Genomic DNA, 68,930 nt, shown 5'->3' with positions numbered 1-68,930 from the left:
TACTGTTGGCTGAGTGGATGATCTGGTGGCAGAAGTAACATGGGTTGTGCCAGGAGCTGGAGAGACTCAAGAGGTGGCACGAGATGATTATGTGACAAGGGCTGCGTCCCACTGGTTCCTTCTGATGCAAAACCTGGCACTCCTGGGAAGGAAGATGATGTGAAGCTAAGTGCGTGGCAGTGCAAACAAACTCACTGATGGGGCTGAAAATGTACAACTCTCTGGCACAGGTCTGACTGAAAAGTGAGAGCAACAAGTATCTGCAGCTGGAAGCCGGTGTACACACCTGTTGCTCTCCTTTCTTCCTCCTGTACATGGGCTTGTTATCTCTTTCCCCCCTCAGATCATCCTGAAGTGAAATCCTTCTCTTCAGTACACCGAGGAACTCATGTCTGCCCATCTTCCAAGCCCCTGCTAGCCCTGCATCTGTCCCTGTGCCCCCTCCCACTGCCCATCGCCCACATCCTGAGCATGAAAGCCAGCCGGATTAATCTGGTACAGAGCACATTGTGTGTGAGTCATGACAGGCTCACTAAGGCGTGCAGTGCTGATAAAAGGCAGCTCTGATGGGCTCTGTCAGGGATCCTGGAGAAACAGCGTGGAAAAAATCTGTTAACCCACATCCCAGGCTGGCAGCCGGGGCCTGGAGACAGCCAGGCACCGACTGGAACACAGAGGAAGCCCCTGTGGTCCTGGTAGGTCCCACTCAGGGCTCAGCCTGCAGGGAAGACCCTGGTGTGGGGCATAAGATGGTGCTTCCCAGGGCGCCAGATTCAGCTGAGAGCTCGTGGGCCCAAATCAGGGCTTGCACAACTCCCCTGGGTCCCAAGGGTGGACCCGGGTATACCCCTCAACTCTCCCCAGACGAGCCAGGATGTTTCAGGTATTTGGAACTACAGAAAGGGAAGCCTGCCTGACTTTTCAGTGCATCCTTCTGCCTAAATTTTCCCTCTGGGTATTTGTTCACAGTTCAGTTCCTCACAGCTGTGGAGCACAAGGTAGCCTTTTTTTGCCAAACTTAGCACTTAGCAGTGCTGCTCCCAGAAGATCAGCAAGAGATACTACGGTCCAGCAATGCCCAGTGCCCTCCAGTTTGCTGGAAAACCACCTCATAAACGACTGGGAACTGATAGTGGGTGAAACCATCTTACAGGCAGGTGTGCAACTCAATGAAACACTGTCCCAAAAGGTTAGCCACCACATTTACTCCAAATAGAGTTCTGCCCAAGGCCCCCCACAGTTCAAGAGCTTGCTTGAACACAGGAGCTGAGATAACAGGGACCATAATATCAGAGATATTCCAGAGAAATCAGGGTAACATTCACGTGTTCCACTAAGCTGTGAGGAGTTGCAGCCATGGTGTGTGTGTGGAGGGATGCGTGTGGAGGGGAAGGCAGCAGCAGATTTCAAAACAATCTAGATGAATTGGAGGATTGGTCTCAAATCAGCAGGATGGAAACCACACAAGAGCTAGCGCAAAATACCACAGTGAGGTGTTGGAACTCAAATGCAAAATGAGAACTTAATTGGATAAAGAGCACCACTGCAAGAAAGGCTCCCGGGCTCGCAGACAAAAACTTAGTCAACACTGCCATGCTCTTTCAAAACAGGAATGTCTTTTGATGGGATCCATTAATGAGAGATTCATAGGCCAGGCATGGGAGAAAATGACTGTGCTGTAGTTGGCCCTGGGGACGCCTCAGCTGGGGACGCTGAGCCCAGCACTCTCCAAACTGAGTAAACAAGCTGGAGAGTGCTCCGAGGTGCAAGAGCAAGCATGATAAAAGCTTTAGAAAACATAATCTATGAGGGCAGATTGAAAGAATTGGTTTTGTTTAGTCTGGAGAATAGAAAACTAAGAGGGAACATAACAGCCTTTCAATACATAAGGGCTTATCCGAAAGACTACAGAGTCCAACGGAGGAACATGAAGAGATCCGGGGTTGGTTTGCAGCAAGTATTTAGGCTAACAGAGCAGTAAAAGGGAAGCTTTGGAGCTGATTAAGGATCCTTCAGACTCTCCTTCATAGGCAGAATTTAAATGGACGCCAGAGAAATGCCTGTCAGGGATGGCTCAGCTATAACAAATCTTGCTTCAGAAGATGAGGGCATCTCTAAGACTATAACCAAGCACCCAGTAGTACACTCCCTTCCTATCCTGCTCTCCAAATGAGTCTGGGGCTTTGCCTACAGCCCTTCTCTGACTCCCAGCAAGACAAGGGAATGGGCTTATCCCGAGGAGAAAGCTATCCATAAAGTGATCATCCATTGCCCCTGCCTCCCCACTCTAAGTCATCATCCCTCCAGGTCTCTCAGCACACCCCAAATTCTCAGTGGGTTTCCAAAGTTCGGTTGTGACCCATTATTTATTTATGTGCAGTTGACTTGTGAGACCCCAGCAGAGAGAGGTGGAGGTCTCAAATCGCCACCCTTGTACTAAATAAACAGTAAAATTTAGTACTGTCTAAATAGACAGTAAGAGGAAAAACTTCCCACTAAGAGATGTGAGGGCGACAGTGGACGTATCAGGAGAAGCTGAAAGAAAGGGATCTGTTTAGCTGGAGCCCTGCAAAGGTCCTGTCCCACTTGGGTTATTCTGTGCCTCTACCTGACAGTATACCACTGTGAATACCTCAGATGGCACCTATGGAACTGATCCCTGCCACCAAGGCTTCATCCAGTACCCTATCCACCACACTGGACTCTCTTCACGCAAGCATTTTGTCCCTTTTCCCCATGAGCCTTTCTTTGGTCCTTATGTTCTGCAAAGCTGGATCCCCACTGTTTGCATCAGGCCTTGACCCATTGTAGAGCACTATGTAATAACAACATTTCTTGATGGTGATTCACAGCAAAAGTTACCACCCAAGTTCTTGGCTCGCCGTGTAGTCCAATATCTAACGCCGTTCCATTCAACCCAATATCATCTGCATCCCCACCCCCTGTGACTCCAGCTTCAGAGCCTGGCCAGCTTTGAGCCCATGCTGTTCCTGTTCGTGTACCCTAAACACCCTGACTGCTGCTTGGAATGAAGAGGGGGTACTTGGAGATGAACTTTTAGCAGTGCAAGCTCTAGGGAAGTCTCAAGTCCTTGGTTGTCTGCCACTGATTTATTGATGCCTCTCTAATTGTGGAACTCCAGCCATACATGGAGATCTACAGAAAGAAAGGACTTGGCTTGGAGGAAAGAGAGGTCACGGCAGGCAAATCAGACACAGGCACCAATAAATGTTTTTGGTTTAGTTTGTTTTGTTTCCTTCTTTACTGCTGCACCAAATGCAATAAATGTGCATCTGCTGAGAAGTTTCTACTCATAGAGTTTTGCCTTGTTCCAGATTTGTCCTTAACTCTTCCTGCTAACCCTGATTAGCAGTGATCTGCCCACCAAAGGTATGTGCACTTATGTATGAGAGGGAAAGGCAGTGCTCATTTCTAAAGCAGTTTTTTTTGTCCATGCTCTGCCAGCCATTTTTTTTTGTATGGAGATATTTTTTTCCCTTCATTCTGTTGCATCATAATATAAGCATGAATTTGAAAATGATCTGTAAAAGTAAGATTTAATAAACTCACAGACATAATACTAATTAAGAAGAAAAAAACAGAGCAAAAATCATAAACCTTTTCTCAGGCCTTCTTTACAAAGGAGGGTACTTTTTAATTAAAAGTTGATCTACAGCAAACACTGGAAAACAAAATTTGTTCATCTTGGAGAGGGTAAGCTGCAATAGTTCCACATGTACCACTCTAATACACATCTTTTTGCCTTCTTCTTTACTTCCCTCTCTTGAGACGGAGCAGAGCTCTGCTTTAGAAGCCAGCATCTGTTGCCAATTTCGACAACTTAAGATTTTACATCTGAGGACCAGAGGGGGACCAGACTGGGGTCCTTGTATGTAGCTGCACACATCTCTTCTCTGACACTTCACACGCTATCACTCCTCTCTTCTAGATTTGTTCAACCAGACCCTTCTAAAATCAGCCCTTTCTCCCCTTATCTCTCCTCATACATCATGCCTGTGAGGTGGATCTTGTTGATTCATCCCAGCACCAGAGCTAAAGGTCATCGATTTGATAGCACATCAGAGAAAATTTGTAGTCTGCTTTATACTTTGGATTAACATCACTAATTAAGCATTTTTAATCTAGCTTGCTGTGGTGTGGCCAAATGCAGTGTCCAAATTAGGCTCTACAGCAGACAGGCTGTCATTAGATTGAGGTTTCGAGTCACGCTATTGAAGCGACACTCATGGTGAAGAATGTTATGAATAACTTTGGTTGCAGAACTTTATCCCAACAAACAGTCTAAAAATGGTACTACTCATAATTGCACTTACATCTTGAAGCGCAGGGTTATTTTGTCATTTATTTATGCCAAGCGGCTTTTTTTTTTCTATTTTAATCCTTCTTCAGTGTAACCTAAAGGCTTGGAGCTCCTGCCCTGCTTTGGTTGCTGGAATACAGCTCTGCTTATCGAAGCAGTTTTTTCCCTGTTGCACAGAAATGAGGGTTCAAGCCACGGTTCTAGTTCAGGTATAGGGCAGGTTGGCTGACAGAAGTCAGATAAGGCAGAGAGAGCAGGTCACAGACGTGGCTGAACAAAGCAGAGACTCTACACAACTTAAGACACACTGGTTTGAGTACAGCTAGTGTGGAGCAGGCACTAAGAAGCCTCTTGCAGCGCAGGAGCGAGGAGCAGCGGCAGCAAGCTGTGTGTGGCAAAGTCTTTGCAGCACCTTCCTGCACAAAATTTGGACCCAGCCTCTGGAAATCTCTTGCATTCTCCTGGCAATGGACTCACTTTCCAAAACAAAATGAACTAAAAAAGAATCATTTCCTATGAATGAAGCTGGGATGGAACATAAAACACAGGCGGGGAAATATATATATGTGACATACTTGAACCAGCAGAGAGAATGATTTCATCCAGCATCCAGCTGACTCGTAAAGAGAGTCAGCAGCCCCCAAGGAGAAAGCCATTAACACACAAACACGTTTTATGCTGGCCAAGGTGAGAAAGGAAGGGCTGTAGGTAGTGAAGTGACAGCTACTTTATGATCAAAGGAGAAGGCTGAGAGGAAACTATAAAACTAACTTCAGATCTGGATGTGGAGAGGAAAACTTAATTAAATGTGGCAAACAATGACTATTTTTTCTGGGTAAGGAGTAGCGATGATTTCACTTCCAAGATAGTACACCTGAGCAAACATTATCCAAAGATGGCTTGAATTAGGACTTCACTGCCAGTATGGTAATGCAGATCTAACCTTGACTTCAAAGGCTAATTAAAGTAATTGAGACAGAGGTGGGGGGGATGTGACAGGGATGGGGAGTGACCGGAGCTGGGATGGTGGGGAGAAAGGCTCTTGCTTGCCAGTGGTGCTTAGTATCTTTTCCCTCTCCTGTAGAGGAGACGGGATGGATAGTTGCTGAAGATGTGGCCATCTCATTCACACCAATCATTTCTGACAAGACAGAAAGGAAGAAAGAAAGGGAGAAAGAGAGAAAGAGAGAAAGAGAGAGAGAAAGGAAGGAAGAGAGAAAGGAAGGGAGGAAGGGAGAAAGGAAGGAACTAGCAGATTTCAACCACAGACCAGGCCTTGGTGGTAATGAGGAATTTTTTTGCGCCCAGTTATTTGCTTGGACAGGCAGGCAGCAGGACACAGTTTGCCCAAGCAAGCTCTATGCCACTGCAAAGAAATGAAGAAAAGAACAGCTTGACCAGACTGCTGCTGTTGATTGTGGCCCTAAAGAGATTATGTATGGAGAGTGAAATCTAGGCTGGACTACTAAGAATTAGTAAACAAGTATAGCAAAAGCAAGGACAGTAAAAATCAGAAAGTCTTTGAAAAAAAAAAAAAAAGCTGGGGAATTGCACACTAACAAATTTAATTTCAATCGCAGGAAAAGTTCTGGAATGAATAATGAAAAAAGCTATTTGTAAGGAACTGGAATGTAATGGGATGAGTAACAACCAATATAAGCTTCATAGTCCAGTCTTGACAAACGCATCTAATTTCCTTTTAAAACAAGGAGACAGTCCTCACAGGCCAGTAAGGAGAAGCAGATGTCAGTATCGTTACTTGAGTAAGTCCTTTGACACTGCCTCACATGAAATTCTCATAAACCAGCAAGGAATGTGTGGTCTGTCTACTGCAGAGCAGACGCAGCACTGGTACTCAGAAGGTCGTGAACAGGACGTCTCTGTCCACGTATAGGAACCTATTGAACAGAGATCTACAGGTTTCTTCCTGGCTCAGCCTCCAGTCTACTAGTGACTTGGACTGTGAACTGGGAGAAAGATTCTGTGAAAGACGATTAAATTTGCTGGATATCCAAAGCTAGAAGGACCTGGAAGGACGTCGACATCAGGATTAGAATTAAAAAAAAAAATAAAAAACCAAACACAAGAGCCTGACAAATTAAAGAAACAGTCAGGGGACAAAAAAAGAAAGGATACAGTAGGAATCTATGCAAGACTCCGCGCTGAGGAATAACTAACTGCACAAATATGGTTATGGAACTACTGGAGCTGAGGTTTAGCGCAGATTAAAAACTGAACTGTTAGTCATCAGTGCCATACTCTTGGAAAAGCCAAAAAAAGATGTAGGCTAATTAGACACAGTCCAGAAGAAAACAGGAAGAATAATCAGAGGTCTAGCAAACATGAACTGTGAGGAAAATCTGAAGCCTTAAGAAAAAAAGACCATGGATAAGCACAACAAGTATTAAAGTTCATAAAAGATTGCAGCAAGGGAAAAAAGGCACTGGTGAGTTTTATCTGCCCATAATGGAGAGATTAAGAAATAATATCAGGCTTAAACAGCATTGAGAAAGATTCAGACTTGATGTAACAAAAATGCTAGGGCAAATAGATGGAAGCAATGCATAAAGAGTGCAGGTGTAAAGCCACCATGAGTGGAGAGCTTCAAGAACACATTGGATAACTATTGCGAATGACAGAGGCATCCTGCCTCAGGGATCTGGAGGGGTAACATATTTGGGGCTTGTCAGCACCTCTTCCGGGGGAGGTTTATTGAGAAAAGGGCTGGGAAGAGACCATCATAAGTGGAGGACCTTGACAGGAACATTCACTGGGACAGGCAGGGAGTAGTCTTAGAGTGTTTCTCCTTTCCCCTTCCTCAGTTCTGCCCCTCCCAAAACTTCCTCATCACCACCTGGTGATGTTTCCACCTATTGCCTTGTAGTCCCTTATCTGCTGGAGGTGTCACTGATTTTTTTGCATGTCCCTGGCTACTGCTGCGTGCCTGAAGTGCAGGAGGGGCCAATTCAGACTGATCTTGTTCTAGGGAAGTGAAGGGTGCAGGGCCAGATGGGAGAGCACTGAAAATCCTGGAGATAGGGCTTGCTGCTCTTGGTGCCATAGGCAGGATGAGGTGAGGAAATGTCTATTGCTGCTGCAAAAAAACCAGCTCCCTGAAGGCTGCACTGCCAGTGGTGATGGGAACAGAGGGGTATACCTGCGGGAGGTGAGGAAACAGTGATTTGCTTTCATGCTTCCCCAGCATCATGCTTTCTGTTACTTGGGATGAGAATAAAATTGTTCCCCTTTGACATAATGGTATAGACTTGGCATTTCAGCTGTTAAGTGGGAACTGAATCACTTGGAACTGCATGTATTTGCTATGTACAAGGACCTACAGCACACTCTTAAAAGAAACCCAACTCCAACACTGAATGAAAAGCCAGCCCCTTAAATATTTAACGCTAATAATTACTCTGATGATCAAAAGAAAACTTGGGTTAAGATTTTCAGCTTGTGTAAATTGGGTGATACAGATTTCATTCAAAGTAACTGTGCCAGCACATCAACTAAGCAACCTGCACCTATGAGCCCACAGGTCCAATCTAAATTATTTACTTTCAAAGACAGGTTTGTTTCAAGGATCTTCCTGGCTTTTTAGGTGTTCAGAGATCATTTTCTCAATGGTAGTCTCACTTACACTGCTGATTATTACTACAAATAATTTTGCATTTCATTAGCAACTTAGCAGAAATGCATTTGCTGGTACATTGGCCTTCTCTTTCCATGTATTTTTTACTGGCCAAAACATCTCTGAGTATTTATTTTCATTCAGCTGAACATTGGTGATATAAACACGAGGACCAAGAGATGTCATGACACCCTATGAGCAGCAGATTGTATTTCTACAGGTCAAATTCTCTTCTAGTGGCAATCAACCAGCATTAAAAATCAATGGACATGCAATGATTTCACAGATGTAGGAGCCAGGTCAAGTAATCTTTGTACCATATTTCTGCTTATGGGCTATATTCAGAGCACATGGCATAGCGCTGCCCTTCCTGCTTTACCTTTCGCACCATGTACGCTTTGTTACCATGTGATTTGTTAGCCTTGACTCCTGTCAGGTCATGTCCTCTGCAAGGATGCTTTCCCTGCGTGCTGGGGTAAATACACGCACTCAGCCAAACCCCAGTGCAGCCAGGGAGAAGTGGCTCTTCTTGGTGCTTTCTTGGTGGCAGAAGTGGCCCCATTGATAGAAATCAGAAGAATAATTTCCTGGTTACAGTAGCCTTTAGATACATTGATCCAACTTTATCCCCCAAATAAAGACACTTGGAGTGATATATTGGCTCTTCTGTTTCAGTGACTGACCACTCGAGAGCAAGAATGCAGCTCCCAAAGGCATGACACAAGGCCTTGAAGAGATTGGCTGTATTTTCTTCCACTTAAACCTGGGAGAGGTGAATAGCTGGTGAAAGTGGAGAGGAGATTGATAGCTTTGGAAACTGCAAGGCCCTCTCCCTACGTAGGGCAGCTTGAGTACAGACAGTCAGCTTCAAGCCTGACCTTGCCCTCCTTGACCTGTCAGTAACCTCAGCCCTGACCTTGGAAGGCCCACTCTTCTCCTGGAGGAAACAGTTTAGGAAATAGGGGGAAAAACTAAGTGGTGATCAAATCAATATTATTTTCTTTTCCAGGAGAAGACAGACTGTGGGGCATGTAGAAGCCTGATGCCCTCATGCTTCAGTATTCATAGTGCAGCAAACACATGGTGCTTATACAGCATTAGCCCCAAACGTGGTCTGAGACTGACCACCTCATTAAAGTTCTGCATGGAGTGCTTTCTTGCCTTTTCTGCCAAGTCCGCATCTTCATTGCTCTTTTTATGCCATGACAGCAGTCAGACTGCATCCCTACTACATTTGTTGAGTCCTTCCTTCTTCAAAAGTCATCAAGATCCAAAACAGACTTTCCAGAGACAAATATTTCAGCAGCAGGAGCCCCAACCCCATTTTGTAGCTCTCTGCTTCCCCCTGCAAGGAAATCACCCTCTTCCCTAGGAGCTGCTCCCCCCCATCCCGGCTTTCCCTTTCTCATAACCAGCCATCCTTCACCACCCTGTTTCTGTAAAACACTCAGCACACGCAGCAGCTGAGGGGGAGGGACCGAGGGGCTGGTGGAAGCCACTCAGATTTCACATTTATTTAATAGCCGTGGCTGTGCTTGTTTGATTTATCTTCACACATACGTTTGACAGATATGGTCTCATAAAAACTCCACAGAGTAAAAACACCACAAAGGCCTGCAGCCATACTGTGTAAGCATGCAGTCTGGCTCCAGCTCCAGAGCTGAGCAGAGATCAAGCTCACTGCAGCTGGCAACACTACTCAGATGGGAAACTTTTGAGTCTGCAATGCCCAAAATGCAAGGGTCTCAAGTGTAGCTGGACCTGAGTTCCCCAGGTGATGGTGTCTAAGCAAAAAAATTAAAGAAAGGTCCCAAATTCCTCCTATCTTGAAATATCCTATTGCACTTTATAAAAATTGTTTTGTTCAAATAAACTTACACTTGGGGTGGCTAATCTCATCTTTTCCCCGATTCCTGTGGCATACAGCAGTGTCCAGAATATGTCAAGAAAGCTTATGATTTTTATAGCACTTCCAAAGAAACCAACCTCTCCCAAGTTGCAGCAATTAAAGAGTAAGTTTGTTTTACCCTTACCTTGCAAGGGCCTTATGAGCTTGCCATATTTGTATTATTCCTAACATTCCCTTAAAAAACTTGAGGTCTTATTTAATGTGTCATATTCATACTGTCATGGTTCTGATAAATACGTTTTCATTGGAGCGGAACTGTGCCTTTGTACAATTTGTGCACAAAGGGGCTACTATATAGTACAGGATATCAGCTCCACAAAAGCACAACCAACTTCAACACATACATATTTCACAGTGTTTTTTTCAAAGAGGAGCACACCTGAAACTCTCATTCCCTGCGTCAAGAGAGGGCAAGTGAAATAGCTGTAAATGAAGTCATAAGTGTGCTAATGTTGCTCAAAGGTAGGACTCCAGCTGCATTCAGGTGGTGTTTTATTAAGCATATAAATAACAACCCCCTCACGTCTCAGAGCTGGCAGCACGGTCTGGGAGAAGGAGCTCAGGGCTGAGAGTGAAAGCCCCTGTGTTCCAACCTGCTGCTGCAGCGGTTGCTTTTTTTTTTTCTCTGTATGTTAATCCCACATAGAAAATAACATTCTTAATGCTTACCCATCACACAGAGATAGGGTAGATCTTGCTCTGTTAATAAAAATCTTTTCTCTTTTAGGCAAGTAAATAAAGAGAATGCAATGGAGGCTCGGAAGTCTCAGGTTTGGATAACTTGCTTTTATTTATGGGTATCTCCTCTGTGATAGTGACTTAGGGTCAGTGATCCTCATGGTGCTACACCTATTCAGTCTTCATCACTGCACTGAGCAGCATCACCACAGTCACAGTCCATAGGTGCAGCACAGTGCCCGGCTGAGTCCAAAGGTGTGGACTTCCAGGCAGTGGTTCCATCTCTCATCAGGGACAATTTTTCCCAGCTATGGAAATGCCATCTTTTCTTTTTTTAAGCAAAAAACTAAGAAGTTTGCAGACACCACATCCTGCCTTCAGGACATACTCACCAGTTCTCCTGTTTTCCATGGATAGGAGACGAGGATTGCAGATACTGCTCATCATTGCCTGGCTTTTTCTCCCCCTCTTACTCTGTTGCAGGAAGATGTTAAAAATGTAATTCTCCTTCATTATTAGTTTCAAGGGGTGGAAGGACACAGTCCAAGACCGAGCGCCAACTTTACAGCACAGACTCTTTCCTTCTGGATTCTGTGCCATTTGAAGAGAGAGTAGTTGTGGACAATGTATTAATTACAACACCTGATGCTACACACATTGCTATGCACATGTGCTACACACACGGGGCCGCGTCTGGGCTTGGACACTCAAGCCTTGACCTGTGACAAACCAACAGTGAAGACCCATGGTCTGATATGACTCATTTCAGAAACAGGCCAGCCTTTGCTGGCTCCCTCAGAAAGCTGCAGGCAACATGGAAAGGCAGGACCCTGGAGCACAAGAAATGAAATAATCACATATGATGCTCACCTATCACAGGAAGAGGGACAATACCTCCGACATGTAAGTGCAGAAGAGGAGGCCACCCTCACAGTGGTGACATAGCCACTAATATGCAACATTTCTATCCTTTCTTCTTCCTTGTGGATAGCGATGGTGCTGCAGGCAAGGTACTGACAAGCAGTCAAGGAATTCAGTTGCTGGTTGGCTATGCAGGGCTGGGGAGCTGGAGGGTGAAAGTGAGGCATGGAAATTAACTTAATTTCAAACCGCAGGCAAGAGAAGAGACTTGCTAGCAGTTACTTAAGAGAAGCTGCTGACTGTTTAAATACCATTAAGAAGATTAATGTTAGTCCACAGAACCACTGAAAAATTAGGACTGAAAGCGACCTTGAAAGGTCAGACCAGTCCATCCCACTAACCCAAGGCAGGATCACCTAAACCTCGGACATCCCTGACAGATGTTGCTTAACTTGATCTTAAAGCTCTCCACTCCCCAGGCAGCCTATTCTTTATTATCCTTGTCATTAGAAAGTTTTTCCTAACATATAATTTGAGTCTTTCCTGCTGTGTTTTAAGCCTTCTTTCTTTTTTCCCCCCCTCTTCTCCATCTCAGACAAGGAGTAAAGATTTTGTCCTTTTATGTTCTTAAAGACTTCAGTTCTCTCCTCCTTTAGGTTAGAGAATTTCAGTCTTTCAGGCTGCCCCAGTAGGTAATGGTTTCTTGACTTCCGCTCCTTCTCCCTGCTCTCTCCTGGGCTGGATCCAATTACTCCACATCTCCCCTTAACTTATTTTCCATCACCTCAACAACATGACATAGCTGACTTGCATTCAGCTTTTGATCTTTTTTTTTTCTCTCCTGAAGATTTGCTATTTAACCCATCACACCCCCCTCTCTACTTGGGAAGTTCATACTGCTGCTCCAGTGTACGACCTTCCACTTATCCTTATTCAGCTGCCCCCTGTTTCTTCCAGACCATTTCCCCAATTTGCCCACATAGTTTTTAAATCCAATCCTGCCTTGCACCACATCTACTGCTTTATTTCATGCATAAAATATGACGTTCTTATGTTTATCCTTTATAACAAAAGAAAAAAAAAAAGCTGAACTGCATCGGATGTAGGATGAAGCTCCACTCAAAACCACCTTTCCTTCAAACAAAAAGTTGCTGGCAATGGCACACTGGGAGAGGTTATGTAAGTAGGTTTGTACCTACTTTCTGTGGGATTGTGTTTTCCCAGCTGGCTTCAAGCATCAAACACCAAACAACTTTGACAACCACTGCACTCGGGCCTTTCCTGCTTCTCCCTCTCCACCTAACACCTCCTTTTTGTTTTGTGGTGTCATCCCAGCTGCCTTTGGACCAAGCACCCTTGGTTCCCCCTCACCCCAGACACCCACTTGTCTCCCCAGCCTGCCAGTGGGAAATGCCCGCTGGAACCTTCATGGGACCAGGGCTCGGGAAATGTCTCCGGACATACAAACAAATGTGGAGGCTAAAACCATCTTTTATTTCCTAGAGGCGGTTAAGAAAGATGGTCAGAGGGCTGGAGCACCTCTGCTATGAGGACGGGCTGAGAGAGTTGGGGTTGTTCAGTCTGGAGAAGAGAAGGCTCCAAGGAGACCCTACAGCAACCTTCCAGTACCTGAAGGGGCTACGGGAAAAGCTGGGGAGGGGAAGCTGTCAGGAAGTGCAGAGACAGGATGAGGGGTAATGGTTTGAAGCTGAAAGGGGAAACTTAGATATTAGGAAAATTTTTTTTTCCTGTGAGGGTGGCAAGGCACTGGTTGCCTACAGAAGTTGCGGATGCTCCACACCTAGAGGCGTTCAAAGCCAGGATAGATGAGGGTTTGAACAACCTGATCCAGTGGGAGGTGTTGGAACTGGATGATCATTAATGTCCCTTGCATTCTCTGATCCTGTGACCGGGCAGCGACAAAGCCGGTACCCGGGCACGGTGACCTCGCACCTCCTCGGGCAGCGCAGCCCTTGGGCGCCCCCTGCCGGGGTGCGAGGCGAGGAGCGCCCGGGGCAGGGCGTGCTGGAGCTTTGTCTCCTCCACAGCCCGTAGCCGAGCTGGGAAGAGCCGACACACCTGGCAGGGCCACTCCTCGGAGCGTCCCGGGCTCAGTCCTGCCTGCCCCTCGCTGGCTCCGAAGCTCAGTAGACACAGAGCTGACCTGAGCAGGAAGGAAGGTGAAAGTAAGCTCGCCCAGACAGTCCTGCAGAAAGGGGTAGAATCATAGAATCGCTAGGTTGGAAGAGACATTTGAGATCATCAGCTCCAACTCTACCTGTCCACTACTAATTCACATCCCCAAGCACCTCATCTACCTGCCTTTTAAAGTCCTCCAGGGACGGAGACTCCACCACCTCCCTGGGCAGGCTGTGCCAGTGCCTGAGAAACCTTGCAGTGAAGAAATTTTTCCTAATATCTAGTCTGAACCTCTCCTAGTGCAGCTTGAGGCCATTCCCCCCGTCCTATCACCTTTCACCTGGGAGAAGAGACCAGCATCCACCTCTCTACAACTTCCTTCTAGGTAGCTGTAGAGAGTGATAAGGCCTTCCCCTCAGCCTCCTCTGCTCCAAGCTAAAACAATCCCAGTTCCCTCAGCCACTCCTTGTAAGACTTGTTCTCCAGCCCTTTTACCAGTTTCTGGGGTCCTGGCTGATGGCAAGTTGAACATGAGCCAACAGCGTGCTCTGGCAGCCAAGAGTGCCAACCGTGTCCTGGGGTGCATCAAGCATGGCATTGCCAGCTGGTTGAGGGAGGCGATTGTCCCTCTCTACTCTGCACTGGTAGAACCCCACCTCCAGTGCTGGGAGCAGTTTTGGGCGGCATGGTATAAAAAAAAAGATATGAAGCTACTGGAGAGAGTCCAGAGGAGGCCACAAGGTTGATGAAGAGTCTAGAGGGGAAGCCATAAGAGGAGCAGCTGAAGTAACTTGAAGTTCCTCCTCAGCCTGGAGGAAACTGAGGGGAAACTTCATCACAGTTCACTGCTTCCTCAGCAGGGGTGGAGGAAGAGCAAGTGCTAGTCTCTTCTCTCTAGTGACCAATGATAGGACCCAAGGGAATGGCAGGAAGATGTGCCAGAGTAGATTCAAGTTGGATATCAGGAAAAGGTTCTTCACTCAGAGGGTGGTGGAACACTGGAAGAGCTCCCCAGGGAAGTAGTCACAGCACCAAACCTAACAACATTCAAGAAGCATTTGGACACTGCCCTCAGGCACAGGGAAATGAGGGGACAGGGCTCTTTTGGCTGTATTTAAACAGATGTCCCCACAAGCTATCATGACTTGCCATGGTCAGGAGCAATGGTTGCATGCCACAGTTCAGGAAATTGCATGCCAGGAGGATTGGAGGTCACTCCTGCACAGGGTAACAGAAGTTTTAGTAGCCCACTCAGGAGCTGACACAACCAGTATAGTGGAGAGGAGTTGGTGGGAACATGGGTCTGACAGCTCACTAGGATCAGGGACAGGCAGGGAAGGTCAGGCAGTCCCTTACCATGCACCCACCTCCCCTGCCCTTTTGCCTGTTTGTTTTGCAGTGAGGGCATTTCCTCACCCAACTCATGGTCATAAAGTAGGAAAAGAGAAAACCAGTAAAAAGAGCCCCTGTGGCACCACAGTAGATGTGCAAGAGACAGAACCTAGAATCTCCTTTCCTTTCCAGGTAAATTGAGTTTTACCTCAGTGCAACACAGACACCTTCTCTCCATACCACTGCACCCGGGCTCTGAGAAGCATTTGGGGCTTGCACATTAATCAAAACAGGCTGATCTCAGCTCATTTCTTGCTTTATCTAAAGCTTCCTCATTCAGCAAGTATCCAAGAGCACTTCATGCCCTCGGCCCCACGCTGTGCCCATCTTGCCAGCAAGTGCAGCTGCAGCTTGGCTGCCATTCCCTGTAGCCTGCAAAGAGCCCACCTGCCTGATATGGATGTGCCTCCCAGCAGCACCAGAGATTAGCACATGCAGGAGAGGACCTGGGCAGGCAGTCTGCTCCCCTCCTAATTGACTAAAGGAAAAAGGAACACTTGAACTTGCTCCAAAAGGAGGCACAGGCTCCAGCTTCTCCACATTCATTTGCTTGCAGAGCTTGCCCAAACCTGCAAGTAGGTGTCAGCTTGCAGACAAGCAGTTTAGAGGAAGCAGAGTTAGGCCAGCATAAGTCAGCTGGAGGTATTGACCCTTCTGGCAGTTTGGATGCAGACTTCAGGCTCAGCTTAAACATGTCTTTCTTGCCTTCTCCACTATCTAGAAGAACTGGCCCTTCCCAGCCCATTATTTTCATCATCATGACTCATTCCAACTACAAGTCCATTGTATCTTCCAGCACTGTCTATGCAGGCCCTGCAAAACACACCAAGGAGAACTCCATCAGAGCACCTACACCCTTTGCATACAGGCAATTCCTGGGGAGAAACAGACACACTATCAAATATCCCATTTTGGGGGTGGGGTGGGGTAGTGGTGGTGATGTGTTTTAACCACACAAAGAATTTACCAAAACATTATTTTTTTCCAGAACGACACACAATGTAATAGTCCAGTAGCTTAGGGCAAAGCTTAGGCCAATACAAAGAGCAAGAATCTCTCCAGAACAACCATCTGCCCACTGAGGCAATGATGGCATTGAGACACACTAGGTACTTCACTAACAAGCACCAGAGCATTCTGGAGGCAAAGGCAAAGCACACACAAAAATGAAACTGAGCAGACGGTGCAGGCTGCCTGACAGCCGTCTCTACAGCATTACACGAATGACAGCAGCGAGTTTAAGTGCTTTTTAGTGAGTTCTCAGGAAGGAGCGTTTGCAGAATGCATGGTGATGCAATCACATAACTAAGAGCTCTACTTTCTAAGCCTCTCAGAAATAGATGTTTAGGTTAAAAGCTTCCCCGTACTTGTTACACAGGGCAAGGTCTGCTCAGCACTGAATGCAAATAGTACCATAGAACATGACAACTGCAGGTGCAAAGGAGGAAATGCTAGAGACGTAATAGTGCTTCAACATTTATTTCCCCCAAAGACACGTAAAAAAGAATTAAAACAGTTCTAAAAGCCACAATACTTTACAATACTTCACAGTACACAAATACTAACCAGCAGGGAGGACTTCCATTCAGGCCTTTATGTCAGTAGATACATAAAGCTGTTTCATTTACTTCAGGTACAGAACAAGTGACAGGAGAAATGTATGGCAGAGTCATTCCAGTTTGGTTCAAGGCCAGGAAATTCTCCTGAGACGGATGCTCTGCTGTTGACGGGAAGCCATGTTCAACAGATACTGTTCACATTGCATACAGATGTCTACAGTCAGCCAATGTCCCATGGTCCCTGCGTAATAGCACAGAGGCTGTGCTAGGCAACGAGGTTCCAAAATAACAGGTACGCTGGAGTGGGAGAGGGGGGAGAAAAAAAAAAGGGAGCACAGCTGACCCAGGTTTCTATTAGAGGGTAGACAGGTCTTCTACCTGTCCCTTATGCATGTTCCAACACTGCTAAGGGATTTAGCTAAACCCATGAGTTCAACAGAGCAGTCAGCTCCACTTACGAAAGCTACTAAGCACCAGAACAGCTTAATTTACAGACACCTTATTTCTATGGACAATGTCAGCCAAAGAGCTAAGGGGTATCTATGGATGATTCAAGGTTATAGCCACACCCTTATGCTGTGGGATTGGGGGGTGGCGGGGAGGGGTACTGTCCTGAAGTATGGCAGTAATGCTGTCAGCTCAGACATCTTCTGCAGCATGTGTGTTATAAGACAGACCAAACCACTGCTTGACACAGTTAAGTTCACTACTGAACGCCACCCCTGATTTTTGGCAACTGAAGTACAAGCCTTTGAACCAGAAACTGCTGTGACTTGTTTTTGGCTACATTAAAGAATAGTTTCAAAGAGGAAAAGGTACCTGTTGCCCCAGTGGAATATATAACTGATTTGGAAAGAAGAGAACAGATAACCTACGATTCCAGTCCTAGCTATTACATTTATACTCACAAGGTCTGTCTTTTCCACCCAGAACTCTTTTTGGAATAGTTCCCTTTCTAGGGACAAAAAGGAAAGGGCGTTTCTATGTGCGTGGAGGGACTAAGAAACCTACTCTTCAGTCAGTTACACTCGAGACCATTAGCATACAATACTTCTAAGTATAAAGGGGCTACTCCTGGGCTGTAGTGACAGACAGCTGTAGGGGATAGAATATAATGGAGTCTGGAAATTCTCATTCATAGGAAGCTGTTGCAAGAAACCGTTTATGTCTGGACAAATATGGACAGTTCTGAAACAGCATCAGTAGCTAAAAAGCAACATGGATTTCAGAGCACATACACATCCTCACTTTTGGTTATCTAAAATCCATAACATTCCCAAAGAACTGTAGACTAGTGAGACCAGTAGCTAAACCAGCCATTCGGCATAATCCATTCAGCTGACCAGCATAATACTATATACTGCATTGTCTACATGTCCGTAGACTTGCATATACAAGTAACTGATAACATTTTTCAAGGTGAAAACATCTCTGTCCCAGCTTACCCAAAATGCTCCCGGTGTTCTATTTCACGTAGCAGTTCCAAGATCTTCTGCTCTTGAATAGATGGGTCCTCCTCTCTGGAGAGTCTCAAAAGTTTTAAGAAGTGAAGTGGGAGATGTACACAAGTTCTGAAGGGCATAGACACCTAGAATCACAACACAAGTCACTTGAGTTCTCAGGAAAACACATCCTCCTCCTCCTTAGCAGGAAAATTTGTATGGCTGCAATTGATTTATTGGTGCACTTAGAAGATAGACCTTAATCCAGTGAACTTTCTGACCCTTACACAGAGTAATCCCAACCACTTTACACAGAATGAAACAAAGAGGATCCAGAGCTGTTTTAGCCAAGTACGACAAGACATGCCTGTGGCACCCTGGCTGCTTTTGCACCTCTGTTTTCTTAGTGAGAGGGTAGATTTGAAGAATCAGTGGGGTGAAGGAAAGCTTCCTATGACTAGGTAAGGTGCAGGGAAAATAGAAAATGTAAAAAACATATATGGTCTTATAAAGACTAGACTTGCCTTCATGCAGCAGTCACAGCAGACAATGCTAAGAAAACAAAAAGGTTCCCAGCATTATCATTTGAATAAAGCTCAGCAGATACCGATATTGCAACTAACAGTGATTTTCCCAAGAAGGTCTTCATTTATTATTGTGCCACAATCACTTAATGGCAAAGTGAGCAAGCTTAGAAATCCCCTGTTCAGTTTGCTAGCCTCCCTATGCTAGTTTAGATAATCTGAAGTGTGTCAGCCTCCGTAGCTTGAATGCTTTATCTGAAAATGGCCATTACTTTTCACCAAGCACTACCACCAGACAATCACTCAGTTCCAGTGGTTGTTTACTTGTTGCTTGTATTCAATTTAGTGCTTTACCAATGCTTCAAATAGATTTAAGTAGCCTGAAGTCCCTCTTTTCCTCTCCCATGAGCAGAAAACCTCTGACAAGTAAGTGCACACAAGTAGGTCCAACTCCTTTCCCAGACACAAGATCTGGAGTTCACCTTTCCAGTTATCATCAGAAGATTCTGGTGAAGAGCCTTCTCCTAGAATCTTCTCAAGCCCTTGGCTAAACTTAAATCTAACCTTCATAGCAAAACGCAGAGTGACCTCAGAGAAATTGAATCTAATACTTTCACAGTAAATTTGGTTAGTGCTAGCTTAATACTAAGAGTTAAAATTGAGATACCACTTCAGAGGCAAGTTTTTTCCCACATCCTCTGCAGCTGTAGACACTTCAGCCTGGCTTGCACAGAAAGGCAAAACTGAAGGGCTCAGCAACCTGTTCCTATCCAGTACTGCAAGTGTTTGAATACTATTGTCAGTACTATTCTTTTCCTCTTTCCTCCCTCCACATTCAGTCCTTTTGTACCAGCTCACCTGCTGCAGAGGTAACAGCTGTAAGGCCACTTAAGAAACATCTGCTTATGGCAGCTGAAACAGATCTGTGGAAAGGAAAGTTACTTGTGAATGCCAATGGGAAATATCTTTGTACCAACAGTATCCAGTGCCTGCCAAAAATCAAGCGCATAAACCAGCCTTCTAAAGGCTTTAGATCCACATACAATAACAGAGGTCTAATAAAGGACAGCAAAGACACAGGAAATAAAAGCTAAAAAGGCAAAAAGAAGTCCTACTTGCAGGCCAGTGTTTTTATGATGCAGAGGTTTGAGGCAGCTGCCAGACAACAGGAGTTTAAAAAAAGGCTCTTGAGCAAACAATAGCTATATTGTGCAAGAGTGTAACAGTAGCTAGTTAAGAGAGAGAGAGAAGAAGAGAGACATTCTTTGAGGTAGACTGCAGCAATCCCAAAGAGATTAAGTCAGGGCAAATTTGAATCCAATCCTGAAGCAAAAAGTGAGTCATAAGGAAGCTGATGAGTCACTTGAACTTTATAAAAAAGAACACATTCATACACAACTGGCAGTCAGAAGTGATATTATCTTGAGAACCAGAGCTTGTGAAAACTAAAAAAAACTTGAGTAGCAAGAACACAAAGGGGACAAGAATGCCATTTTGCAACAGGCAGAAAGCAGGCAAGTTAAAGCGTTAGTAAGTAAGGTGAGAAGAAAACAAGGAGTCAGTCTCAGGAGCATGCGTTAGTAAGTAAGGTGAGAAGAAAACAAGGGGTCAGTCTCAGGAGCATCAGAGAGATGCTCTGTCTGTACTGCTAAATAAGTGAGGGCAAGAACCTGACCCTTAAGCCAAGTAGGACAGACTTCCTCACATGTGTGTTGCAAAGGGCTTGTTCAGCTGTCATTTGCTTTAGATGGGCTGATTGCAAGAGTCCCTCTAAAGGAGGCTTGGTGAATAAGCTAGCAGTTGAGAAGAGCCAACAGTCCTGTGCTACAGGGCCCTGTCCCTCTCATCTCCCCAACCTTTGTGTCCACTCAGCAAGGTGATTTGAGTCAGCACAACTCAGATGCGGGAGCCTGAGTTAAGAACCTTTGCTTCACTGTTTAACAGCATCAAATCCCAATTACTTGTTTTGTGATTTCAGAGCTGGCCAACAGTCATGGCAGTCATAGAATCCTAGAATTATTAAGGTTGGAAGAGACCTCTAAGATCATCCAGTCCCCCAGCACCACCATGCCTATTAAACCATGCCCCAAAGTGCCACATCTACACTTTTTAACACCTCCAGGTATGGTGGCTCCACCATTTCCCTGGGCAGCCTGTTCCAATGCTTCATTACTCTTTCAGTAAAGAATTTTTTTCTTAATATCAATTCTAAACCTCCCCTGGCACTATTTGAGGCCATTTCCTCTCTTCTGTCACTTGGGTGAAGAGATCAACACCCACTTCACTGCAACCTCCTTTCAGATAGTTGTAGAGAGTGATAAGGTCTCCCCTCAGCCTCCTCTTCTTCAGACAAAAAGTCTCACCTCCCTCAGCTGCTCCTCACAAGACTTGTGCTCCAGCCCCTTCATCAGCTTCACTGCCTTCCTCTGGACACACTCCAGTACCCCAAGTGTCTTTCTTGTACCAAGAGGCCCAAACCAATACAGTATTCGAGGTACCAACACTGAATACAAGAGCACAAGCACTTCCATACTCCTGCTGGCCACATCATTTCTGATAAAAGCCCAGATACTGTTGGCCTTCTTGGCCACCTGGGCAGACTGCTGCCACATGTTTAGCCAGTTGTTGGCCAGCACCTCCAGGTCCTTTTCCATCAGGCAGTTTTCTAGTGTGGAAATAACAGACAAGAAGTATCAGTCAAAGGCTGGGTTATTTTCTAGGCAACTTACACAGCTTATGTTTGATAAGAAGCCTTCACTGCACAAGTATTAGAAGGTTTTTACAGCCTAGGGCCAAACTCAGGTCAGCTATATGAATAGGATAACATAAGGCAGAGAGCACCTCAGCAGCTCAGCACTGTGGGCCATGAAGCTAGTCAGCTGTTGAAAAGGCAAAGACAGCACAAAGAGGAGAGTAACCGTACCTTTGCTCTTGGGAAGACAATATCACTACTTCCATGGAAGAAGCCTTGCCCTTCCAGCACCACCATTGCATATCTGGTTCCAATCAGCTCAGCTATGGTTGGTGAAGGCCACTTGTTAGGAAAGGGACAGTCCTATCAAGACAGAGGTTAAGTGTCAAAGAAAGCTGAAGGAAGCAGATATTTGGGGAGTTCATCCTCACAACTAGGTCTCAAAAGTCTCAGGAGTACTTGTCCCCAAACCTTAGTTTTGCTGGTGATGACAAGTATCATTTGACTCTATCATACCAGCAGAGAAACTATTGCAAGGCTTTTAGTGATTGCTATAGTTTTCAAGCAGCTTCCTGACACCTTGTTAGGGAAACAGGGTCCTCGATCACCACAGTAGTTAATACCATCTCCAGAGCCAGTCTCTGGCGAAATCCACCCCCTGGTACAGACCCTAGCGCAGATGGAACACTGGCCCCTCCTAGGCACAGGATCCCCTTCCACAGGATGACACACTCTTGCTTTCTCTTTCCAAAGATGCACTGGCCCCATTCAAGTGCCAGCAACAGTCTGGTGGGTGACCAGGAGAGGCAACAGTGCTTTTATGCCAGGTGTGGAGCCTAACTCACCTGCATCCCCCAACTACAAGGCAGAACAAAGAGGTCGCAGTGTTCTAGTTAGTTTGGAGACATGGGTGGGGCAGAAAGGGGTGCAGAAGCAAAGGAAGCAAAGGCATAGCATACCTTGCCATGGCAGAACAGAGAGAGGCCAAGATTCAGAAGCTTGCACAGAAGGGCAGAAAACCCAGCACTGCTCCTACAACAGTCATTCAGAACCTGATGACTTCAGTATAGCATACATTTAAAAGACATTGATGCTGTGGTTATCTACATTTTGTCAATCACTTTTTCCCTTTACAGCAGCTTAAAGGATGTTTGTGAAAGTATCAGAATCTAGGAAGAATGAGGGGAGATGAAGAAAGGACAGTCCCACTGTCAGCTACAGTCTGCTTGAGAAAGCCTTAACTGATATTTTCAAGTAATGCAGTGGTATTTTTCTCCTCTTGTATGAGGAATAACTTTAATATTAAACTGAGAAGCCTCCACAAGGACACTACAGCATCCAGTCTTCTCTTAAACTGTCTCCAAAGAGACAGTTATATCCCAACATACTGTATATGGCCTAAGATAAAACCCACAGAACAGGCTTACTTCTTGCACAGGGATCAAGGTGCAAGCTCTGGTACAGATGTATCAAACCAGAGTTGCCAGCGGACATGCCAGACTTACAAGTTCCTTGCTTTGAAGGCCCGGCTCTAAAGACTTGGACCTTCCTCTGCATGGAGGCTGCTGCTGTTGGCCAGCATTCAGGAAACCATTAGGTTTAATGTCTTCTAGTGTGGGTGCGCTCATGGGAGGACACGTGCAATTTGAAGCAAGACCTGGATAGGAAAAGAGAGCTTTAGAGTGCAGAAAACCAGCTGGCAGCTTCTAAGTATTCACCCCAAAAGCTGCCTTCTGAAGGCAGCAAGGCTTACACCTCTCTCCCTCAGCCCTCATCAGCTTGGATCACAAAAAGCAGAGGTTACAGTAATTATGCTTGTCAGTAGGCAGTGATGAGGCTTCATTAGCACCATCTAATTTAATAAAAATTGAGTGGTGCACTTTCTACTTCAGCATTTAAAACATTTATTTAGCTTTTACTGTGAATTCCAGTTAGGCCTCTGGGGATGTGCTATCATTGTTTTGAAGCTGCAGGATCTATACAGGCTTCAGTAAACTGCTGAAGAATGGTTTTCCAAGGGCACCTCCCTGGACTCATTAGTGTTGCAGCTTCTCCTTCAGATGATCAGAGGCAAGGTGTACAGTGAGCCTAGTCTAAGTCTCTGGGAACCCAACAGCCCACTGATCGTACATTGTCACCTAGTTTAGACGTGCAGCTAGATATACACTGACCTGTGCCATTGCAGGATACTACTGATGGCCTGGCTGAAGCAAGCCGGGTGCTGGAAGGCAGCTTGAGAGTGGTTTCCTATAGAACATAGGACAAGGTGATCTTAAGTTGCATAAAAGGGACATCGGGTCCACTTCCTCAGAATTGCTGCTGCTAAACACGACACAGGATACCCAGACTGACCAGAAATATTCAAGGGTCAGCCAAACACGGAATGGAAAGAGAAATCAGTGCAACTTTATATTCCAAGAAGTAATGGCAAATTAATTCCCTCTGGAAGCTCCAGCCAAGCTAGTGAAATTTCAGATTCACCCGCTCTCTCTCACTGAAGTTCAGGGCTGATTAGTCACAAAGCACCATTTGTTCAGGAACCAACTTCACATAATCCTCCCTATACATTTTCCATTGTAACCATTTTCTTGGCTGCACCTCACATGTAGCAACTCTGGAGAACAGTTCAAGAGACTGTGCCCCGCTAACCCAACTCAAACCAGATGCTGTTATCTCATCAGCATTGTTTCTAGCTTCTCTAGAAGAACAGAAAACAAATTTGATTACAGTAGTCTCCATATGAAGGTCCTTCTAGTTTAGTAGTAAAACATCAACCACAGGGTTCCCAAACACTGGACATTCCTACAAGTAGCACAGGCTTGTGCAAATATAGCTAAGATTTTCTGCTTTTATTAATTCATATTCATTTTCCTCAGTTAAGCAACTGCATTTCAGACAGAACTGTTTACAGAAAACAGATTCCTGTACGTATGCCAGTGCATAGAGCTTCATTTCTGTTCCACAGTTTCTGAATATGCTCAAACTGAATCCCAGAACCAAGAAGACAACATTAACTCCTGGTTTGATCATGTAAAAGTACCCAAAAGACTATGGGTCCTACGTTTAGTGAAGACCCCATGTTTAGCGAAGAATGGTGCTCCCAAAATTGCTCAAGCAGAAGAGTGGGAATTCACCAGTGAATTTAATTTCTGAAAATAAATCACGAAGCTTTCCTTGCACAAGCTGGCATGCCACGTAAAATGCAAATACATCAATACATCTAGCATCAAATGTCTCACCGAGAGGTAAGAGTGGGAATCGTTCTGGTCCATATTGACTAAACTCCAATGTATATTAAAACTTCTGCAGGATCTAGTTTTAAAAGACCAGAACAGACCTCGATCCTATAGGCTGTGGTGATGGCAAAAAAGGAAACGTTGAAATAAGGTATGTAAAGTACTGAAGTGAACCTAATAGTACAACATTCATTCACTTTTCACAGACAAGATTGCCCATACTAGGATTTGAACCTGATGTTCCAGGCTATGTGTGTGTAGATCTAATGCCTAAAGTACTTGTGCTTCCCCAGAGTCCTTTCATTTAAAGCTTTACCTGGACTCCTTGTCCCAGCTGCTGTGTTGTAGTATTGATAAACTTGGTACTGGCATCTTGGAGAGCTGAGAAACTATCGCCTGGAGATTTCAAGGCAACACGTGTTCTCACAAGTGTTTCTGCAGGGGAGCGGGGCAAGAAGAAACCACACATACAGGCAAGATAAGATATTGTGCTGTGACAAGAAAATGATAAATGCCATACCCACACATCAGAATTTGATGTTTGGCTAGACTTTTTCCCAATAGTTACATAATTTTGTAGTTTCAGTTGATGATCAAAATCCTCTTCTCTCACTTAATGAATAAATTTAAACATCCCGAAAAAAAATGTAAGCTGAAATATCTTTTGAGTCTTAGTAAGCCAGAAACAGATTTTCTAGAAAGAACTATTCTTATGTCATACCACCTCTAGCAACACAAAATTTGCATTCCCACCTCCCTTGCATTATATATGCTATAGAAAAGATAAGGGGGTTTCATTTCAAAGGCCATCCATTATTTTGTATTTAATGCTGCCTTCACATGCGTGCTTGATAAGTCACTTCATAGCAGGTACCTTCGGGCCTGCTCCCATTTTCCCTTGCTGCTACTGACTGGAGCTTCTCTGGTTGTTTTATTTCTACCATGAGCTGTTCATCCCATGGTGCACACTCTTTCATCTTCCTCTCCAGCACCTGCAGGCAAAGCATGGCACCAGAAGGAGCCAGTAGATAGAGCAATGAGAGAACTGGTGACAGAACTACTTCAGCAATGGCAATGTTATACAAGCGTCTCTCACTCAAGAGGGCACTGGGCCTTGCACAAGAGAGCCGTTAGATAATGCAAGTAGAATACTTCAGCAACCCTCAAATTTGAAACAGAGAACTCCAGGAGTACTTTCAGGACCACAAAACATTCCAAATAGAAGAAGCATCAGCAGAAATGGGGACACAGATTGTCTTTATCCTCTGAAGATGCCACTGCTCTTTTTCCAAGCTCCATGTTTTGGTAGGAGAGTATGCCCAAAAGTTAAGTATGGTTAATATATCCACCTCCTAAATCCAAACCAGTAGCTAAGACTTTAGCTTTATATTCCTAGAAACTATCCTGTCAGCTCCAAAATCATCTTGTTTTGCCATCATTAGATGCAGCACTAGGTCACCTACAGGTTTTAGATGTTTGGGAGTAGTTACATCATTGCCTGGGTTCTTGTGATTTTGCTCGATGATCACCTGAAAAAGCAGAAATAATGCCTAAGAATAGTTATTTCTCTACTCCTGGCATACCCTCCCATTCAGTGGTACAGCAAATGACTGAAGTCAGGATTTGGGAATGGGCGAGGTGAGGAAGGCTCAACAAAACCACGCTGAGAAGTGTGGAATGATAAGGTTCAGTAATGTGGGGTTTTTAGTAGAGACAAATTTGTCAATGCTAAACTAGAGGCAATCTGAAGCACTGCACAGCCCTCCCAGGCTCACACAAGGAGCATAGAGCTTTCTAGTCCTAGCAGCTCGTAAACTGCTCTGAGGAGCCACTGGAAAACGTTGTGCTTAGATTTTCATGTCAGAAGTGATCCTAACAAGCACAGTAGTCACATCACATTTTTGTGAGTGAGAATTCTGCTCCAGGGAAGAGAGTAATTGAGCAGGTTAACAAGACTGCAACAGGAACTGTAGCAGCAGGCAGATGGGTGCCTAAGCTAGAGTCTCAGAGACTGGCTTACAACCCTACATAAACTAGGAACAACGGCAAGATAGAACTGCAGGGCAGGTATTCACCAAAGGCAGACTGTCTGCCTCATCAAGCCCTGTGCTTGCTGCATAGGGGAGAACTGACAAAAAAGCCAAGTTGCATACCCACGTCTTCAGTTGCCTTGTTCACTTTTTCCTACTTTGAGGCTACACCATTTACTTTCCCTGTGTGTACAACTCTAGAACACTTAAGAGTGCAGGTAGAGCAACATTATGGCTTCCCACACTAGCTGTGCTTTCATTCATTTGCAAATTAGACCATTGTTGGAAGGGAAGCTTCAAAATAGCTTTGCAGATGGGGAAATCCTCATTTAATGAGGAAATCTTCATTTAAGCATCTTCACAAAGGCCTGAGCAGTAGCAGTTTGTGCTTTCTTTTAGCATTTCGGACTACTGCTCTTCAAACACGTTTGTGTTTCTCATAGATCACAGAAACAATTTTTAAGACAAAAATAAAATCAAGACCCAGTTCATCCTGCCACCTTCAGTTACAGTTCTGTACTGCACAATGTATCAGTACACAGTACACTGCAAGGAACACAAGTGGTTATGACGTATTGTCTCCTTTCCACTTCTGTTCATTTATATATCAATCAAGATATCTCCAGAGAAATGTCATAGCCTTATCCGAAGGCTGGAGCCACAGCCAAGAAAAGCAAGAGCTGGGGTTTTAGAGGTGTGTGGTTTAGCCAAGGCTTTTAAAAAAAGCCCCTGTACTCTAGCAGCACCAAAAAGGAAAAAATAAGGCTAATGTCTAGTGAGGTATGTAAAGTTTTCACTTTTAAAAACATCCATCTCTATTACAAGTAGAGTTGTGTCTCATCTTTTGCCAAGACGTCTGTTTGTAAAGCACATCAATGCCACAAAGTCTCAATGTTTTAGATCTACTCATCATCCCCACCTCAAGCTGCAGCAAGCGAACAGCATCACAAGCCTTAAGAAGCATTCTAGATACTTTTGTGTCTGGTCATCTTCACCAACCATCCACGCTGTTGGAAGCCCCTACTACCTGAGTCAGCACAGCAGTTGCCTCAGAAGTGACTCAGTTTCTTTGACTAAATTCCTGCAAGTAGCTCATGTATGCTGCCTAGAGGCCTCTGCCTGAGGTTGAGCAAAGGGCTTACTCAAAAGTGCTTTTGCACTCGCACACATCCTACAACACCTGTTAAGGCAAGGAATCTAGTAATCTGTTGGAGGAGTGTGAGAGGACAAAAGTGCCCAAAGCTGAAAGCATAAGCAGGCAACGGTCTGTTTCATGAAACCTTTGTGTGCAAGGCAGTGTAATTGCTCTAAGAAAGGGAATAGATGACCCCTGGAGAGGGAAAAGTTTACCATCCGACTTCATGAAAATGTTGCTATCCCCAAGTCAAAATATTACTGGGAATGAAGCACTTGGGTGGACAAAGAGGGTGATGTAATGTTCAGCTGCAGCTGAGAGGGAGACCCAAACACCCCTGGACTTGGAAGCACCTTTGAGAAAGACAGGTTTTCAACAAATAGTGCTTAGAGATGAGGTAGAACAGGCTGTTTCAGAGTTGTACATTGACTCTAGTCACTCACCTTCCGAAGGGTGTACCTCTTGTGCTGAATATCATCCAAAAGTAACTCATAGGGAGAACGGATAACTTCTTTTGGAGGCACATGGCTGCGCAGTCGCTCAGTGGCCTTGCGCAGCCTGACACCGTTCTGCAGTTCCCGCATGAGGCTGGGCCACGGTGCTCCCTAGAAGAAACCAGTGAAAGCAAATCAACAGCTGGCTAGAATGCAGTATTCCCTCCTTCCATGGAATAGGGTACATTTAGCAACTGAAGTCATTCAGAAACACAGAAGTGAGTCTTTAACACCCACTTTAGCTCACTTGCAGATCAGAGCACAGTATGAGAACAAAGAACTGCTTTTCTTTACAGAAGTTAATTTACAATAAGGGATCTGGGAGATGGCTCACCAGGTTCATTCCCAAATTTTGTCATTAACTTTATGAATGTACTTCAAAACACACCTTCTGCTGCCAGGTAGCAAGCCCCATCTTCATGAATACTTGCTTCCTGCAAGCGCCAGAGTTGTTTCATAATATTGGACCCTAAGAACCACTGGCAGTTATGTCTCAAATCTTACCATTCAAATCCCCTGAACTTTCAGAAACCAAATACTGAAGGGCCCACAAACAAAAGAGGAATACAAGGGGGAAGAGATCTTATACTTTAAGATACTTCATAGCAGCGTACATTAGCAGTTTCAGCCTGGAGACACAAGCTGATAACTCAGAGCTGCTCATCCTGTTCTTGTATTAATAACCGAGGATGCTCAGGCATGCAGTATAGCCCAACAAAAGTTAAAGATAAGAAAAAAGACCAATTCTATAGCATGTTTAGACAACATTGTAATGGAAGTGCTAAGTCAACAGCTTATCTGGATCCCACAGGCAAACTGAGTAAGAACTCGCGATTGTATTGTAAACAGAGAAAGGGAAGCAAAACATTTCAGAAAACTGCCTCAGAACAAAGCTTCTGAATTAGATTCCTCTTCCGTTTCCACTTCCAGTATGAAGCATCTTCTCTCAATTTATCTCTTCAGATATCTTGATATAATATCAGAAGAGTCTCATGCAGGCTCTGACTGATGGCTGCCTTCAAGGAGGCAGAGGGGGTTTTTGTTAGAGTATGGCTTTAGTCTAGTCATCCCTCAACTCCAGAAAAGTAGAACTGTCAGAGTAACCATATACTAGCTGTAGCTCCTAGGCTATATTTATTGTGTAAGATAACACACACAAATCTCTGGCCTAACTGGTCAGCATTAGAGACCTTTGAAATACCTTATCCTTAGCCATCTGCACTTTCTAAAGTAGTATTTCACACCATGACAGAATTTCATTGAAAGATATGGCTTGAAGAGAGATTTCTGTACTATGATATTGCCACATTAGTTTCAAGATGGGAATTGCCTTCAGCTGGCCATTTCAGAGCCACTTGTACACTGAAACATTTTTCAGATGCAGGCGATATTCTCACTCATACTTTTCTTTCCCTATTGACTGGATCACTGCAATTACTCTCCTTGTGCCATCCCATGTATTGTCAAACTCCATATACATTTCCCACACCTGCACAATACAAAACAAGATGCTACAACACTCCAAACTCATTGCATTCAGTTCAATAGATGAGTGGTAAGACAGCTGTGCTCCTAAAAGGCCTCACTGCTCAGAGTTTAAGGAGAAAATTGTCTTGTGACTCATACAGATAAGCTCTGTTGAAACTTTACAACTCTGCACACCATCAGGTTGTGCTTTATGTTTCAGAAGGCCTGTTTCGTAGTGGTCAACATGTAAGCGCAGTCCATAGAAAGCAATGGCTGCTTGGCACCACTCAAGGCATCAGCTCTAATCTGTGGGATCCCAATGAAGCTGGCATCCCAGTTATTCTAAATTCAAGAGTCTGTCAGAGCAATGCAATCAACTGGTGCTTAGGGACTTGGAAACTAGAGGCAGAGAATTTGCAACAGTGATCCCGCTTTTGGAATTCATGTCTCCTGAAGGAGCAAAGGCCAAATGCACTGGCCTTCAGGCCACACTGCAAAGCCCATGTATTTATTCATGTATTCCCTGCAGAAAAGAGCTATAGCAGTTGATGAGTTTGTGGTTTGAGATAGCTTGCCAGTTTATTTTAATAGATGACAAAATTGAGAATATGCCCAAACACACATTTCACAAACATTTTCATACAAATAGTTTGAGCATGCTTCAAAGCAAGTGCTATTTAGACAAAGGGAGTGAGTCCACAAGTCTCTCGGGGCTTGCTGTTTGTCTCCACAGGCTCCAGACTACAGTGCATTTGTTTATGCTGGGCAGAGCTCCAGCCAGAAAAGCTATTTGTTTCTGATTGAGTCCTGACTGTGTAGGGCATTGAAAAGAACAGAAGAAGCTGCTTTTTCTGCCCCAAACACAAGGTCCAAGATCTATGGAAGGGCAGAATGGAAGGACAAGAAAGGCAGTGAGCAGAAGGTAGGAGCTACATCTCCATCCTCACACTTCTTCACTGGCCTTCAGTCCCCTCTAAGCCTGAACCAGCACATATCCACATAACAGTCAACTAGCCCACACCAGTACCACCACCTACAGAACAGATTTCTGGGAATTTTCAGTCCAGCTACAAGGAAGGAACAGATTGCTTTTGGCAGGTGTCAGTTCTTGCCAAGAGCTGGAGTCTGGGGCTAATTTGCAAGAAGAAATAATCTGAGTAACTACTTGTGGACACTTATTCCACAGACTGCCTCCAACTTATTTTTTAGAAGTGGTTTAAGTTGAACCACAAAGACACTCTTCGTGTAGAATAAATATCCACAAGGTTAACACATTAAATAGTTTAACTTCAAGCTTACCCTCCAACTTGTTTTACAGACAAGACTTTAACTACTTAAGCTCTTGAACAACCTAAAAAGTTTTGTTTGTGTTCAAGCCCTGCTTTTCATAGAAGAGTCAACAGAAACCTCAGAGAGGCAAGGTAAACAAAAACAACCAGCCTCCCATAATGAAGGAATTAAATTCCTTACCCAGTGTTTTTCCTTCTTCTGAAGAGGATTTTCCACCAAATCTTCCACATCCATTTTTCTCAGTCTCTGAGAAGCAAGCACACAAAGTCATTATCTTGCACTGTTCAGTGATTTACTATCTATCCAGTATAAATTATTAGCGTTAATCTGAAAAGCTTAGAAGCCCCAAACACTAAAAAGCTACAATAAATTACTGATCTGGTAGAGAGACAGTAGCCTTTCGCATTGTGAAAATATACCTTCAGCTAGGCTTTCCATTTCTAGTGCAATGGGAAGGTTACTTTAGAACTAGGTAAGTGTGTGAAGGTAGATGGAGCAGTAGCTAAGGGGTAATCCCAAATATACCTCTTTGGAGGTCTGGATGATGGTCACAATCTCCTGAAGCTCTATGTATTCAGTAAACAGGTTCCTACAGGTCATTTCATAATGGCTGGTAGCCTCAGAAGGCCTTGACGAGTGGTCCTCACAGGCCTGAAAGAAGTGCAGCTATTTAAGAGAGATCTTGAAATAAAAGAAATGGTAGCATGGAATAAAGCAAGATTCAGTTTTCTCAGTCCGTGTTTAAAAACTCTTCCTCAGAGCCCCTTCCTAACTTTTTTTTTGCTCTACTGCAGATGAAGAGGAACAAAGAAGCAAGATGTCTAATTTTATATGTACAATAATGCAAGTATCTATGTAGTTTATATATCTCATTCTCCATAAGGTGTACTTTGAAATAAGTACCCGAAAGAGGAAGCCTCCCACTCAGACAAAGCACAATCACTTATCCTGTTCTTTATCCCTCCCCTGATCCAACTGAGGAACGGGAAGTTTCTCATACTTTTAAATTATGGTTGAGAGTAAAGCATATTTGACTCAAGATATTCAAATCTCAGTTTCTGCAGAAACTGAATACTACAGACAAAGTGACTTTTTTCAATATCAACAGTCTTCTAGATATCCAGTTTGGAGACTATGTACAGAAGGACTTCACAGACACAGCTGTGTGAAAGCCATTCTCAGTCCTCCTTCTCCATTCTTTCCGACAGGCAGTTGCATGCATCTATGATGGTTTTAACTTCTCTCTATGACAGGAAAGCCACATGCTCCTCCTATGTCCTCCAACAAGCTACCCAGCTTTTTCCCAGAAGCTTTTCCCCTTGGTTAATAGCACTCTTCTACCAGTCCTCTAAAGCTGCTATATTTACTAAGTGGGAAGAATAAAACCTTGATAACATCCTGCAGGGTAACTGCTGGTTTCGTTGCCTCATCATCCAGTTTCAACATGAAGCACAGCAGTCTCTCCAAAGGATCACTCAGTTCTCTTTCCACTTGGCTGTTGATTCCCCAGTCCAGGGCTTCATAGATCACCACTCCCAAGTACTCCAGCAGCTGCAGACAGAGACCAAGTAAGCAGTGCAGCACAAAGCATTGTGGAGGACTTCACAGCTCTTGCTGCCCAGACATGCACTAACCCACCGCTGCCCCTCAGGGCTTAGCACATCTCTCAGGACAAGAAGGGCCCAAAAAGCAGTTAGATGCTCATCACATAGCCTGAGATACTCCCTAAACAAGGTGGTTCAAGGTTTTTAAATGGCTTTACCTAGCACATCTAAGTTACCTGTTCAGATAAAAGGATTGTGGGCTATTCCACCATAGCCAGCATCTTTACACGTTGTTTCCCAGTCTCATTGTCTTACTGGAGTTCAGTCCTAGCATTTTGTTTCATTTTCCAGATTGCAGGAGACAGAGTCACTCTCAGAGGGAAGAGCAAATTTAAGCATCCTGATAGTTTCCAAAGACACCTACATGTCCTGAGCTGGCCACCTACTACAGCTCCACTTCATATCTGCATATGAAGATGAAGGCATGCTTACCTTGTCCTCTGACTGCTGAATGTCACCAGCATCTGAAAGGGAAAATAGAGCGGATAGAGAGAAAAGTAACTGCACAGTCATTCATAAACAGCTCTTAGAATCCCTGTCACAACAGAGAAACAGGAAGAATCCTTGGTAATAAGGAAATAAACCCCTCCGATTAAGGTCAGTCCCAACAGGTGAAAGTAGGTCTGTATTTAGGGACAATAAAAGCAACACAGGATACTCTTCTTATTGCGAGCATTAGCCCCAAACTAACTGCTACTGGGTACTTTTTTTGTTTGCTAATAGGTGTCTAACCACAAGGAAGGCACTGGATCTTTTTCTTCATTTTTTACTACCCGCTCTTGTCCCTCAAGACTCAGCCTAGCACTGACCTCTGCAGCAGTGCAACTAAGTGGTGCACAAGACAAAGCTTGTTGCCACTTGCTGGCTACACATAGTGACAAAAAAAAGGAAACTGTCAATCCTAGATCTGTCGCAAGAGTTACTTTAACAAAGGAACCATACATTGGGAGACGAACAGAGCATGACATACAATAAAGCCTCAGACTACTTATTTCAAATATCATTAAGTGGTAACAAGCTTTCATCCCAGCTGTTCCCTAGAACCAAATGACTCACTAGAGCACCATTAGAAAAATTAGGTCAAACATCTTTATTACCACTCATCTACAGTCCTTTGAAATGAAATATAGGCAGCAGAATAGCTTCAAGACAACATACAGAGAGAGAGGAGAAAGCAAAGTCAGGGGGGAAAAAAATATTTCCCCACTTAGTCCCCACATTTCACCTTATTATAGGAACAGCCCTCAGCATCCACAGCTACCTATGATCTTACCAGACTTGTGGAACACCTTGAAGGAAATAGTTCCATCAGCATGAATAAAGACACTTCCAAGACCTTTTATAAAAACAGAATGGAGTTGTGGGCACAGCCCATGAGCCAGCTGCTCCATTTTACGGCAACACTGAAAGCAGATAGCCCAGGCTTGCTCCTCGCTTATAGGATGTTCAAAACACCTCAGAATCTCAGCTAGAGAAACCTTTGTGATCCTCTGCATACACTGTGGAGACTCCATTTCTTGACTTTTACCTCTCATCTCTACCCTCAGCCTAAAAAAATTAGCACCCTCTCTGCCCGAGCTAGGCAAGTGCTCATAGCAGCCTTTTATCAGTTCCACCTCCTGGTTTGCTTTCACGCCTCTCCTCCCTACAGGTGCAATCATTAATGCCAATTTTGATCATGTTAAAAGGGACACCATTTTAATCTGTATTTGTATGAGACTCCTTGAAAGAAAATGGAAAGTATACAATAAGAGAGCATCTAAAGAGATTATAGACTACAAAATTCACACTCAGTGTAACTCCATTTTTTCTAATAAATATACTAATGGAAATTAATTAATTAATGCAACACTACAGGCTTGGAGAAGAGCAGCTGGAAAGCTGCCTGGCAGAAAAGGTCCTGGGGTGATTGTCAATAGCTGGCTGAACATGAGCCAGCAGTGTGCCCAGGTGGCCAAGAAGGCAAACAGCATCGTGGTTTGTATCAGAAGTGGTGTGGCCAGCAGGAACAGGGAGGAGATTGTGCACTGGTACTCAGTATTGGTGAAGCTACACCTCAAATACTGTGTTCAGTTTTCTTTTTATAAGAAAGACATTGAGGAGCTGGAGCGTATCCAGAGGGAGGGCAACAAAGCTCGTGAAGGGGTTGGAGTACGAGTCTTATGAGGAGTGGCTGACAGAGCTGGGAGTGTTTAGTCTGGAGAAGAAGAGGCTGGGGGGAGACCTTATCACTCATTACAACTATCTGAAAGAAGGTTGTAGCAAGACAGGTGTTGGTCTCTTCTCACAAGTAGCCATCAATAGGACAAGAGGAAACGGACTGAAGTGGCACCAGGAGAGGTTCAGACCAAATATTAGGAAAAATTTCTTTACTTAAAGAGTGGTGAAGCTTTGGAACAGGCTGCCCAGGGAAATGGTGGAATCACCATATATGAAGGTGTTAAAATGTGTAGATGTGGCACTTTGGGACACGATTTAATAGGCATGGTGGCATTGGCCTGACAGTTCAACTCGATTATCGCTGAGGTCTTTCCAACTTAATGATTACATGAAATACCAATGTTGGCAAGTAAGAAAAGAATGCATTCAACTTCAGGCAGAGAGGGAAGGAAGCAGGAAATAATGTCTTCCATTCAGGAGAGAATTCATGGAAGGCTACAAAAATTCAATCAATTTGATGGCAAACTACTTTGGGAGCACTAATACATTACAGCAACCAATTCCAGAGGACACCTGCATCCACTATGAGCCCCACTCCTGCCTGGCCGTGACGCTTTGGTCCTGACAGAGCCAAACCCAACAACTGTGGCTGGGAGCAAACCAATGCAGGGACAAGGCAGGCCAGGAAGGCACGCAGGGCAAGTGCAGCACAGCCCTTCCTTCTTCAAAATGCTGATACTAATTCCTACCTGTGTGAAGTAAGCAACCCAGCTTTTTTTTCACTTTGGTCTCTGTGTGTGTGTGTGTGTGATGGGATGGGACAGTTGCATGGCTTGGAAAAGGGGTTGTTAATGTAAATTTTGGTCAAAATAAAACGCTCTAAGAGATTTTTTTGAGTTTTAGAAAGCAACCATTCTTTATTCAGAACTGGTTGTGCAAGAGATCAGCTCTGCCTAAGACACGTTCTTCAGATACTAGTACTAGAGCTTTTTATCTTCTCATTACATGTGTAAGTATCTTATGTCGTGGAAAGGCTTTACATATTTACACTATTTCTTGGAATTAAACATAATAATGGCATACTCATTACACTTGCATTCCTATTACTAGGGTCCCTCTGGTGGTGTTCAGGAATCACGGGATGAGGGACACAACAACTCTGTGCACTGCTGTGGGCTTGAGGAAGAGTGCCTGGAAAGCTGCCTGGAGAAGGACCTGGGGGTGTTGGTTGACAGCGGCTCAACATCAGCCAGCAGTGTGCCCAGGTGGCCAAGAAGGCCAATGGCATCCTGGCTTGTATCAGAAATGGTGTGGCCAATAGGTCCAGGGAAGTGGTTGAGCCCCTGGACTCAGGGGTGAGGTCACATATTGAAACCTGTGTTCATTTTTGGGTCCCTCACTACAAGAAGGACATCGAGGTTCTGGAGTGTGCCCAGAGAAGAGCAACGAAGCTGGTGAAGGGGCTGGAGAACAAGTCTTACAAAGAGCAGTTGAGGGAACTGGGGTTCTTTAGTCTGGAGAAAAGGAGGCTGAGGGGAGACCTTATCACTCTCTACAACTGACTGAAAGGAGGTTGTAGCAAGCTAGGTGTTGGTCTCTTCTCCCAAGTAATAAGTGATAGATGAGAGGGAATGGCCTCAAGTTCCACCACGGGAGGTTCAGATTGGACATTAGGAAAACTTTCTTCACTGCAAGGTTTCTCAGGCACTGGCACAGGCTGCCCGCGGAGGCGGTGGAGTCACCATCCCCGGAAGTGTTTAAAAGGCGCGTGGATGAAGTGGTTAGGAGTATGCTTTAGTAGTGGAAAGGCACGGTTGAACTCCGTGATCTCAAAGTGTCGTCTCAACCCATGGATTCTATGTCTCTGCAAGCAGCCCCACCCGCCGCTCCCCCGCCGTGATTTGGTCCGGCCCGCTCACCCCCTTCTCCCGGCGCAATGGTGTGGCCCGCGCGCCCCGCCCCGTCCCCGCACTAGGAAAGATGGCGGCGCCCGAGGCAGCGTGGAACAGGCTGGACGTGCCGTGGCCCGCGAGCAGTGCCACGGTGGCAGTGGCGAACACGCACCCTGCAGGTCGCCAGCGCGGGTGGCGGGCTGGGCTGAAGTGCGGGGTTGGGGAGGGGGTGGGGAAACGTATGTGAGTGTACGCTGCGAGGCGCTTTAAGCGTGGCGCGAGTCGGTACTGGCGGCTGCCGGGGCGGAGCCGCGGAGGAGTGAGGTCATTGGGGTGGAGCCATTGGGAGGGGCGGGGCCTTTGGGAGGGCGGGGACGCTGGGAGAGGTGGGGGGTGGGACGGGGACGTGGCTTCCGGGGAGGGCGGGGCCTTTGGGGCGGGGCCATCGGGTAGGGCAAGGCCGCCTGGGAGAGTGGGGGCTTTGGGAGGCGGGGCCTTTGGGGAAGGCAAGGCCGCCTGTGAGAGTGGGGGCTTTGGGGGAGGGGCCTTTGGGGAGGGCGGGGCTTTTGGTGGAGGGGCCGTTGGGGGCGGGGCGTCTGGGAGGGTGGGTTTTGGGGGCGGTATCATTGGAGAGGGCGGGGTCGCAGGAAAGGGCGGGGCCTTTGGGAACGGGGCGGGGCCTCGGGAGGACAGGGCCGTGTGGGGGCGGGGCTGTTGGAGGGCGGGACCTTTGCGGGCCAATGGGTATTGGGAACAGGGCCTTTCGGGAGGGCGGAGTATTCGTGGGGAAGCTGGGAGGGTGGGGGCATTGGGGCGTGGCCTCTGAGGAGAGCGTGGTCTTGGAGGCGGAGCCTTTGGGGAGGGTGTGTATTTGGGGCTGGGGCCTTTGGGGCGGGGCCGCAGAGGGCAGAGCCATAGAGGAGAGCAAGCGGCGTGGTCCATGGGGAGGGCGGGGCCTTTGGGGCGGGGCTGTGGGTAGGGTGGGAACGTTGGGGCGTGGCCTTAGGAGGGCGGGGGCTTTGTGGGCGTGGCCTTCAGGGCTGAGCACGTTTCCTTTCCCCACCACAGCACGCTGGGTGCTCAAGCTGCGGCGTCGCTGCAGTGTGGCCAGCAAGCGGCTGTCCGGCACCAGCCTGGCTGCCGAGGGACGCGTCCTGCGGGCTGTGCTCTACGTGTACCACAGCAGGCTGCTCCGGCACCGGCCCTACCTGGCCCTGCAGCAGGTGAGCGGCAGCGCTGGCCCCAGTTGCCAGTTCCCAAAAGGCTGTCGAGGTAGTGCTCGATGCCTGGAGCATCGCCTAAAAAGTATTTTGGGGCATGTGCATTTTGGTCATCTTTTGGCCTCCTCACAGTTTAGTTTGGTGGGATTCTTGGCTCTACAGCCAGTGCGATTTCCGCTTTCTAGTCCTGTGGAGCCAGTGCTTTTATACTCTTGATAACACCCAATGCAGGCACATCTACATACCTATAAATATCATAGAATTGTAGACTTGTTAAGGTTGGAAAAGAACGTGAAGATCATCCAGTCCAAATATCATCTCAATACCACCATGCCTGCTAAACCGTGTCCCAACGTGCCACATCTACACATTTTTTGAACACTTCCAGGTATGGTGACTCCACCACTTCCCTGGGCAGCCTGTTCCAATGTTTCAGCACGCTTTCAGTTAAGAATTTTTTTTTTCCAGTCTGAACCTTCCCTAGCACAACTTGACTCCATTTCCTCTCAGCCTATCACTTGTGAAAAGAGACCAACACCCACCTCACTGCAACCTCCTTCAGAGGGCAATAAGTACTCCCCTCAGCCTCCTCTTCTCCAGACTAAACAATCCCCAATATACAAGACATAGAGGGATTTGACTTTCAGTTAGTTGTTATAATGGGAGGGAGGAAGAGTAATCCTAGGCTACTCTATTGGGCACTTTCTGTTTTAAGATGAAAAGTGAACTCCTTACTGGTTTTCCAGTAAAGAGTTTATCAGTATCTTCAAATAACTCTTGAAATGGAATAGGAATCCTCCTTACCTTCTTGATTTGCTTATGCACATTCGTTCTTGAAAGCCAGTACCAAAAGCCATTGTATACTATAGGAGAAACCATGCAGCAACAATTAAGAATGGTCTATTCCAACCCTTCGCTTAATTCCATGTTCACCGTAATGTGATAAACGGATCTTTTTCATCATTGTGCAGAGCACACCATCATGCAAACCTGCAGTTTGTGCTATTAAACTGGAATTGGGAAGGTATCACTTAATATAGTGACAATTCTTAGAACTAAGGAACTCCCATCTCTCAAAATACATTTCAAAGGAGTTTTCTTTTTTCTAGGTAGAACAGTGCTTGAAGCGCCTATGGAAAATGAACTTGGTGGACTGCATTGAAACTTTGGTAGGACTGATTCCCAAGTAAGTGTCATGATCCCGTATGTTATGTGGATCATTAACTGATTAACTTTCATTAACTCTGCAGAACTAAAGGCAGGCAACACCTAGATCATAATGATCTCCTCACCCTTGTATCAACACAGGAAAAATACATCCCATGCAGAGTGCTTAGTTCCCAGCCAGCCTATGCTGGAAACAGTGGCTCTGAAGGTGTTGGGAGGTTGCAAGCTCATACTGCGTCTACTGGACTGCTGCTGTAAAGCTTTTCTGTATCCTTTTTTCCACAATGGAAACATTGCAGTTCACCAGCAGCACCTCATGAGACCAAAACCAGGTCTGCTGTAGGCCCTGTATTGCTGATGGACTCAACTGTGCAACTTGTATGGGCAACTTGAAGTTTCTTTGATAACTGAACATCCTATTTTTGAGTTATTATATAGGAACCTCAGGCTGTTGGCGGGCTGCTCTTCTGGCCTTGAGCAACCCAAAGTCTGGATACTCATCTCCTAAATTATCCAGGATATTGCCTTGTGAATTGCCTCTGGTTGGTGTGTTCAGCAGGTCTCATTACATGCCATTTATTTTTTATCCTTAACTGGTATGATCTTCAGCTTGTCTGTTAGACATCTCTGCTCAGAAGAGTTCATACTTATGAACACTGTGGCTTCAGGGTTGTTGAGCCGGCTATGGTTTGTATAGTCAAGTCTGTCTTGTTTGTTGTCTGTTTGACATGCCTGTCAGGGAGAAGGGCTTGGAATTAGGCCTTACTGCTGAATGTGCTTTCTTCAGTTGGGAGGAGGAGGAGGGAGGAGGGTATTTCCATCCTTTTGGACTTGATTCTAGCACCCGAGGAGTTCTCTAAATGGAAAGAGACTTCTAACATGCTGTTTTGGAAGGCTTTGTTCTTGGTTCATGGCAAACTTCATGTAGCACTAATAAAATCACAGTGTTAATGCCAGCCTGCCACAAACACTAACATCTGGTACCCTTTGCAGCAAGCAGTAAGTCCTGCCTCATGCTGGATAGAAAGGCTGAAGTAAAGTTGTTCTATAATACTGCTGAATTTTCCAGGGAAATGATGTCTTTGTACAAGAAAGTTACTGCTATCTGTAGCTGAAGGAGTAACAGCATTGTGTAGAACTCAAAAAAATATTCTTTGGCACAAGTAACCTGTCTCACCAGTAAATGGAGAGTAGGTGATTGTATGACATCAATGCACTGCACCATTGTCCTGAATTGGTACAAGTTGCTTTTAGGGGAAAACCTCATGTCAAATGATTTGGATGTGACCAGAGAATGTCATGAGTCCCAGCTGTTGCCCTCAGCAAAGCTTTAGGGAAGCAGAGAGGCTCCTGATCAGTTCCTTAAAGCTTAGATTAATATTAGAGTGTGGCGTGTAAAAAGATAATGTTGTATTGAAGGAGAACAGGGAAAGGGCATCTTAGGATGTCTTCCATCAGCTCCTTCACTTGAGCTGCAGGTAGTTGTTCAGTGAGCACAAGGTTTTGCTAGAGGAGACTCCATAACTTTCTCTTCTCTCTTCAGGATTCACTACAGATGTGTATTGCGGAGCCTCATGTCCTTGTATGATGTGTTGTCAACATCACTTCAGCTCGTATCTGAGACCCAACAGATGCCATATATCAAGGGGTTTACCTTCCCTTCTGATATCAGTAACTTCCTTGGAGTTAACATTTCTTCTGAGGTAAAGAAGCAAAAGGCTAGAATGCTTACAAAAAGAACCTCCACCAACTGGCTGAATAAGGTCTTCCCAACAATGCCAGAAGCAGCGTCAGATGTTGGGAAAAAGAGAAGTTCTGTGACGTACAGGAGTGCTGTGAAAAAACATAGCATCCCCTGCCCTGCGGACATCGGAGAGCCAGTCCTGATGACCGGAGCCAGCAGAGGTAAAGTCTTCTTGTGCCACAGTGCTACTGGTTTCTGACATCTCCGAGACTGAGAGCAGCTTCTGTCCAATGGAGCCAAGCACTTCTTCTACCCACAGAGTGTGGTTCCACTACAAACTCCCCTCTCCTGTCAATGGAAGGAGAGGAGAATGCTGTGTGTACCCTTACCTTTTACAAAGCTGTAGATAATGTCAGTGTTGTGAGGGGTTTCGTGGGTTTGTTTTTTTAAACATGATACAATGTGGAGAGAAGCAAGTAATGAGTGCAGTATACAGATCCTGTAAATAATTATTTGTATTTTCCTGCTTCTACATAGATAGATGTGACCCAAAGACAGTGAAGGCAGCTAAGAGCACTGTCTGCAGTCCAAATGAGAGTAGATAAGGTTGTAAGTATAGGATGCAAGTACCCTGTGCTTGCTGGTTCTGGGTTGTGCCCAGGTCTTCCCCTGCAGTCAGGGCTATGGCCAATGACTGCAGACATCCAGGAGTTTGCATGAAGCTTTTACCCATTAAGTTCTCCTTTGCAGCCATCTGTAAGTCTTTGCATCCTCTTCATCCTTTGCCAACTGCCGTGCAAAATGAGTGTAGCCCCCTTGAGTCTGTCTGGGAATGCTGAGTTACAGGCTCGCCCTGCTGAGACTGCAGGAGATCGGAGAGCTCAGCAGGGCAAAGCATTGCAGTGTCTCTGTGCAGACTTAAAACTGTATTTACTTCATAAATGAAACTCCACTCTCTCTTTGTAGGGAAGCACCTGGGATTTGATGTGAAGAGCTTACTCAGACCATCCAGATCTCTAGCACATGAGGTTTGTATGGCACCATTTTACACATTTTTTTTTTTACCTTTAGTGACCGTAACACTGAAACCACCATACCCCTGGTTGAAAATGTCCCCTTTCCCTGCCTTATTTTTGCTTGTCTAAGCATGGTCGCTTTGCACTGAAAACCACTCCAAATTTCTGCTTTTGAATTTGAGCATTTGTTGGTATGTCATGTGAAATGATGAGCGAGCAAGTCAGTATTAGACAGGAATACAAATTCTGATTATCTGCTATCTCTATGTATTCCACAAACAAGACAGCTCTTCCGGTTTCTGCTTAGGAAATAAGGAATATTCTCACAAAAACCTAAGCACTCTGCACCTCTTCAGCATAGAGGATCAGGCATGTCATGTTTTAAATGACTGTTTCTGTCATTCTGTTTCAGAGCGTAAGCATTGCATCAACACCTTTTAAAACAACATCAGCATCGCTTTCCTCTCGTATTGCAAAATTCCAGCACACTGGATCTCTTGTACAGATGGTCCAAACAGCTACGTCGTTTGGGGAACTGTCAGAGGCACTCAGAAAAGCTATTCTGTGGTGCAAAGCCAACAAATTTAAATCAGCAGCTTATTTTCTGCGCAACAAGTTGCTGAAAAGCAACCGGCTGCACCATGTGGAGGCTCAAGGATGCAGGTAATTTTGTGTGGGTGTGGGGTTTCTGGATCTAACACATTATGCTTTAGTATTACGTATTTTGCTAGTGTAGAGAAACACAGTGGTCTAACCCATTCTTTTTAAATTCAGATGGGTTCACTGATTCAGGTCACTGCATGCTTCAACATGAACATTCTGTTTGGTTTCCGGCTTTAGTGAGAGGATTTAAAAGGCTAACAAATGCACAGACACTTAAGAGGAAGGATTAGAATGTGACTTAAGTCTTGTCCATGTTTAATGGTAACGATTACATGATGTAGGGGGTGTTGCCTTTCTTCAGAATGCCCTGGCTAGTAGTGTACAAGGTGCTCTTGTATCTCCTTGGTGACAAGTATAAGGATAGTGAAGGCTAATAATCAAATCCCTCCAAAACCCAAATGCAGTAACACTTTAGCAGCTGATAAAGTTATGTTTTGTGCACTTTCCTCCCCTTAAGCTTGAAGAAAAAACTCTGCTGTGTCAAAACATCTGTCCGTAAATACTTCCTCTATGGGTCACAAAACACATGCTGGCCAAAGAACTACCTTGGGGCACGGTTCTGTCGAAGGAGGATTAAATCATCTACATGCTTGAAGAAGACTTTGAGGACTGTTCGACAAAAACCTTCTGAGCATTTCGGAGTCTGTGAGAACACGGCATCACTCATTCTCCCAGCTTACCAGGATGGGACTCTGACTGGGGAAGGACACTCCTATGCTGATACAGCCTCTGTCAAACTAAGCACAGTGGGAACACCTAAGCAGCTGCTGCTGGAAGGAAGCTCTGGCTCTGTATGGAAAGAAGCTACTGAGAACATGGACATTGATTCTATTTTTGCAGCTGTAGGTGTCTGACCCTGAACTGCCGGGAGGAAAAGGGTTAAGTCATTCAAATTTCCTAAGTAAAATCCTCAGAACCCTAGTGGTCTTCTGTTAACTCACACTCTGAATTCTGCTAAGAACATAGCAATTGTTTTATTGTATTTTTGTAAAACAGCTTTTTTATGGAGGGGCACTCTAAACATCTGAATAGTCTTCATCCTTTCACCTAGCCCTGTCCAGGAACAGTGACTTTAAGTTAACTTTACTTGGCGTCCTTCTCTTTTGCTGGGCCACATGTTAAGTGTTGCTGTCGAATCCACAGCGCAAAATTACCATCCACAGCAGAAGGCTGCAGCTGATCATTTGCTGCCGCTTAAGACAGAAGACTTGCCTTCCAAAGTAGTCTTACGCTCTTCCTTCTGTGCTGGTTGTATAGGGGACAGCCTTGACTTGCAGTGTTATCTGTTCAGCATTTCATAGAGTCATAGAATGGTTTGCGTTGGAAGAGATGTTAAAGATTATCCAGTTCCAACCCCTCTACCACATGCAGGTACACGTCCCACTAGATCAGGCTGCCTAAGGCCCCATCCAGCCTGGCCTTAAACACCTCCAGGGATGTTATCCTTTTCATGAAACAAGAAGCTAGCTGAACCTACTGCCTCTGAGAAATGAGGGAAAGCACAGCTGTGGCCTGCAACAGTAAACTTCTGACTGGTGAACGTGGTTCTCACTGTCCTGAAACCTTAATGTAAGTGCAATTTCTGCCTGCTTGGCAGCGTAAGGCGCAGCTACTCTTTAACATGTATTAATGAAACAATGTTAGAACCAGCACTGAAGTTAGTGCTTTCTGCCAGGCTCTTGTTTGTAACAAAGGCCCAAGATCAAGATCAAAGGAAATACTTGGAATGAAAAATGAGAATCTGCTTTGTTGTAGAATACCTGCCTAACAGGAGTAAGGAAAGGCTGTAAGTGCAGGTAGATCTGGAGTAGGTTAGCTTCCATTTCTTAGGTTTAATGCTGGTAAAAACCAAAAGAGCCGTGCCCATTGGGACAGAAATAAAAATAACCTTCCTAGCCAATTAAGTGGTAAAACCCCTGTATTATGCATCTTATGTGAATTGATGAATGTAAGTTTCGTTATGAGGGGTGGGCACAAACTTAAAAATGTTTTATTCAAAGAGCGTATACAGAGCAAAGAGCAGAACTTGTGTAGTAGTCTGGCCTTGAAGACTTTGTCCAGTTTAACCAAGATCCATTTTCTAGGTTTCCTGTCACAGGAATACCCAGCAATAACAGAAATAGTTGTAGAGGATCACCCATCATTAGTCTTCTAGATATCTGACACAACACAGCCCTACTTCAAACAGACTTCCTGCCATTACAAAAGTCTTTAGAGCTCTTTTCTCATTTCATAAACTTGTTTAAAAGTACGTAAGTATGCTGCATACAATCAGATAACATTCAGCTGCCTGAATACTTTTCAGGACAGGCTGGGAGCGAGAGCGGACATCCCAGCAGCAACTTCCATCTTGAATAACTCCTCCAAACAACAGGCATGACCTTACTTCCTTTTGGGCAGCAGATGCCCAAGTAATGCCCCTGTGCAGCCTGCGCACAGAATCAAGATCCATAGTTTGCCTCATCAAAGGCCTTTCTGGCTCGTTTCAGTTCTTCATTCATAGTTAGGAGATCTTTAACTCTTGCAAACTTCCTGGGGTCCTTCCGGATTAGAAAGACAATGTCCTCAACTTGCACACGACCCTGCCGCCCAATTGACATGGCCTTGTGTGTCTGTTAGAGGAAAAGAGGAAAGTCAGCAGAGTTCCTTTGCCCCATAGGGGTTTTTCTAAGCTTTCAATTCCACTTTATTTCCTGTCATTTTATAATTAAAAAAAAAAGCAATTGCCAGATCTGGACACCACCATCCGACTCACAAGAGAACTTCCCAGTAAACCGTGGACTTACTGTTGCTGTGCTGTTTTCAGATGCCTGTCACTTACACCCAACACTTATCCCTATCAGCTATAAAAGTAATGGCATCAAAACTAAAGCCAGATTACATGTGGGACACCCAGCCTGCAGAGTGCTTTAAGGTGAACAGCATCAGGCAGAACTTGGAAGCAGTGTGAAGTACCTGTATCACAGGACAGGTTAGGGCATTTTGATGAGAGAAGGCAAGGCCAACCTTTCAAAAGAAAGGGGATCCACAAACCGTAGGAATAACTTTTTTCAAAAAGAACCAAAACAAACTTTGAAACAGTTTCCAAATGTCTGGCAGAGTGATGGCGTCAGGCCCCAGAAGCTTGCATTTCTTTTGTAGCACAGAGCTGTGTTCCTGTCCATATAAAGATACTGGGAGTACACAAAAAGTCAATAGACTTTCAAAGCTGAGACTTGTCTTTTCTCAGCTGCAAACACAGTGATGTCACAGTGAACGCCAAAGTCAGCTGTGTATTTCTCACCTACCAATACTAATCTAACTGCTACTTAAGGATTTCAGATAGTGTTCTAAATACACATGGAGCAAGATGCATGAATTTTGCCTTAATCTTGGAAAAGCAGAGTCTTAAGTTTTGCTTTCTGCTACTAGAAACAGTGTTTGGGGCCTAGGATAATGCAATATTTTAGTCAGCAGTATTAACCTTCAGAAGACAGAAGTCTTAGTGGAGATGTTTTGACTGTGCTGTCCAGAGCTGACTTACCATTTCTGTGATAAACTCTATTACCAGGTCCTCAAGAATATCCACTGATTCTGTGTAAGGGTTCTGATCATCCCCGAATCCGTACATCATGCATCTTACTGCAGAAAGAAATGCTCAACATGAGGCTTCTTTCATTCATTCAGTGCTGTCAGCAGCACGCGTCTAGGGAGGGCACACTGGTCTGTTGGGCAGGACAGTGCTTGCACAAACACACCAGAGAGAAGCAGGTAGACAGAAGCCAGCTAAAGCCCAGTGCTGTACATACAGAAAAGCACGCCTGATGATGGACTCTTTAACATGCGCTTGGCCTACCACACACTGCTGGATAGCGTGACTGACTTCCAGCCCAGCTAGGTTCAGAGGATGCATTGGCAATATCTTTAGGGGAGTCTACGCGACAGCTTCTTACACTTTCATCCAGGGCCCAGAATGAAAGCCGCTGTTTTGCTAAGGAAAACTTGGATTTGGAACTCCACAGCTGTCTCCTCACAGGCTCGGCTGTGTTTAGGGGGGAAGGACATGGTCCTTTAGAGCCGTGGGGAGCCCTGCGGTGAGTGACCTGTCAGCCATGGGCAGGGGGGGGCTGGCATGCCTCGACTCACGTTCTTTGGAGAACAGCCTCTTCCTCTTCCCCTGCCCACCATCCAGGCCCCCACCTGCTTCTTCTGCGTCTTCTTCGAACTAGATGGGCACAGCAAAGGAGAGGCTGTCAGCGCCCAGGCTGGCAGCGAGAGGTCCCTTCTTCCGTTCTCTTCCCTTCTCCCTCTCCTTCCCCCTTCTCTTCCCTTCCCCCTTCACTTCCCTTTCCCCTTCCTTTCTCCTCTCACTTTCCTTCTGCCTTCCCTTCCGCTCTCCCTTCCCTTCCCTTCCCTTCCCTTCCCTTCCCTTCCCTTCCCTTCCCTTCCCTTCCCTTCCCTTCCCTTCCCTTCCCTTCCCTTCCCTTCCCTTCCCTTCCCTTCCCTTCCCTTCCCTTCCCTTCCCTTCCCTTCCCTTCCCTTCCCTTCCCTTCCCTTCCCTTCCCTTCCCTTCCCTTCTCCCCTCTCCCCCTTCCCTTTCTCCCCCCTTCTCCTTCTTCCCCCTCCCCTGTGCCGCCCCGCCCATCGTCCCCTCCCGCCCCGCCGCTCACGGGCCCGTCCTCCTCCTCGTCAGCCATGGCCGCTGCAGCGCGCCGGGCGCTTCCGGCCGGGGCTGCAGAGCTTCCGGTTCCTGAGCACCACCCCGGCCGCGGCCGCTGGGGGTGGGCGGCCCCTCCCAGGCTGGGGGCTGCTGCACGGGCGGGGCGGGGCCGCCACACCGCGGCCATAATCTTAACGGTGCGGGTTTCAGGAGTTTGGTTTAATGGCAGATAGGAATGGTTGGACTCGATGATCCTTTTCCAGCCTGGTGATTCTATGATTGTATGATTCAAACACCCCCCAATGAGCAGCTCCAAGTGTAGACATCCCCTGTGGTCGGCGATTAACCCGTAGGCACGGGGGTTCCTAAACTCCGTTATTCTCATCCTGTTACACTTCTTGTTTTCCTCCATCCTATTCTGTACTTTATTATACCTAGTTATTCTTACAACTGGACACTAACTTCCAAGATAACACCCCATGGATTTTTGATGCCAAAAAAGGCCAAACTCAATAGTTCGGGGATTGCAAGAAGGTGGAGAAGATGCACAAAGTGAAATGCTATTACATAGAAGCCTGTGGTCAACATAATTTCTGTAAATAAAATGTGCAGAAGAGGCAAAGCTTTACAAAGTAATTCTAGGTGCCTGCAGTGTGGTGTATACACTGCAAACAACTTAAGGTATAAAAGCATTTAAAAATGAAGCCATCTATGTTACTTCAGTATGCTGCCAGGCTCACCACTGATCAATGAAGGGTGAAAAGAAGGGGACAGCTTTTGTGTCCCTGGGCTGAGAAAGTGCAGTTCCTCACTCAGCAACAAGGCACGTCCCTTAAGTACTTAAGCAAGTCCTTAACTAAGCCTTACTTAAGTCCTTTTAGTAAGAGGAAGTTTGCTAGTGTGTCAGACACCTGTTTACCCAAAGCGTGTTCCCATGAAGGTGCTTAAATCTAATTTTTAATGATTAAAGTGAAGGAGAGGACTTGATTTTATTTACCATCTTACCTGTCACAGGGACACAGATTTTTGCATGTAACAAACTGTAGTGTTTTCTCCTGCAGATGACTGAGTAAGGTACAAGTGTTACTCCATTATTTGAAGCATTTATGAATGAAGATATTTCAGCCAACACAGCAGAAACCCCAGGTATGGCCAGAGTTAAAGATGGTTCTTTGGGATAAGACTGTACATGCTGTTTATATTACAGCTGTAAGAAAATGTATGGCCTAGCTACACATGGCTCCCACTAAAGACACCTCATGGGAATTGCACACACACACATATCACAGGGTCTGATTCACAGTCTGCTGCCATTTCAAAACACTTTTTATACTTAGAAATTAATTTTCCACACATACTTACTATATTTAAGTGATTAATAAAAGACATCTTAGCACTATTAAGTGTCTTTTTTTCTGAAGAGGGACTAATAAAAGAACTGCACTTTCTTTTATTTATATCCATTAACAGCACAGGTTTATTTTAAAAGGCTTTTCAGTCACAGCTGAGTCCCTGAAAGTGACAGCTTTGACAAGATTGATGCTTTTAGAAAATTCTGGTTTTAAGATACTAAGAAAAGATTATTCCTGAAATGTTCACTTGCACTCGTTCCATCTGACTAGATGCTACTGCACTTTCCCTAGGATCAGGCATCCCATGGCCTGGTTTGCTCTGGAGCATTATGGGATTAGAGATAGAATTTTTGAGATTTACATATTTGATGTCTGCTAAGATGTGGAAACTAGAGATCCCCATCTTTCTGCTGCATTCCTCACACCCTGCATTTCTTACAAGTATGCTGAAAACAGACCTCGAGTCTAGTCTGAGAGTTATAAGAAATTCTGTAATGAAACAAAACACTAAAAATACTTCTGAGCGGTTCACAAAAGACCTACCCTTTCTTGAGGTTTAAACACTTAATGTAAGTAACTGACAACTGCACACACACTTTTGGCAATGTTAAGACACGACAAGACAGTGCTGAAGGCTGACATAGGCACTTGATAGCTCTGGTCTAAATTCTCTGGTAACAACTACTGCTATTGATGGTAGTCCTCTTTTTTGCCAGTTCTGTGCCTTGTAATGAGCCAACTTCAGATGTTCTTAGCTGCTGTGGAACACAGTTCTGCCAGCTGTTACAGTGCCTGTAAAGAGTACGAGACATCAGCATCGTGCTTCAGCTGCCAGAGTAGAACAGATGCAGATAACAGGCAATCTCTACAGTCTCTCATCTCTAACAATTCATTTGAGTGCAGCTACAGAAATTCATGCTGGATTTAAAGCAGAAGGTAGATGCAGCACTGGTAGATAAAAAACTGCTGAAGGAGAGAATTCCCATAGGTGTCAGTGATATATTCCACTCTGTTTCAAGCCAACAGTGATCAAAAAACAGATCCCATTAAAGATGTGTCCTTTCCTTCATCCACCTGGAACAGGTGCAACATGATGTATGCAAGTGAGGTGTGCTATCATGCTGCGCCTATCAAACACATGATGCAGAGGAATTACAAAAGTAAAAAACACAAGAAGCCCTAAAAACACCTTTGCAGACAAAAATGTTGGCTATTTCCACTCTAGATCATCATAGAACAGGTGGGTTGCACAGGTGCTAGTGTTTGGCCCCAGCTATATCAACCTCTGCGTTATCATTCAATTAAACGGGGCAAGTACAGTTTGGTTAATGTTAGGGCTATAGTTTTTCTTTTCTAAACTAAGTGCCTTTTAATAATGAGATTACTAGACTATCCTAAATATCTGAGAGCTTAGGCATGCCGTAGTAGCTCTTTGAACATTTAGCTGGAGGGAGAGGAAATGCTGTATTAGAACTTAGCTTCTCTTTGGATGTTCTCTTTGTTTTTTTAGTCCTTAACACCATCATGTAGGTTTTATAAACCAGTTTTATAACCTGGATTCATACACAGTGCAAACTTCCCAAATTGATAAATTTATTAAATGAAAAGCTTATCTTTACAAATACTAATTAATCAAAAAAATATATAAGTTAATAAAAAAAAATAAAAATTCTAGTGCCTTGGGATATTTACAACAAAACTCCAGACCCCCGGTTTTGGTACCTTTTGTTCTGGATGAGCTGAGCAGACCAGGACCCAGTCTTTTCAGCTGGCCTCTACAACAGGCAGGTTTCCAGTAACATGGGCTATAAAACACCTTAGCAAGTGAACCCCTGAAAACTCCAGAGAACTGTGGAAACAAAGGTGTGGATGTTCAGTGCTAGATGCTGCCATGTCTTGGCATAATATAAGCAAACTCAGCCACTGGCTGTATAAAATTACATCTCCCACAATGTAGTACAACCTTGGTAAATTAAGCACTTCAGCTACGTAATCAAACAATTTTAGCTGGCTACTGTTAACGCAACTCCAAACAAAATGGCAAAGCCCACTAGCATGCAGCATATGGACTGATGTCCCTCTTGGAGAAAGGCCAAAGGAAGAGCAGCCTTGAAAGCTAAACTCCACTCACTTACAGAGGGGGAAGAAGGAGAGGAGCGTTTCCCCATCAGCAGCCCAGCACCCTCTATCCATGGGGCACAGAGAAGTGCCACCTCTAGAGGAGATGGTGCTATTTCAGGTAATTTTCCCTACTGCAAATCATCACCTGAAAGGAAACAGCAACAACAGAAAAGAGTTTTACCTGACCAAGAATAGCTGAGGAAAGCATCCCTGAGTTTTCTTGTTTACAAACTCCTGGATCTCCAGTACATTCTTTAACAACAGTCCCTTAGAAGCTCGGTCAATTTTTGTTAACACCATCTGCATGGATCCAGAAAAGGAGGATTAAAAGAGGAAAAGAAGATTATTTTGTTGCTAGGCTGGAACATCCGTAAGAGTCCTGGACCGTCTTGCAAGGCAGGCTGAAAGCTCTGCATCATATTGAGGGGGAAAAAATGGTATAACACAGTTCACCAAAACACTTCTATAGCTGACCTTTTCAATCTCCTCAAGTTGAGCACTGAAAAAAAAATTCAAGCAAAAGATCCCTTAAATCCCACTTGCCCCTCTCAACACACTTTAGGTCTATTTTATTAATACCAAAGGTCAGGCTGGGGTTACTACTTAGGTAGGACAACTTGCATAAGCTCAGGTAGAGGGTACACACCTTTACAGATTATTTGTAGTGTACAACCAGCATGAGAACAAAGCATTACCTACCACATAAGGAATCCCAAACTCTTCCAGCATCTCTATTCCAATATAATCTGTTTTCTGAAGTCCTACTACACCATCAACTAATAGAAAAGTCCTCTTCAAGCTGCCAGAAATAGAAGCAACAGTAATCAGCACCATTATTTCATGCCTGCTCTGCTACTTCCAAATTCATAAGCAAAACAAGTAACACAGGATCTGGGAACTGGAAAAGCCAAGAAAAGCCAAGCATGGGAGATGAGGGTCAGCACGCAGCAGCACCTCAATCTCTTCTGCTGTTTAGTTGTCTAAGTATGAATGAGTGACACCCCAAAGGTTCCCAGGGAAATGGTGTCAGAACTAACCCATACTACCACTGGAAGCAGCTTACCCTCCTATATTTTTCACCTACTTCCATGAAACTGTAACTAGGTGCCTGGCTTTCATTGCTCTGTGAAGTTCCTTACTTGCGCCGTTCCTGCAGGTAGGCCTCCACCATCTCCACAAAGTCTTGCGGGGCACGGTAGCCGTATCCCGGCATATCCACCAGAGTAAAGTACTTCCCTACTTTGAAGAAATTCATCTTCTTGGTGTGGCCCTAGGGAAAGGAATTTGTTTTATTTTTTTTTTTTAAAAAAAAGGTAAGATGAGGAAGGGGGTTGTTCTAAAAAGTTGCTTTAAGCAGTGAATCATAGAATTGTTTGGTTGGAAAAGACCTTAGGGATCACTGAGTCCAACTGTACCTGTCCACTACAAAACTGTATCTCTGGGCACCTTCTCTACCCATCTTTTAAACACCTCCAAGGACGGCGACTCCACCACCTCCCTGGGCAGCCTCTGCCAGTGTCTGAGAACTTTTGCAGTAAAGAAATTTCTCCTAATATCTAGTCTGAACCTCTCCTGGTGCAGCTTGAGGCCACTCCTTCTCATCCTATCACTTGTTTGTTGGGAGAAGAGACCAAACCCCACCTCGCTACACTCTCCTTTCAGGCAGTTGTAGAGAATGATAAGGTCTCTCCCCAGTCTCCTTTTCTTCAGGCTGAACAACCCCAGTTCCCTCAGCCGCTCCTCATAAGGCTTGTTCTCCAGCCCCTTCACCAGTTTTGTTGCCTTTCTCTGGACACGCTCCAGTGCCTCAATGTCCGTCTTGTACCGAAGGGCTCCAAACTGAACACAGGATTTGAGGTGTGGCCTCACCAGTGCCAAGTGCAGGGGCACAATCACTTCCCTGCTGGCCACATCATTTCTGATACAAGCCAGGATGCTGTTGACCTTCTTGGCCACCTGGGCACACTGCTGGCTCACGTTCGGTCTGCTGTGAACCAACAAACTGCAGGTCTTTTTCCACCAGCCAGGTTTCCAGCCACTCTTCCCCAAGCCTACCCCAGGTGTTGCATGGGGTTGTTGTGACTGAAGTGCAGGACCTGGCACTTGGCCTTGTTGACCCTCACACTGTTGGCTGCAGCCCATTGATCCAGCCTGTTCAGATCGCTCTGTGGGGCCTCCCTACTGTCAAGCAAATCAACTCTTTTGCCCAGTTTAGTGTCATCTGCAAACACACTGAGAGTACACTCAATTTCTTCGTCCAGACCATAGATAAAGACCATAAACAGAACAGGTCCCTGCACTGAGCCCTGGGGAACGCCAGTTGTGACTGACATTCACAAGTGGACTAGCAGATGCCCTGCAAAATGTCTACATAGCATACTGTCCACTCCGGCTTGAGAAGGTTGCAAAAATGCTGCTTTTTGAAGCTGCGTGGTCTCCTACCTATGTAGCATCCTATGTGTCTCAAGGATCCTTAAAACAGACTAGAAATACCCTCATGAGTCTCTATGCCTTGTTCTCCCAAAGGGCTTTACATTACCTGTGCTCAGCTCGTGGCACTCTTCTGTCTGGCACAGGTGCCAACCCTGGCTTGAAGAGCTAAGCTGGGCTCTTTCCACCTTATTCTCTGCTACAGCAAGACCTGTGTCAGCCGTGAGCTGGTGGCCGCTGCAGCTGGCACACTCTCCTGCCTCTTCAAGTTACCCAAGAGCTTTTCCTCCAGCCCTTCTCAGCTCTGTCCTCTGCGCTGGCACCAGCTTCTGACCAAGAGGGAGGGAAGTTGAACATGTTACTTACTGGAGTTTTTGATACTCTGACCTCCACTTCTGGAGCCAGTGAAAACAAGGCCCGGATTAAAGATGATTTCCCCACATTGCTTCGGCCGATGAAGCACACCTGCAGGAGGAGAGGGAGGCAGAGCATTTTACCTTTCTACTCCTATCTGCTTCCCTCATCCCAAGAGTCTGGGCAGGGGTACCCCCTCCTGCTGCTGTCGGTCCTGGGCATTTGTCAGCCTGTGGTGCCAGCGTGATACCAACAATGCTGGCAAATAAACTCTTGGAAGACTTGTTTTGGAGCTTTAGAAAGCAAATGTCCTTTATCAAGCCTGGGCAACGCAAGGGAGCAATCTCCATCAATCGTGTGCAGCGAGACAAGAGCTGGGACAGAACAGATGCCCTGCTTAAATGCATGTGGATAAATTCTCCCAGAAATCTTATGCATATTCTATTACTTTCCAAGGACTGATTTTAATGTGATTATGAACTTCACAACAGTCAAAACTCTTGCTCATTTGGAGCTTTGGAGCCAGCTCTGCCTGACCTTGCCTTTGAGACAAGGAAAGGCTACAAATAGAGGGGATTGCAGCACACACAGCTGTTCAGCACAGATCAGACTGAACGCAAGGCATTACCAGCTCCAAAGAATGAACAGTGTCTGGAGAAACACTGAAAGAAACTATCTGAGGGACATGGTGTCTAACTTTCAAAGAACACGATTACTTAGTTGAAGCTTAACTCTACTTTAGCTTAAACCAAAATAGTCCACTTTTTTTGGTAGTAGTAAGTCAATGAATCATGCAATCGTAGAATCACCAGGTTGGAAAATACCTCTTGGATCATGGAGTCCAAACATTTGTATCTACCACTAAACAGATACAAAGGTCCCTGAGCACCTCGTCTACTCATCTTTCAAATACCTCCAGGGATGGTGACTCAACTCCCTGGGCAGCCTCTGCCAGTGTCTGGTGACCTCTTCTGTGAAATTTTTTTTCCTGATATCCAGTCTGAACCTCCCCTGGCACAGCTTGAAGCCATTCTCCCTTGTCCTGTCACCCTCCTCTCCACAACCTCCTTTCAGGTAGTTGTAGACAGCAATAAGGTCTCTCCTCATCTCCTCTTCTCCAGGATAAACAACCCCAGTTCCTTCAGCTGCTCCTCATAAGACTTGTTCTCCAGCCCCTTCACCAGCTGCGTTGATCTTCTCTGGACACTCTCCAGAGCCTCAACATTCTTCTTGTGGTGAGGGGCCCAGAACTGAACACAGTATTTGAGGTGCGGTCTCACCAGTGCCGAGTACAGAGGGAGAATAACCTCCCTGGACCTGCTGGTCACACCGTTTCTGATACAAGCCAAGATGCCATTGGCCTTCTTGGCCACCTGGGCACACTGCTGGCTCATGTTCAGTCGGCTGTCAACCATCACCCCCAGGTCCTTCTCCTTCAGGCAGCTTTCCAGCCACTCTTCCCCCAGTCTGTAGCACTGCATAGGGTTGTTGTGCCCCAAGTGCAGGACCCGTCATTTGGCCTTGTTGAACCTCATGCCATTGGCCTCGGCCCAGCGGTCCAGCCTGATCAGATCCCTTTGCAGAGCCTCCCTACCCTCCAGCAGATCCACACTTCCACCCAGCTTAGTGTCCTCCGCAAACTTGCTAAGGGTGCACTCAATGCCTTCATCCAGGTCATTGATAAAGACATTGAACAGGGCTGGGCCCAGTACCGAGCCCTGGGGACACCACCTGTGACAGCCTCCAGCTGGAGTTAACTCCACTGACCACCAAGCCCTTAAGGGAACGTCCCCGGCGCTGGGGATGCGCTGTGCGGGGCTCCCCTGCGGGGTCTCCGTGCGGCTGTGCGCTCACCTCTGGCAGCGCCGCGGGCGGCGCGTGGTCCATGCGCACGGCGGAGCTCAGGTAGGCGATGCGGTGCGCGGGGCCGGCCCTGAACAGCGCCTCCGCCCGCTGCAGCGCCTCCAGCCCGGGCCGGAACAGCCCGATCCGCGCCGCCTCCGCGCCCGGAGCCAGGCACCGCTCCAGCTGCTCCAGCGGGAACACGGCTCCCCGGCGCCCGCTCCGCAGCGCGACCCGCAGCGACGACAGCGCCGGCGGGGAACCCGCCCGCAAGAGCATCGCCCCGCACCGAGCCCGGAGCGGAGGGGGAGGGACCGGGGAGGGAGGGGCTGCGGGAAGGGGAGGGCCTGTGGGAGGGGAGGGGAGGGTGGTGAGCCTTTCGGCTTCACGGGGCAGCGGGAGGAGGCGTTGTCCATGTGATTCAAGTAGTTACCGACACAAAAAGTGGAGTGTTTTTGATTTCAACAGAGAAGGACTTGGGGGCTGTGGTGGATGAGAAGCTCGATATGAAGCTCATTGCAGGAGTGTTGGACTAGATGACCTTCAAAGGTCCCTTCCAACTCCAGAATTCTTTGATTCTATGATTCTATGAGCTGGCAATGTGCGCTCACAGCCCAGAAGGCCAACCGTATCCTGGGCTGCATCAAAAGAAGCATGGCCAGCAGGGCGAGGGAGGGGATTCTATTCTTGTGAGACCTCATCTGGAATACTGTGTCCAGTTCTAGAATCCTCAACATAAGAAGGGTATGGAGCTGTTGGAATGGGTCCAGAGGAGGGCTATAAAGATGATCAGAGGTCTGGAACATCTCCCATACGAGGACAGGCTGAGAGAGTTGGTGTTGTTCAGCCTGGAGAAGGCTTTGGGAGACCTTATAGTGACCTTCCAGTACCTGAAGTGGCTACAGGAAAGCTGGGGAGGGACTGTTCCCAAAGGCTTGTGGTGAAAAGATGAGGGGGAGTGGCTTTAAACTGCAGAGGGGAAGATTTAGACTAGACATTAGGAAAAAATTCTTCACAATGAGGGTGGTGAGGCACTGACACAGGTCGCCCAAGGAAGCTGTGGATGCCCCATTCCTGGAGGTGTTGAAGGCCAGGTTGGATGGAGCCTTGGGCAGCCTAGTCTGGTGGGACATGTGGGACATGGCAAGAGAGTTGGAACTGGATGATCTTTAAGGTCCCTTCCAACCCAAACCATCCTATAAATCTAAAGTTAAGTTTCATCCAACTGATTGTACTTTTAGAAAGTTAGACAGAATTTCCTTCTGATAGCCTGAGGTTTTCTTTCGAACACTTTTTTTCCCAAACACTGTTCATTCTTTGGAGCTGGTAACGCCTTGCGTTCAGTCTGATCTGTGCTGAACAGGTGTGTCTTCTCCTGTCATTACCTTTGTTTGCAGCCTTTCCTTGTCTCAAAGGCAAGGTCAGGCAGAGCTGGCTCCAAAGCTCCAAATGAGCAAGAGTTTTGACTGTTGTGAAGTTCATAATCACATTAAAATCAGTCCTTGGAAAGTAATAGAATATGCATAAGATTTCTGGGAGAATTTATCCACATGCATTTAAGCAGGACATCTGTTCTGTCCCAGCTCTTGTCTCGCTGCACACGATTGATGGAGATCACTCCCTCGTGTTGCCCAAGACTGATATAGGACGCTTGCTTTCTAACACTCCAAAACGAGTCTTTGAGAGTTTATTTGCCAGCATTTTCAGTATCGCCTAGGCTTAGCTTTCGTAGAGTCGTAGAATCATAGAATCATGGAATGGTTTGGGTAGGAAGGGACCTTAAAGATCATCCAGTTCCATGCCCCCTGCCATGGGTAGGGACTGGATCAGGTTGCTTATAGCCTCATCCAGCCTGGCCTTGAACGCCTGCATGGATGTTTGTCCTTGCTCCTCCTGTGTTCTTTATAGACTTGAAGTGAGCATAGGAACATCGCTGCGCTGCTCAGGGCTCTGCGCTGGGGTGCGGCAATGAAACAGAGCAAAGAAACAATGTCCTTTGGCACCCTCCATCTCTCTGCTGTGCAAATAAGTTTCCCAAGAGCTTGTCTGATGTAAAACCTTGTAACATCATTTTCTGAAAGTTAACTGCATAATTTTCAGACAATGTTTCTAGAAGTGATATCACAGGGCACTTATGCAGAAAGACCATTGCTTACACATATTCCTGTAGAAACCAAGACCATCCTCGAGCTGGTGGAGTGCCCTAAGTCAAAGACGAAGAACGCTCTCACCTGCAGTGAGAGTATTCCATCCTATAAACATCATAGTATAAAACTGAGGGATCACAAGGGTCTCACTCTCTTCTTTGATGGACAACGTCCAGTTTTGTCTGTTTGCTCCTGATCCCAAATCCATGTATTCCTGAATCCAGTTCCAGAGCCCAGCTCCCTCCTGCCACTTGCCTTGCTTGCTCTGCAGCATAGAGGGGCAGGGATACAATTTCATGTATTTCTATATCTTATTTTCTTATTAAGAGTCTCAAATGTCTCTTCAGTTGCAGGTTCTGTAGTTCACATGTTAGGGAAAGAGTACGAAAATAATTTAGCCCCCATTAAAAATGCTGACAGTCATTCCTTTGGAGTACAAGAGAGGGATCTGTAGCCATTGACACTGACCTAAATCCCAAAGAATGGTCAAGGGCATGGAGATGGAAGGAAGTAGTGACTCCAGCTGTTGTGTCTGATCTGACCTGGTCTATTGCAGCATTGTGCAACAGGTCAAACCATCATTCTTTTTGGATGCTTCTCAGAGAAAAGTAGCTGTGAGAACAACTGGAGATGGTGTTCTGGGAGATTAGTGAAGGCTTCCAGTGCATTTGGGGCAGTCATTTCAGGTCCTGTGAGCCAACTGGTTTTTTGAGCTTCATTTCCAGGAAGAGAAAGTGAGACCAAATATTGTCACCAGGAAGCGTGTCAGAAAGGAAAGCACAGCACCTTTCTGCTGTTCTCTAACATTAAGAGCACTACTGAGTTTGTCTGAAACTGTCCTCCTAAAATACAGCCTGTGTTCTTTCCATTTGTAAGATGGTTCAGGAACTAGAGTTAGAAGGACAGAGGGTTTGAGAGGCTGAATTACTTGTATAAAGTACAAAGCAGTCCTGCATTTTCCACTATGCAAAGTATTCTATTTTAGGGGGGAAAAAGTGTATTTTTTCAAAGCTGGAAGCCTCTTAACAGCTGGACATTCTAAGAGAAAAACAATTAAAAAGTAAAAAAAAAAAAAGAAACAATCACCTCATTAGTGGGAAAATTTTTGAGAAGTCATAGAAGAAAGAGGCAGCATTGTTCATGAGGCAGTAAACACTTCTAGTCCAAGCTGAGGAATGGTTTCCACCGGCTTCACATATATCTCTTTTTGATATTCATCTCAAATTCAGTGAATCTTTTCCATTTGTACCTGGTCTGACCTCTGCTGCAGAGAATGTGTTTGCACTTCAGCCTTTGAAGAGAGGCAAAGAGCAGAAGGCAGAACTACCCCATTGATTTTCTCAGACTTGGTCTTGGTCGTTAGTGCAAGAAGTAGTGCTGTGAATATGCAGAAGAGGAGTAAATTCTGGGTTTTAAGGGCACTAAATCAGTTGGAAACCACTTGAATCTGGGCTGAAAAAGTAGAAGTAGTGCCAGTAACACAGGTGCCTGGGGACAATGACAAGGGGAAAATCTTCCTGTGATTGGTGCCAGTGGGATGGAGACCTATTTAATCAAGAACTGATTCCAGAGAAACTTTTGTTTCCTTAATGCTGGTTGCTGTGGCCATGACCGGAACTATAGTAGCAGCAGGTGAATCTTGAACTAAAGGAACTGGTAGAGAAGAAAGGTAACATTATGTGTTTGCTTCCCCTCCCAGTCTTGCTGTGCCTCACGTCACACGACGATGTTATTGCAGAGACATTCAGAATATCAGACAGCTATGTGAGGACACTTCTGTGCTCCACATCCTGAACAGGCTTTATCAGCAGAGCTCCTGCCTTCATGCAATTCATATCTGTACTAAAAAGGTTCAGTGGCACGAGGGAAAAAAGGCTCAAACAATATTAATCCCGTTACAAATTTCCAAGCAAAGTTCCAGTTTAGGAAAGAACTTGTGTTCCATGGCTGAGATCCCACAAGATGTCCTTGTTTTGTTTGTAATAATAATCTAGAAATGTAATCTTACTATCTCATCAGTCTGAGATTGCTCTTCTTAGCATACCTTAGATTTTATGGGCATGGCATCCAAAGGCTGTTGTGAGACATAATTCAAGGGTACTGATGGCTTACATAGCCCCCTGTTGAGTTTTACATTGTAAGAGCTGGTGGGGATGGTCTCAGTTTGTCCCTTGCAGATCCACAACACGTTTGCTTAGATTACAATATTCTCCCATGATCTGGCCCAAAAGCATTTCTGATGCAGGCAAAATATATCTCAGATGATTTATAAATCCTGTAAGAGCTTCAGCAAATGCCTCCTTCTCTGCTCCCAAAAGGAAATGCCCTCATTCAGGAGTTATACTGCACTTAACAGAACTTAACACATCAATAGTAGGAAGCAAAGAACATCCCTAAAAGTAAGATGAAGTGCTTCACCTTTAACAGGATACATAAAAAGAATTTTTCAAGGTGGGTGTTGTTGCTTGCTTTGGCCACGAGATGGAGAGGAAAGCTCGGCTGGAGCCTGGGTCCTGACCAAAGTCCTCACAGAGGGGCTGCACAGCAGCAGCGTGAAGCCAACGTCTGCAAAACTGCTCTGGTGGGGGCTAAGTCATAAGTATCCATCGAGCAACTACGTAGCAGAATTCTCTGAAATACCCAGGAGGAGAACAAAACCCAGCATTTGGTACATCAGTAACTGGCCAGGAGAAAAGTAGGTGAAAGCCTTCTGCTAGTGACACCGTGTACATAGAGATCCCCTTCCTGGAGGTCTTGCAGAATGGATAAAAATGTAAGGTAGCAAGAGAGAAATTATACAGAGGAAATGGGATATCGCACAGTCTTTCGTGGTACTCTACAGCTTCAAGTAAAACAGGGTCTCAAAACACAGAAGAGCTGAGGAAGAAACAAGCTAATGCTGAAGGACACTTAAAACCAGCTCCAGGTCTGTGCCAGAGGTAGATAGAGAACAGCTATGTCCAACAGCTCAGTTGTTTGGATTAGCTGCTTGGGACACACCTGTGGTGCTCTTTCTACAATACTACCACACCATCTGGCTCCAGCTCTAGCGTCACTGAAAGTTCAGGCTTCTAAAAATAAAAAACACCCATCAATCCTCCGCCAGCCCAATTGCCCATTTACAACCTTTCAGCTCTTCCGTCATGCAGTAACTTGCTGTGCTGTGACCAGACTCTAATCCAAACACTGAGATCACAATAGTCTATCTGAAGAAACAAACCCAACATTTTCAGGCATCATCTTCAGTATCAGAGAGCAAGCATAATCTTCAGAAAAACCCCAAACCCAACCCCCCACCCAAACCAGTAGGTCTCACCCCAAAGATAGCTGGATTAGGTGGGATCACATGCTGTAGGAAATTCTCCCTTTCCATTTATCAGTTTTCCTGGCTGAGTTTCTAAAATGACCCTAGGTCCTTTCAGTTGCCTGGGTGCATTGGTCCCAATTAAACCCCAAGAGATCAGGACCCTGAAATCTTCTGATTTTCATGACCATTAGTTCTTGCTGCCTCTGCCGTCTAGTGCTCAGGTACATCACCCATAGATTCTATGACTGAAAACTTTGGTATGTCTTGCATTGCAGGGATCTAAATGTGGTCTTTGCTTCTTGGATCTGCCTCTGAACATGAGAGATGGTTGTTGCACTCAACCACCAAACCACACTGCACTGAAGCAGAAGTTGCATGGAGCAAGGTGCACGTAGCTGTCTGGAGTTGTTTGACAAAGTGACTCTTGGAAATTATAGCTGCAGCCAGCACAGGTGAAGGTTTCATTACTTTGCTGCCGTTGACTTTTCTGAATATAAAATTTGTGAATACGGGTTGTCTAACTTTCTTTTTGAATTTACCCAGCTTTTCCTTTGAGTCCCTAATAGGTGCTATGCCTTTGCTCAGTTAAGTGGGGAGGAAGAGAGATACGGTTGCCTGCCTGACAGTGATTCCTTCCATTTGTGGATCTCTTGCATCTGTTTGACTTTCAGCACAGCCATGGAAATACACAAATCTGCAGTTACAGTAGTTGTGGAAGGAGAGTTCTGTTTTTCAAGGAGGTAAATAGTCACCAACTCATTTCGGCTTGGTGGCTTCAAAGTTTGTGAAGACTAACATTTTTCTGATAAAATTTAATTCAGTGCATTAATCTCCAAGTAGGTTCCTCTCATACCTAGGGTGGCTGTCTTTGCTGATACAAGACAGCTGTCTTAATCCCATGGGAAGAGAGACAGTAGGAGCTTGGGGAAATGTCTTTAAGGGACTCTTCTAGCTCTAAACAAAAGTCATAGGTTGGCACTGGAGTGACCTTCAGTGTCCACCTCTGTATGTATGAGGGAACATAGTAGCAGAACAGTGGGAAAAACAAACAAAACAGCAGTGCAAAAAAAAAAAAGCAACCCTGGCCTAATTGTCTGTAGGTGTACTTTTGTCAGAGAAATGGAGCTGTGATATAAATGTACACTGTAACTGCCTACTTTCCCTTGCTGCAAGGGAGAAGTGATTGCCAGTGCCTCTCAGAGAAAAGGTGTTAGGCTGTTAGGTTTGTAGGGAAGGGTAGAGTGGGGACAAAGAGGAATGTGGTTTAAGAGACATAAGGAGGAACTTCTTCGCAATGAGGGTAGTGAGGCACTGGCACAGGTTGCCCAGGGAAGCTGTGGATGACCCATCCCTAGAGGTGTTCAAGGCCAGGTTCGATGGGGCTTTGGGCAGCCTGGTCTGGTGGGAGGTGTCCCTGCCCATGGCAGGGGGGTTGGAACTGGATGATCTTTAAGGTCCCTTCCAACCCAAACTATTCTGATTCTATGGTGAGCATCCTTCAAGTGGGAAGCTAAGAATATCCTTCCCTCAGTTCCCAATAATAGAACTCTCACTGCAAGATTTGAACCAGATGTGAAAAATCACACTGCTTAGACTTAATGCAAGTTCTGCTCTATAGTTTTTCTTCCCACAGTAATATTATAGGGAAGGCCAATAGTCAGAAAGCAAGTACTGATAGCATTTCCTCTCTGTTCACCAGTTATCAGCACAGGAAGCTTTATTCTAGGAAGAACCACCATGATCTCTTTGTAACTGCACTGTGGAGCCCCTCAGGAGTGTACAAAGAGCAGGGACTCTGGCTGTGAGGATCACTGGCAGGGAATGATGGGCAGCTCACAGCAAGCTGGATGGTGCCAGAAACCCACATCACCCACAGAGGCAAGAGCTGCTTTGAAAGTTGTCAGGAAGACGACATATATCATTGTCCTGCTCACCATCGCTGTGGCCACAGAACTTACAGGTACTTCTGACGGTACTTTGGTACCAACTGTCTGTTAAGGGCAGAGGTGGAAAAGGCAGTATATCAGAGGGAGTTTTACCCAGTTCTTTGGGGAAGAAAAAATCCAGGGGAAGGGATCTTTACAAATTGCTGAAGGGACTTTTTGATCTAAACCCGATAACCTGCAAATCAAAACATTTCTAGCTGCAACTAGATCTCTTCAGTTGTCAACCAGTAAAATGTTTAGCTTTTCAATGGTTTGATGAAAACTGGTGATGATTTTCTTGCAGTATGATATTTTTTTTGTGATAATTAACAGGTTTATTAGAAACATGTTTGCTGGGAAGTTTTCTGATCAATCTGAACACCCTATCAAGTTTTGCTCTTCGGTATTTGTGACTTGTCCTGCCAAATAAATTATACACTAGATTCAGACATTAAGAAGATTTGATAAGTTTTAATAAGACTTAATGGGAAGGTTCTTTCCTCTTTCCAAACTCAGCAAATACTTAGAAAAGCTAATTAAAAAAATGCAGGAACTGAAAAAGCAGCTATAAGCCTTCTCTTCTTTGCTAAACATTAATGATGCAAATTCTTGGTTTTCTTGTTTGTTTTTGCCATGACAGGTGAGGCAGGTCCTAAGACAGTGATCTCGAGTATATTAGGGATGTCTTCATCTAATATCAAACAGGAATGTGTTTTCTTTCCCGTTAAATGTCATACTCCTCTCCTCATATAAGCTTTGAATTGGCAAGGGGGAAGTTGCTACCTGTGCTTGACTTGGTTGGGAGGGTTGGTTATATCCAGCACAAAAGTGGGGTGAACATCTTCAAATATGCATTTTTCTGCTGTACTGGGCAGTGATGCTCAGAGAAAAGAAACGGAGATTTCCTCATACAGATGGGCTCTGCAGCTCGTTCAGACTGCTTCCCAGACATGCGATTTATTCACTGTCCAAGGGAGAGGACCATATAGAGGGATTGAAACCAAAACCAAGGACCAATGTATGCAAACATAGATGTGAATGTGTAGATCTGTTCCCATCTAAGAAAAGACAGACAGGTCTTGGGCTGGCTAAACAAGGGCCCTGCCCTAGTGTAATAGCATAGCCATTTCTCTGTGAAGCACAGATCAGAACTCCAGCGTTATGAGGGACATCCCTGGGTACCTTCTCACAAAGCCTTATTCTTTTTTCTCTCCTTCAGAGTACAAGAGAGTGTCAGAAACAGTAGGCAAGAGCTCTGTGCTCACCTGCTCTCCCAAATCAGATACGATTATGGCAACATGGAGAATAAGCTCCAAGGTTGGAGGATTCTGCACCTTGGGATACAGGGCTGATGTGAACAAGACAAAGAGAGCGAACTGCAGTGACAGCGTGGACTGGAAATTTAGACCAGATCAGGATCTTGCCCTTGAGATACGGCAAGTAGGAATAGCTGATGAGGGAAATTACACCTGCCAACTGATAGAACTAGATGGGAATTTTTGGAAGACGTACCACCTGACTGTGCTGGGTAAGGCACTCTTCCTCATTTTACAGTTCTACAAAGGACCATGTCTGAGCTTGGACATACAAACCTCCTCTCCCCATGCACCCATAGAAACACGCAATAAGCAGAGGAGCTTTCTTGCAGGGATAAATTCTTACACATTTCATTGGTAGTAGCTCTGTGTCTCCTTATTTCCCAAAACTCTTCTCCCTTTTGCCACCCCCTTTTCCACTGTCTAGTCAGAAAAGACTGTTGTGATGCAGTTCCAAATGTATTAACAGAGGATTCTGCATATGCTTCCAGTTATCCCATAGAATCAATCATTAATACAGTAATTTAAGACCTAAAGCATGTGACAGTAACGCTTCCAAGTGCTGAGATACTCTATCAAGCACAGGATGTTCTTATCCAGATAAGAATGGTCCCATTTCCTCTTACACCGGCATTCAGATACATTTTAAACCATGTGTACGGTGGCTGCTTAAGACGTAAGTCTAATCCAGCCCTGTATTTGGGGTAATTCCCTACCACAAAGTCCAGGGAGACCTCCTCTAATAATACATGCCTGTGGAATCTCACCTACGTGGGGAGAGCTGTCCAAAAGGAACAGAGAGGCATGATCTTTGTCTCTTGTGACTCTGGCCCATGTCACTGTAATGCAATGGCACCTCCAACCTTATTCTGCTCTTTCTACTCTGTTCATTTTGGGTAGAGAACAAGAACATCCTACCCCAATTGTGTCAAACTAACTCCATGCGTCTCCCCTTCTCAATGCTTTGCAGTTCCCCCCCGGCTGATCCTGTCCTGTGATGATCACGGGAACCCCGTGTGCAAGGCAGCGACAGGGAAGCCAGCTGCTCAGATCTCATGGGTCCTAGAAAGCAACTCCACCTCCGAGGAAGAAGACCATGTCAACGGGACAGTAACTGTTCTCAGCAGGTTCACAGCATATAGCACCAACATGATTAATATGACCTGCATTGTGTCCCACCCGACTGGGAACCAGAGCAAGTCCATAGTCTGTCAACCCCCAAGTAAGCTTCCCTTTCTCTATTCAGTGTTCAAAACTCCATTTAGCTTTCTGTCTGTGCACTAAATAAAAAATCAGTGGCATTGGCAGCATTGCAGCAGGAACCGTGTAGCTGAACTGAAGTGAAGGATGAGTGAAGAATGAACAAAAGCGCTGTCAGGACTGTGAAGTCATTTGTGAAATTCTAGGAAAGGGATGGAGTAGTCTTCCCTTCAGTGGTTAGGGCTAAATGGAAAGGCAGGATTTTTCAGCAGTTCTTGACACACAAGGATGTCGATGGTGTGATCACCTAGACCCGTGTATCATAATGCAGTGATATCATTACACCATGCTAATTGTTGGGTTACACATGGGTTGCAACAGGAAGACTGAAAGCCAACTTACACCTTCTAAAGACTGCTGGTAAGTGAAGGCTTTAGGTTGTGAAGTTGAAGATGTTGCTGGGAAGTTCTGCGCCATCACATGTACTTCACTGAATTGTTTGTCCCCAGTTCTTTGCCCCGTGCTGTACCTCAGCTCCCTTAAGTCACCCTCCAAAATACAGCAAAATACAGGCATCCTGACAGAGGCTCAGGGTAAACAAAAGGTCTGTGAAGTGTATCTAAAAGAGTATATGTTTCTATTTAGGGAACGGTGCACACTTTCTTCACTGTGTCATCAGCCTTGCTAGTCTCCTGAGCCTCCTCTTCCTGCTTGCTGTTCTTCATCTCTGCATCTGTTGTGATAGCAGGTACGTATGGGGCATGATACACACAAACCCCTGTGGTCAGCCCTGGGGATGTTTAGAAGGGCTTCTGGTACTGTTTCAGATCATGTGCAGTCACCTTAGTCTGTCACAAACATGCCAGTTCAGCACATGTTCATAGAGGTTTATCCGAGGTCTGTAATACCATAGCTGGGGCAGAGAATGAGGGAGACCATACATGTGTTAGAAGGCTTCTTCCTGCTGCCGTATTTCTTTCAGAAGCAAAAATACATGGAATACAGGGAATGGTTAGTTTTTTTCCAGCCAATTGAGGGTTCTGAAAAAGATTGTCAGGCTATCAAGATTAAAGCAGCAGCAGAATATCTTTCTGAGCTTGGAGCCAGACTTCTGATCCATTTTATCCTACTCAGAGGAAGCCAGGGCCAATGTAGAAATGCAGGAAGTATTGCATGAGAGCAGAAGTTGTCTGCTGTTGTAAACTGCTCAGGAGTTCTGGCAGTAGTCTGGCAGCTTGTCAAACTACTCTGTCTGAGCTATCCTCTCTGTCACAAGGTGCAGTTGCTGCCTAGAATTACAACACCAACACCACCACAGAGGCAGAATTAACTGCTGTGTTCAAGTCACTTGAGCTCCACACTGCTGTGGCTCTTGGCAGCGCTCTGTTTTGTGCTATAGTCATGCTCCTGTGAGACTACAGACATAAAGCCTTAGGTTGCTGTTTCTCTACGAAATAAAAAGGAGCAATTCTGTTCTTATGTTCCTAGAACCTAAAATAACATTTCAAAATCAGCCTCGTCCTCACACTTAGATTATTGGTGTCTTGTTTCCTAGGATAAGGAGAAGGGCCTATGTCTAACTCAGCATCTGACCAGAGATGAAAGAAACTCCCAGTGTGCCTCAGTCAGCAATGGGAAATGCAGCAGGGACTCAACAGCACCAAAATGTTTGGGAAAAAGAAGTGAATGTCTGCAGTGCAGCTGATGTACCTGTGCAGGAACATGGCACGCAGGGCAGATGCTACCTGGCGTTTATCAGCTCCATCTTCCATCATCTCTCTAGGGCAACTATAGATGCTGTTATCACTCATGGAGTGTCAATCTTTCTTTGTAAAACCAAATCTAACATACATGCAACAGGAAATTAGTTCATGTTGTATAAAATGAGGTCATTCCATTTCAAATAAATTGTATTCTAATATTTAAGTATTGTGTTATAGGATAGAATAAAACAGAAGACATTTTCATAGAATCATAGAATAGTTTGGGTTGGAAGGGACCTTAAAGATCATCCAGTTCCAACCCCCCTGCCATGGGCAGGAATATCCAAATAAATCAGGCTGCCCAAGGCCCAATCCAACTCGTCCCTGGGGTTAACCAGGGTTAGTGATGAAATAATCTGAAAAATGAAATGAGCACAATTCTACATCTTAAGTTTGCTTTATGTAACTATGATACGAGGGGGGAAAAATCCACTCTCTACATTGAATCTAAGCAGAGTGGATATTAAAAAGAAGATGATTTTGCTCTTTAAAGGTTTTGATGTGCCAGTGTGATGGTATGTCAGAGGTGGATGGCAAGATCTGTGAGATCCACTTGCAGACCTCAAGGCTATTTCTGCAAATTTAGGGAGATGTGTGACCCTGGATCTGCTCCATCATTACCTCCAACACCTGACTTGACACTTAAAGCTGAGAGTCCAGCAATGAAGATTTTTGCTGTGTTAGGTTGTACTCTATGTTAGATGGTGGCACAGACATTTTAACTGTTGTGGTCCAACCCAGCAACAGCCATGACACCATGCCTGGTGGGGCTCAGCTTGAGCTGAATTTGCATTGGCTAATCTGCATGGAAATGAAGAACAGAGATGGTGGTGATGAGATGAGTTTTGCCTAACAGCTGAGGACATGGCTTTAGGTTAATATTGTACAAGCCAAAGAATTCCAAAATCTTTGAATAAATTGAATTAAGACTTTGGAGCCTGCTAGACCTGTTTTCAAGTGTGTCATTGAAGGAATCCATTGGTTTTGCAGGTGTAATCTTACAGAACTTCCATGTTTCATCAGATGGAGCCCTGCAAAGCTGCAGCAGTCATTGAGTACCCAAGCTCTACCAAGAACTAAAAGCTTTAATGCACCAGCTTTTTGAAGTCTGCAAGAGCAAAATCTTCAGTGGGACCCTGCAAAAGGGCTATAGAATCATAGAACAGTTTGAGTTGGAAGGGACCTTAAATATCATCTAGTTTCAACCCCCCTGTCATGGGCAGGGACACCTCCCACCAGGCCAGGCTGCCAAAGGCCCCATCCAACCTGACCTTGAACACCTCCAGGGATGGGGCAGCCACAACTTCCCTGGGCAACCTGTGCCAGTGCCTCAATGCTCTCATCGTGAAGGAATTCCTCCTTATGTCTAGTCTAAATCTACCCCTCTCCAGTTTATAGCCATTGCCCCTAGTCCTATCACTACAAGCCTGTGTAAAAAGTCCCTCCCCAGCTTTCCTGTAGCCTGTTCAGGTTCTGGTAGGTTGCTATAAGGTCTCCTCGGAGCCTTCTCTTCTCCAGCATGAACAAGCCCAACTCTCTCAGCCTGTCCTCGTATGGGAGGTGCTCCAGCCCTCGGATCGTATTTGTAGCCCTCCTCTGGTCCTATTCCAACACTTCCGTATCCTTCTTATGTTGAAGATTCCAGAACTAGACACAATACTCCAGATGAGATCTCACAAGAGAGGAATTGAGGAGCAGAATCCCTTCTCTCGCCCTGCTAGTCACATTCCTTTTGATGCAGCCCAGGATACGGTTGGCCTTCTAGGCTGTCAGCACACATTGCTGGCTCAGGTCAAGCTTCTTATCAACCAGCACCCCCAAGTCACTCTGGCAACTGTCCCTTCACCTCAGTCTAGTGCCCAGCTGCAGCACTTGCCATGTCTGATGCTGAACCGCGCCAATATCGAGTTTCTCGTCAGTCATCAAGCTTCTCATCAACCATTATATGCCTATTAATAGTCAGATGCATTTAGCATGTATACACAGGCTTTCATCTATAGGGCTCAACACGCTCAGCAAAGGAAGATATTATGACCATCTGCAAAACTGCAACTCTGCATTCCTTTTGCTGCGTGCATTATGGACAAAGGGAGTACAAAGAGAAGACCCATTTTTCTTTCCTCTCTTCACAAACTGTAGGCCAAGTCAAAATCTCAGAGATACTAACAAAGACATGTCCTAGGTCAGCAACAGCCCACTGGTGTCAGCAGGACACAGGAAGTCCTTTTGTTGAGCTCTACTTACTATGTTTCTTTTCCTTTTCTTCAAATAGGTCAGGTCTCCAGCCAGAAAGAAAAACTTCTTGCATCCTTTGTTGCAGTTTTCATT

General features: G+C 45.4%; 5 protein-coding genes across 7 annotated transcripts; 2 read left to right on the top strand and 3 right to left on the bottom strand.

The window, feature by feature from the left end:
- Positions 1–16,465: 16,465 nt before the first annotated feature.
- Positions 16,466–32,917, bottom strand: LOC104055849 (protein spire homolog 1). Its single transcript, XM_054053642.1, has 15 exons — positions 32,837–32,917; positions 32,187–32,351; positions 31,326–31,451; positions 30,981–31,046; positions 27,993–28,154; positions 25,848–25,913; positions 25,259–25,376; positions 24,701–24,819; positions 23,320–23,395; positions 22,654–22,805; positions 21,380–21,511; positions 19,315–19,379; positions 18,457–18,484; positions 17,936–18,078; positions 16,466–16,787 (listed from the first exon to the last, which is right to left on the bottom strand). Exons 1-15 carry the CDS (start codon positions 32,915–32,917, stop codon positions 16,616–16,618), a joined length of 1,671 nt encoding a protein of 556 aa, XP_053909617.1. The 3' UTR covers positions 16,466–16,615.
- A 3,433-nt stretch (positions 32,918–36,350) lies between these two features.
- On the top strand, positions 36,351–43,996 carry NEPRO (nucleolus and neural progenitor protein). Of its 2 annotated transcripts, XM_054056369.1 has the most exons (9): positions 36,351–36,635; positions 37,525–37,679; positions 38,786–38,862; positions 38,985–39,110; positions 39,453–39,530; positions 40,387–40,748; positions 41,494–41,555; positions 41,956–42,206; positions 42,664–43,996. In XM_054056369.1, the coding sequence occupies exons 1-9, from the start codon at positions 36,545–36,547 to the stop codon at positions 43,058–43,060; spliced, it is 1,599 nt and encodes a 532-aa protein (XP_053912344.1). In that variant the 5' UTR covers positions 36,351–36,544; the 3' UTR covers positions 43,061–43,996. The 2 variants fall into 2 exon arrangements, with proteins under 2 accessions (XP_053912344.1, XP_053912345.1); XM_054056370.1 differs by lacking the exon at positions 36,351–36,635 and having other exon boundaries at positions 37,624–37,679; positions 38,786–38,845; positions 38,927–39,110.
- Positions 43,997–44,188: 192 nt separating this feature from the next.
- TAF13 (TATA-box binding protein associated factor 13) lies at positions 44,189–47,091 on the bottom strand. Its single transcript, XM_054056371.1, has 4 exons — positions 46,856–47,091; positions 46,332–46,410; positions 45,730–45,827; positions 44,189–44,818 (listed from the first exon to the last, which is right to left on the bottom strand). The coding sequence occupies exons 1-4, from the start codon at positions 47,030–47,032 to the stop codon at positions 44,648–44,650; spliced, it is 525 nt and encodes a 174-aa protein (XP_053912346.1). The 5' UTR covers positions 47,033–47,091; the 3' UTR covers positions 44,189–44,647.
- An 82-nt stretch (positions 47,092–47,173) lies between these two features.
- On the bottom strand, positions 47,174–55,264 carry GTPBP8 (GTP binding protein 8 (putative)). Of its 2 annotated transcripts, none has more exons than XM_054056602.1 (7): positions 54,957–55,264; positions 53,115–53,213; positions 51,458–51,588; positions 51,018–51,117; positions 50,500–50,618; positions 49,920–50,046; positions 47,174–49,324 (listed from the first exon to the last, which is right to left on the bottom strand). In XM_054056602.1, exons 1-6 carry the CDS (start codon positions 55,221–55,223, stop codon positions 49,962–49,964), a joined length of 801 nt encoding a protein of 266 aa, XP_053912577.1. In that variant the 5' UTR covers positions 55,224–55,264; the 3' UTR covers positions 47,174–49,324; positions 49,920–49,961. The 2 variants fall into 2 exon arrangements, with proteins under 2 accessions (XP_053912577.1, XP_053912576.1); XM_054056601.1 differs by having other exon boundaries at positions 47,174–48,989.
- Positions 55,265–61,085: 5,821 nt separating this feature from the next.
- LOC104055845 (cell surface glycoprotein CD200 receptor 1-B) lies at positions 61,086–67,481 on the top strand. The gene is made up of 6 exons (XM_054085714.1): positions 61,086–61,138; positions 62,098–62,358; positions 63,543–63,851; positions 64,610–64,861; positions 65,485–65,587; positions 66,395–67,481. Exons 2-6 carry the CDS (start codon positions 62,220–62,222, stop codon positions 66,417–66,419), a joined length of 828 nt encoding a protein of 275 aa, XP_053941689.1. The 5' UTR covers positions 61,086–61,138; positions 62,098–62,219; the 3' UTR covers positions 66,420–67,481.
- The last annotated feature ends 1,449 nt before the right edge of the window (positions 67,482–68,930 follow it).

The sequence above is a fragment of the Cuculus canorus genome, chromosome 1 (assembly GCF_017976375.1).
Source record: "Cuculus canorus isolate bCucCan1 chromosome 1, bCucCan1.pri, whole genome shotgun sequence".
Taxonomy (NCBI): domain Eukaryota; kingdom Metazoa; phylum Chordata; class Aves; order Cuculiformes; family Cuculidae; genus Cuculus; species Cuculus canorus.
Note: the sequence above shows the minus strand (reverse complement) of the source record. Positions and strands in the feature narration are given on the sequence as shown.

Excerpts from the sequence above, each read along its gene's own strand:
- LOC104055849 (XM_054053642.1), bottom strand. The coding sequence starts at position 32,917 with ATGACTGTGCAGTTACTTTTCTCTCTATCCGCTCTATTTTCCCTTTCA. Across the intron at positions 25,377-25,847 it reads CTCCCAAACATCTAAAACCT|GTGCTGGAGAGGAAGATGAA; the intron begins GTAGGTGACCTA and ends CTTTGCCTGCAG. Across the intron at positions 18,079-18,456 it reads GCTGTGACTGCTGCATGAAG|GTGTCTATGCCCTTCAGAAC; the intron begins GCAAGTCTAGTC and ends TTGTGATTCTAG.
- NEPRO (XM_054056369.1), top strand. The coding sequence starts at position 36,545 with ATGGCGGCGCCCGAGGCAGCGTGGAACAGGCTGGACGTGCCGTGGCCC. Across the intron at positions 39,111-39,452 it reads TGCTGCTGTAAAGCTTTTCT|CTTGTCTGTTAGACATCTCT; the intron begins GTATCCTTTTTT and ends TATGATCTTCAG. Across the intron at positions 39,531-40,386 it reads GGGTTGTTGAGCCGGCTATG|GATTCACTACAGATGTGTAT; the intron begins GTTTGTATAGTC and ends TTCTCTCTTCAG.
- TAF13 (XM_054056371.1), bottom strand. The coding sequence starts at position 47,032 with ATGGCCGCGGTGTGGCGGCCCCGCCCCGCCCGTGCAGCAGCCCCCAGC. Across the intron at positions 45,828-46,331 it reads GAGGCTGTTCTCCAAAGAAC|TAAGATGCATGATGTACGGA; the intron begins GTGAGTCGAGGC and ends TTCTTTCTGCAG. Across the intron at positions 44,819-45,729 it reads TAGAGTTTATCACAGAAATG|ACACACAAGGCCATGTCAAT; the intron begins GTAAGTCAGCTC and ends TTCCTCTAACAG.
- GTPBP8 (XM_054056602.1), bottom strand. The coding sequence starts at position 55,223 with ATGCTCTTGCGGGCGGGTTCCCCGCCGGCGCTGTCGTCGCTGCGGGTC. Across the intron at positions 53,214-54,956 it reads CGCCCGCGGCGCTGCCAGAG|GTGTGCTTCATCGGCCGAAG; the intron begins GTGAGCGCACAG and ends CTCCTCCTGCAG. Across the intron at positions 51,589-53,114 it reads TCAGAGTATCAAAAACTCCA|GGCCACACCAAGAAGATGAA; the intron begins GTAAGTAACATG and ends TCCTTTCCCTAG.
- LOC104055845 (XM_054085714.1), top strand. The coding sequence starts at position 62,220 with ATGATGGGCAGCTCACAGCAAGCTGGATGGTGCCAGAAACCCACATCA. Across the intron at positions 63,852-64,609 it reads GTACCACCTGACTGTGCTGG|TTCCCCCCCGGCTGATCCTG; the intron begins GTAAGGCACTCT and ends AATGCTTTGCAG. Across the intron at positions 64,862-65,484 it reads CATAGTCTGTCAACCCCCAA|GGAACGGTGCACACTTTCTT; the intron begins GTAAGCTTCCCT and ends GTTTCTATTTAG.